Source organism: Prenolepis imparis, unplaced genomic scaffold (genome assembly GCF_030444845.1).
Source record: "Prenolepis imparis isolate NDT839.2.m4 unplaced genomic scaffold, iyPreImpa1.0 SCAF_5, whole genome shotgun sequence".
Classification (NCBI taxonomy): Eukaryota; Metazoa; Arthropoda; class Insecta; order Hymenoptera; family Formicidae; genus Prenolepis; species Prenolepis imparis.
In genome coordinates this window covers 19,148,371-19,220,459 of record NW_028141163.1, presented here as the reverse complement: position 1 = coordinate 19,220,459, position 72,089 = coordinate 19,148,371, and the positions used below count along the sequence as shown (strand labels likewise).

Sequence of the window (72,089 nt, the reverse complement as noted above, 5' to 3'; positions counted from 1 at the left end):
AAATATTCGTGTTATACATATACGTACATTTAAAAAAAATAATTGATTCACCTACATTCTTATATGTAAGCTTTACAGCTTGGCGATGTCAAATAAAAAGAATTAATTATCAAATATTTAATTGAAAGAAAACAGAATGATTTTTCGATAAAATATGATATTTTTAGTAAAAATGTTTTATTAGTATGGTTGCTGTCTTCATGTAACTATACATAAAAAAAGGTAAAAAAGGCGCCTAGTATGGGCACATCAGCAGTGAAAAATTACCCATTGCAAACCCATGTGTAGAATCGTATGAAAAATTACTCATTGCAAACCCATGTAGAATTGTAGTATAAAAAATTACCTATTGCAAACCCATGTAGAATCATATGAAAAATTATCCATTGCAAACCCATGTAGAATCGTACTACAAAAGTAATGATATAAAAAAAATTGCGCGCCAAGTGAAAGTAAAAACTTTTGTATTACTCTCGTCGTACACCACTTTGCCGTAGTGAGAGGGCTCACCCGATACTTGTATCGGGTGCTAAGAGTGTACAGTTCCATCTTTGATGGAACAAGGGGATGCCAGCGGGTCCCATAGGGTCTTCTTCTTCGGAAGTTGGCTCACTGCTGGTAGAGGAAGGAAAACCTCGATAAAAATCCCGGAGAGGAGGCTCCGTCAGTCTGGTAAGACAATCTCCTAAGGGAAGGAAAACCCTGACAGAAAACCAATTCTTTGTTACAGATATGATGGACGCAACAAAGGAGAAGAACTCCCTGGGTTCGGTTACCAGGGGCCGGCGGGGGGAGGGAATATCGTCCCGGTTTCCCCCTCGTCGTTATCGGACGTCGGGCTATCCCTTGATTTGACGGCTGGGTCAAGGGAGGAAAGGATTACAGGGCCGGGGACCGATGGGAGGAATCGGCCGTTCTGGACTTTTGCGGGCAAAATATATCGCCTGACCGTGGAGGACGTTTATCAGGTTTGGATGGCTGGGAGACTAGCCTCTAAAGACTTCACCAAACTAGTCACAAGACTAGAACGGGAGTGCGCGGATATGAACCGTGATAGTGAAGTGTTCGGTGAAATGGCGGACTTCAGGGAGTACTACATTCGGGCGAATGGCCAAGTGAATGTGGACTCTCCCTTGGGCTCTCCTCTCGGGGTTACCCCGACTGAGGAGGCGCCTGCGGGGGCCTTGGAAGGAGTTTCTTGGTCTCCTGAGATGCTGCGTGGTGACGACGAAGACGAAGAGGACTCCGAAGCAGTGGATCCGTCCTTTGTCTCCTTGAGTGACACTTCACCTATGGAGGAGGAGGAGCCTGTTCGGATAGGGAAGGTGAAGCGGACGCCTAAAGGTGAGTCCACTTCTTTAATACTCAGAAAGCGAGGGCGCCCTTCAACAACAGGGGACTACGTGGGTTTGGCCGCTGCTAAGAAACGCCTTAACGCGGCTAAAAGGGAGGCGATTCTTCTTGGGGATCTAGAGAGGATGCTGGACCCCAGTGTGGGCCCGGTTCTCTCAGAGGTGGGGAGGAGAAACTTGCCTTCTCGCGAGGCATTTCGTCAGGGCCTCGCGAATGTCTCCCCATCAGATCTAAGGAAGCTGGCCCAGAGATTTCTGGGCCAGATATATAAGGCGACGGAGGTAACGGGCGGAATGGAGGATGTGGTTGTCCGGGAACTGTTGATCTCGTCCACTAGATTGGATGAGATCTTCAGTCACATGGAGGAGCTCATGCGGACTTCGGCGGACTCAGAGTTGACGGGTCTGAGGTCCGAGAACGAGGGGTTGCGGAGGCGCATTGCGGGCCTGGAAGACGAAGTTGAGCGGTTCAAGGGAGAACTTGGGGCGTTGAGGGCCGCTCTTCCCTCTCTTGGGGAGGAATTTGATGCCCGCCTTTACTCGAAGGAGAATATCGCGGAGAAGGCGGAGGAGGCGGCCTCGACATCAAGGACATCAAGGAAGAGGCCTCCCGTATCCCCGGCGGAGGGGTCTCCTTCTGTCAAGAGGAATGATGGTTCGGGGGGTGGGGTGCTCCGAGAGATCGGGGCATCGCCCCCTTCTTCTTTCGTGGCGGAGATGTCGTCCCTGCTCGACCAACGTTTGGTTTGATCTGAGGGGTGACATAGTTTCAGCGGTTTTGGTCGCTCTGTGGTCTTCGCCCGGGGGGCGTACTGGGGCCTCTCTTTCGGGAGGAACTTTTGAGTGTGCCCCCCTTTCAGGTGGAGTTGGCGGTGCTATGGCGCCAGTGGTTGCCCTTGTTCCTGGGGGCTCTGCGCTTTCCGTGAATGCGGAGGGGTCTGCGGATGCCGCCGGTACCGGGGGCACGAATTCAAGGAGGGAGGCAAGGAAGCGGCGAAGAAGACGGAAGAAAGCGCGCGTCCTTCAGGGGACAGGCTATATCCTGTCATTGACTCATTGTCTCCTCTGTTTGTTTTACACAGATCCAAGAAAATTAAATCATATATTAATACAAAATTGAAGAACAGAGGATATAGCAGTTATACAAATAAAGATCAAATTACTTAAAGTTTAGGTATAATGTTACCCAGATCGCATTTAACATTTTTAGAAATATTTTATGAATATTCTTCAAAAATATTTCAAACATTCTATAGACATTTTTATATATTTATCGTATATTCATTGTATATATTTGAATGGCTATTTATAAATGTTTTTAAAAAGTGAATAAAATAATTTATATAACATATAAATTTAATTATTTAAAATTTATTTTATTATTATTATTATAATTATCAAAATAATAAGTATTGCATTATAATATTTAAACATAACTGATTACATATTCTTTAAATAAAACTAATGAAAGTCCTTACTAATATATATATAATATGTTAATATATGTAATAAATTATGTGTAATAAATAAAAGAGGATGTTAAAAAAGTACCAAATTTGGCCCCCAAAGGTATAAATAAAAAGAATAGTGTTTTTTGTAGATTTTGACTTCCTGAATACGATAAAATTATGAAAAAATTCGTGAGGTTTAGTGGACACTTTGAAAATTGAGCAATAACTTGTGTTTTTTTAAAGAGGGAAGCGGAAATGAAGTGAATTTTATAAAACATACAGAAACGATCTAATAATAATAATAATAATATGTTTTTTATTTTTATATCGCTAGTAAATTAATCAACAGAGTAGTTAAATTAATCGACCACACTAGCCAATGAATTTGTCTAAGTTATTACTTTATCGACCATATGGTTGTGGTCTTTATAAAGCATAACTTGAAATTATTAATTACAAATTTTTCATAAGTGAGAAAAATATTGGTCCGAAAGTCGCTGAATCGGGAATCGAACCCGAGTCTTTCGCTTTCCGGGCGACTGCTCTTACCTCTAAGCTATTCAGACCCCTCGAAACAATACTCTTCTCTTTTGCTTTTATATAGTTTATTTGTAAATAACGCCTTGTATATCCGCCGGCATATACTAAACAGTTGGAAAATCATCTATACGGGTGGGCTCCATGATTAGGTCCAGGAGCAAATTTAAAATATGTTTTTTATTTTTATATCGCTAGTAAATTAATCAACAGGGTAGTTAAATTAATCGACCACACTAGCCAATGAATTTGTCTAAGTTATTACTTTATCGACCATATGGTTGTGGTCTTTATAAAGCATAACTTGAAATTATTAATTACAAATTTTTCATAAGTGAGAAAAATATTGGTCCGAAAGTCGCTGAATCGGGAATCGAACCCGAGTCTTTCGCTTTCCGGGCGACTGCTCTTACCTCTAAGCTATTCAGACCCCTCGAAACAATACTCTTCGAAGAGTATTGTTTCGAGGGGTTATAAAGACCACAACCATATGGTCGATAAAGTAATAACTTAGACAAATTCATTGGCTAGTGTGGTCGATTAATTTAACTACCCTGTTGATTAATTTACTAGCGATATAAAAATAAAAAACATATTTTAAATTTGCTCCTGGACCTAATCATGGAGCCCACCCGTATAGATGATTTTCCAACTGTTTAGTATACGCCGGCGGATATACAAGGCGTTATTTACAAATAAACTATATAAAAGCAAAAGAGAAGAGTATTGTTTCGAGGGGTCTGAATAGCTTAGAGGTAAGAGCAGTCGCCCGGAAAGCGAAAGACTCGGGTTCGATTCCCGATTCAGCGACTTTCGGACCAATATTTTTCTCACTTATGAAAAATTTGTAAAAATAATTTTTAGCAATTTTTTGCACGTCAATTATTTCAGAAACCTAACGTGCTAGTAAAAATTGGCTTGCGACATCGTTTTTAGCATCTAAAAATTTATAAGAAACACCTTGTTTCGTTTAAAATAATGTAAAAAAAAACATTTTTCATAAACTAGTGTTATTATTATTATTATTAATTATTATTAGATTGTCTCTGTATGTTTTATAAAATGTACCTCCTTCCCACTCCCCTCTTAAAATAAACACGTATGCGTTCCGTGGTAGCTTCATACATCATCCGAATTTCTATAAATACACCATGTTATCTACAAAAAAAGACTATTCCTTTTACTTATACCTTTGGGAGCCAAATTCGGTATTTTTTTAACATCCTCCTTTAACAAATATTCTAAGAACTTCTTTATTATAAATATACGATTTCTGATTTTAATATTCTACGTGTATTTATGTAATATTCGATTCGAATATTTCAGAATTACAAACATTCGTATTTTATAAGAATATTCATTGTGTGCTATCTGGGTATTACAATGTTTAAATATAAAGTTATTTATAACCTTTTTATTTTTTACAGGTTCAAAAAATTATACAAATTGGCTGCTCTGGCGCTTTATAAAAGCTGCCATAAGCGCTGATCTAAAACATCGGCTGCTGAATAGCGCTGAATTCTGGCTTGCCCTAGAGGCGCCCAATTGATTTCATATTCAAACAAAAATTTATTTGCTATTATAGCGTTTAATAATATATATTAACAAAATAATTTTTTATCCATATAAAGTTCGTTACTGTTCGACTACCGTTTATATAAAGCTTATATAAAGAGTTATTGCGTTCTTATAAAAGTTAAATATATACAGAATGTCTGTAAATACAAAAAAACATATAATTCTATTGCCTACAGAAAAAAATATAATTATTCGAGGCGAATGGTTAATTGATATGCATATGGAACATTTCAATTATCTTTTAAAAAACTGTTCGGATTATAGACCTGTTGAAACATGGCGAATACAATGTCTTGATACGATTCAGCCTGTCCCTGAAGATAAAAAACATATACAAATACGAGGGTTGTCTGAAAAGTTTCCGACCTCAACATGAAGATGGCAGTACTCGTAAACAAAAGTTGGGGAATGTGTTTGCGCATGCTTTGAAAGGTACTCACCAAAATTTCAGCCATTTTGGACGCGCAGTTGTTGTTTGACAATCATTTGAGTGAGTCGATGTGAGTGTTTTTGTGAAAATGGAAAAAATCGAGTATCGAGCTGTCATTAAATATTTGTTTTTGAAAGGCAATACGCCTACGCAAATCAAAGACGAGTTGGACGCTGTGTACGGGGACTCTGCACCATCATTTACCACCGTGAAATTTTGGGCTGCTGAATTTAAACGTGGCCGTACCAGCTTGGGTGACGATGAACGTTCGGGACGTCCAAAAACTGCAACCACTGACGATAATATCGCTCAAGTTCACCAAATGGTGCTAGACAACCATCGAATTAAAGTTAGAGAGATAGCAGAGGCTATGAACATGTCCAAAGAACGTGTTTGTCACATATTGAATCAAGATTTAGGCATGAGAAAGTTGTCCGCGCGTTGGGTGCCGCGTTTGCTCACTTTGGACCAAAAACGTGTTCGAATGAACATTTCCAACGCTCTGTTGGCGCAGTTTAGGCGCAATAAATCAGAGTTTTGGCGCCGATTAATTACTGTAGATGAAACTTGGATACACCATTATACTCCAGAAACAAAAACACAGTCAAAACAGTGGACCGCGAAGGGGGAATCGGCTCCAAAAAAAGCAAAGGTTGTTCTTTCGGCTGGGAAAGTGATGGCAACTGTTTTCTGGGATAGTCATGGAGTTATCTTAATCGATTATCTTCAAAAAGGAAAAACCATTACAGGAGCATACTACGCATCAGTACTTGACAAGCTGAAGGCAGAAATTGCGGAAAAACGGCCACATTTGCAGAAAAAAAAATTTTGTTTCACCAAGACAATGCGCCGTCTCACACCTCAGCGGTTGCCATGGCGAAAATCCACGAATTACGGTTTGAACTGCTTGACCACCCTCCTTACTCACCAGATCTAGCCCCAAGCGACTTTTTTTTGTTCCCTAAGCTAAAAGTTGCGCTCGGAGGACAGAGATTTTCGTCGAATGAGGAGGCCATCACCTTCGTAAACAACTATTTTGCAGAGAAAGACGCCGAGTACTATTTGGACGGGTTGAAGAGATGGGAGCATCGCTGGGAGAAGTGTATAGACTTACAAGGAGACTATGTAGAAAAATAAAAATTAATTTGAAGAAAAAATGTCTTGTATCTTTGTTAGGTCGGAAACTTTTCAGACAACCCTCGTATTGCACAGTTCGACAGGTTTACATGATGGACATTGGGTATACAGTTATTATAATAGAAAAAATATATTTATTTATGATTCGTTAAATTCTAAGAAACTACATGATCATCATGAACAATTCTTGAAAAGATTATTTCCAACATATGACTTTAAAAAGTACCCTGTTAAGTTTCCAATTGTGCAATATCAACCAAATGGTAATGATTGCGGTGTTTTTGCAATTTCATTATTATTTCATATTAAACCCGAAAAAATAAAATATGATCATAGTTTATGATGCGTCCGCATTTGATGAAAATTTTTGAATCGAATATAATTGAGCATTTTCCTCAAGATTTACAATATAGTACTCAGAAAGTTTTCTTTCCATTAGCAGTAATAAAAACTAAAGAGATTAACGTTGCTCGTGTACGTACGAAACGTTAATATGAGACACAACAACAAAAATTAAGATCAAAGGAAATTTTCGACATTGCTCAATCTACAAAAGATTTGAATAATAGTCAGTTGCAAACAGAATGCATTTCAAAACAATGTTCAGAAACATTGAATAATCTTAATATTGAGCAAATTAATAAATATTCTCCAAATGATACGACAAATAAAATTTACAATTTAAATAAAAATTTTGGAAATAAATGTCTTCAATATCAAAATAATGTACAATTAGAAGATATTAAAAAGGAAGGAATCAAATATAATTTGAAAAATTAAAATAAAAAAGAACAGATTTTGTATTTTAAAGAAAATCAAAATTTAGACAATAATAGTGCTAATTTAAAAAATAATTGTGCTAAAATGTCGCAGCAATATGCACAAGTTTCGGAGAATAAACGCGATAAAAAGCGGCAGCTATATACACAGAATTTGGAAAATAATCGTGCTAAAAAGCGGCATCTATACGCACAGAATTTGGAATATAATCGCGCTAAAAAGCGACAGCAATATACACAAGATTTAGAAAATAATCGCGCTAAAAAGCGACAGCGATATGCATAAGATTTAGAAAATAATCGCGCAAAAAATTTGAAAAATCAATATAAACAGGATTCACAAAATAATTGTGTTAAAAAGGAAAATCAGCATAAGCAAGATTCTAAAATAAGCACAAAATCTGTACCTACAATCAAAGATTTCAATTTTGGAAAAAAAATTATTAAAAAATATAAAAAAATTTTATCAAAAAACTCTATAAAATTTCGTCATTCTTTAGAAATTATTAAAAAAAATATTACAAAGAAACTCAATATTAGAGACCATATTGAAAAACGACTAAAAGCCGAAAAAATCGTACGGTGGTGTATGTATATTAGGAACAATCATGTTCGCAATATATACAAATTGTTAGCTTTAATTAAAAAGAAATCAGAAGTGAGTTTGACACTTATCGCTGAATGTTCTACAATTGAAGACAAAATAAATGTGTTGTGTGGCGAATCTAGACATACAGCCTCATCCAAAAATTATTTTATTGATTCTACATATCATCATGTAACTTCAAAAGAACCTTTGGATACGAAAAAGGAAGTTTTGAATATATTACCGTTAATAAAAAATGTAACTTTATCAAAATCTTTGGTAATAGATATGAAAGGACGAGTTGTGAATATATTACCATTAAAAGAATTACAAGCAAAAAAATCGTGGTTGTGCAATAGTTCATGTAAAACTAATTCATTTTTAATTGATTGTTATCAAAAGTTCCTGCTAACTATAGATAAATGTACTTTCAAGAATGTACCAGAATTGATACAAAACATTCATAGATGTACTATGAAAACCTCAAATGAGAAATTGGGTCATACGCGTAGCTGTCATATTGATTTAACACTTTGTAAAGGAATGTTTCTTCCAGTTCAATTATTATCGCCTCATTTTCCAAAAGTAAGAAATATTAAGTGTTTAATTTATCAAATGACAGCTTTTTATCGAAAGATGGAAAATCTCGATAAAGCATTAACTCATGCTGATTTAAACGCATTAAACGAAATTGTAACTTCTGCACAAGAAAAAGCAGATATGTACAAACATAAGTACAAACATCAACAGGCAGATACAATTCTGAGTGATGATATTTTTTCTAAATATCAAGAAGCATTTAAGGCTTTAACTAAACGTTCAGAAGACACACCACGGCATATTTGCGTATTATGTGAGAGATTGTGTTATAAAAAAATTTAATTGAAATTAGTAATATTCAAGCACAAATAGAAATTCAAATTTGGAGAGATTTAATGACACATGTCCAACAACAAAAAATTAATGCAGAATATATATGTAATTATTGTGCAGGCAAATTTCGTAAAGATCTAATACCTGCATATTGTATCTTGAATAATCTCTTCACAGATGTTGTGCCCGAAGTAATATCATCTCTTAACACATTTGAAAAAATTCTTATACAGAGAGCTAAAGCATTTCAAACTATTCTTAAAATAGAAACTGTTATGAATAAAAAATTGCCTCAAAGGCAAATGATACAAAAAGTTAAAGGTAGAACATTTCATTTACTTCCGTTACAGGAGACATGGAATAAATTATGTCATAATACTGATCCAATAAATATTAATCATGAATTGTACATATTAGTTAGAGGTATCCCAACAAAATCAAAGATTATTTGGGAAGAGATGTTAATAAAGTATTTGATGCTTTAACATGGTTGAAGTATTGGATGATTGCAAAAGTTCGTGCCCGATTTGCATAGATGGTGGTAATAACTTCAAATCGGGCACGAACTTTTGCAATCATCCAATACAATAATGCTTTATACTCTCACATTATATTGCCAAATAATCACAATGAATTATGTTTGGAAAAGTTAGAAAATTTAATATTCCAAGTGGAAGAGACAGAAAATAATACAGAAGCAATATTGGATGACAACTCTGAATTATCAAATAATTCGATAAAAGAGACAAAAAATGATATAGAAGATATATTAGAAGATCAACCAAAAGCAATGTTAACTCAGGTTACTGACGAAAATGATGGCTATTACGAACAATATACTATCTATCCATTATATGAAAAAAAAAAAGCAAATAAAAATGTGACAAGCTTATATCAAACGTTAAAAATTCAGGATTTGCCTTTGGATAATCGTGAAAAATGTTTAGATTTAATGTGTTTTCCAGATATATACCCTTTTGGTTTTAATGGACAACATGAGACTAGGCCAGTCAAATTATGTGATCATGAATTTATTAAATGTCGTTTGACATCTAAACATCCACAATACAGATTAAATCAACAATATTTATTTTATTTATTGAACAATGTAAATATGCGTCAATTAAGTCGTGGAATTTTTTCATAAAATGAATGTAACTAATCCGCGAGTTCGTTATACAGCTGCAGAATATTTAGATGTAATGTCGAAAGAATTGTTGGAATCTAATCTGAGTACAATTTTTTCGACACTTCGAAATACAGAGCAATATTGGCGTAAGCCAAGAAGTAATTTAAATTATATGACGCAGCATTATGGGTCTGCAACATTTTTAACACTAAGTCCGAGTGAATGGTTATGGGAAGATTTAGATGAATATATTCGTGAAGTAAATGGATGGCATGACACTTCCTTATGCGTTAGCGTGTACTTGTTGCTAGAGATCCTGTATCAACATCCAGTTTCTCGATAATAAGTTTCGAGCAATGCTTGACTTTATTAACTCTAAAGATCATCCAATTGGAGAAGTAACGCACTATTTCTGGCGACGAGAATATCAAGGTAGAGGTATTTGCACTTATTAATTTGGATTAAAAATGCACCTATTTTCGGTGAATCTACTATTGAAGAAGTCTCCAAATTTATCTCACAACATATAAGTTGCAAAATGCCGGATCAAAATATTTCGCCATTATTGTACAGGCGTGTTAATACGCATCAGCGACATATACATAACGATTATTGTCTTCGCTCTAAAAAAGTAGGACGTAAAGTTACTCGTCGATGTCGATTTGGATTTCTTCGTCCCGTTACTGAAACTTTGAATATGAGAGATGTGGCAACTTCGATAGCAGGTAGAAAACAATTGAAACATAAAAGTAGGCTTTATGATCTTCCTCGAACGGATAATGAAGTTAATATAAATGATTATAATCCTGTTCTTCTTGCTGCATGGGAAGGTAATATGGATATACAATTTATTGGTGAAAAATCATCGTTGCTTACCTGGTCCATTACTAAATATATGAATAAAGCAGGAAAAAGTGAATTATCCGATACTATCCTTAATAAGAATGAAAACAAATCGTTAGCGAGTTATCTTTGGAATATTGCTTTGCGATTTACAAATAATAGAGAATGTGGAGCTCTCGAAGCTGCTGATACATTGTTAGGTATTTGTTTATATGGAACTGATCGAAATACATCTATCAAATGGTTAGATGTTAATCAAATACGATCTAGAAAATTAAAATACCCCAAGGAAATTGAAGCTCTTGATGCTGAATCTACAGATATATTTTATCCATCTTTAATAGATAATCATTATCCACATAGACCATACGAATTAGAAAAAATGTCTCTTTATGAATTTGCACAGTGGTACGATATCTCGAAGATCAAACCAAAAAATGAGGATATTGAATATTATAAAATAAGTAATGGTTATTATCTTAAACGAGACGACAACGTGGATATCTTATAAATCATTATAGATATGATGTTAATACACAGCCAGAAAATTATTTCTTTGCATTATTGCTTATGTTTAAACCTTGGCGAAAATTAGAAGATCTTAGAAGTGAATGCGATACTTATGCTGAATCGTTTCACAAAGTAAAACTGCATCTTGTAGAAGCATTGCAATATCATGAAAAATTAGAAGAATTGCAAAAAGCATTTGAAACTGCAAAACAGTTTGTTCAATAATGTCTAGATGACAATTTAGAAAAACAACAGTCTCAGGATAATCCTGAAAATCCGATAGGTGTTCAAAATATAGAGGCTGGTGAAGCGATGCAACATTTTAAAGATCTTGGTGATAAAATAATTCGAGAAATTGATGTATCTGAAATGATTTTAAAATTAAATATGGATTAAAAACGAATATTTGATAAAGTTATCAATGTTGTAAAGTCCGATAAATCAATATTACGATTATATGTTAGCGGAGAAGGTGGTACTGGAAAAAGTTTCTTAATCAAAACTATTAAATGTTGGATAAAACAAAATCTCAACAAAGATACTGCTGTAGCAGCACCTACTGGTATTGCAGCATTTAACATAGATGGTTTGACAGTTCATAGATTGCTTCAATTACCTGTTGAACATGGTCATACTCCTAAGTATAGACAACTATCTGATCATGTATTGAAACTTTTACGAGCAGATCTTAAAGATGTTATTCTTTTTGTAATTGATGAAGTGTCAATGATATCTAATTTGACTTTAATGTATATACATCTTCGATTGTCTGAGATATTTGACACTAGTGATTGCGATGATGATTGGTTTGGTCAAAAGCATATTCTTTTGTTCGGAGACTTGCTTCAATTACCTCCTGTACACGAAGATCCTATTTTTATGCATTTATCAGATAAAAAAATTGCTAAACATCTTGGTTCCTTAAATGCTATAATATTAATTTATGGACTACATTATTTGACTACGATGAATTGACAATCAATATGCGTCAGCAAGGAGATAATTCTTACCGTGAGTTATTGTCGCGAATTCGTATTGGTTTAATGACAAAATCTGATTGTAAAATTTTAGAAAGTAGAAAAATATCTTTTAAAAGTGAGTCTTTCGAATCTAGATTAAACGAATTATGTGATTTTATTAATAATTTATCATCGGATACTGTTTGTTTATTGCCTACTTGTAATATGTGTGATATTCTTAATGATGCAATGTTAAGTCGTATTGTCTCCAAAGAAATATTATTAATTGCTGAAGACACGATTAACTGTGTTCCATATTTAAAAAAGAAAGCATTAAAAGTATTGTCAAATAACGATAATTCTAAAACAGCTGGACTTTCAAAACAAATTAAAATTAAAATTGGAGCAAAAGTTATGATTCGACGCAATATCGATGCTAGTTTAGGTCTTGTAAACGGTACAATTGCTAAAGTAATTTCAATTGTACAAGATACATCTACTAATTACGTAGAAAAAGTTAAACTTCTTTTACCATCAGGTTTAGAATATGAAATTGGAAGAGTAAGTGTTAAATTTGAGGTGATAGATAGAGTGTATGTTATTAGAAAACAATTTCCATTATCTCTGAGTTACGGTATCACTATTCATAAAAGCCAAGGATTGAGTTTGCGAAGTGCAATTATGGACATCGGTAACTCTGTATTTAGTTGTGGTCAAATTTATGTTGCATTATCGCGAGTAACATCTCTAGAAGGATTACATTTAATTAATTACGATCCTTCATCAGTAATAGCTAGCGAAAAAGCTATTATTAAATATAATCGTTTAAAACAGATACACAATCCAAACGCAGAAATGATTACCATGTCAAAAGAACGCTATCGCAAAGTAAAAGATGTTTTATGGGCGTTGCCAAAAATAGTTACTTCTGTTCAAAAATCAAGTTCAGATCAAACAGTTCGACGAAATACTGCTTGGATCATACGTGGTTTCCAAAATACAGACAAAGTTTCATGCTATGCAAATGCAGTATTGCAATGTTTATTACATTTAAATGTTATTAGGCAACAGTTATTTAATTGTGATAAATCAGATGTTTTACGTTTATTAATGCATCGATATGAATATGGAATGTCTAATTTAAATATGCAATACGGCAATGTTTAGGAGAATATTTTTCGAACACCGCGAAACGAAATGCATCCCATTTTCTTACTCTTTGTGAAAGATATGATTGTATAAGAAATTTGATAGAATATCAAGTTACTTCTACTAAACGATGCAAAACTTGTAGTAATATTAAAATTACTGTTAATAAGAATATTATTATTTCAATTCCTATTAATAATTTGAAAAATAAAAGTTATAATCTTAATGATTTATTAAATGTTACATTTTTACACTGGAATGTATTACATAATGAATCATGTGAACATTGTACTGGAAATGATATAATATTTAAAAATGAAATAACATTGGCAAGAGAGATAGTTGTTATTCATTTAATAGTATTTTCACAAGATGATAAATTAATGAAAGCAGCACACAAATTAAACTTATGTGCTGTTCCAGCAACTAAAGTATTAATAGCTGGACAATCATATAAGACGATGAATGCTATATTTCATCATGGTTCAGGTATTGATAAAGGTCATTATATAAATATGTGTAGAGAAGGAGTATCTAATATTTGGGTCGAAGTTGATGATGCGCAAGTTAAAAAAAAACAATGGCCTAGAGGTGCTAAAGATGTTTATATAATATTTTTACAAAAGATGGCTAATAAGTAATATATATAGGATATTATAAAATTATAAAGTTTATAAAATGAAGAAGCAGTTATATATAAAATTTTTAATTAAAAATACATTAGAAGCATAGATTGTAAATTACTGTAAGCAAAAAGGACCGTCATATATGATAAAATATGACCAGGGCGGTGGCTCTTTGCTTCTTTATTTTAAAATGTGTAAATAAATATATATTACAAAAAAGAATGATATCCATAACAAAACTTACTTTTTTAAAAAAAGGTAAAAAAAAGCGCCAAGTTTATGCGCCACGTGAAAGAGTGTTATAGAAAAAATAGTATGTTTTAAAGTACTGTAAACTTGTATTGTAAAATTAATATTTCAAAAAAAAATAATGATATGAAAAAGTTGCGCCAAATAAACATTTATACAAAAAATTGAAAATTAAAAACTTATGCGAAAATTAAAAATCAATACAAAATTTAAAAAAATAAAAAAATTTTAGTTAAAAAAACTTGGCGCTGCTAAATTTCAAAATTACTGTACTGTATCTTAAAGTAACAAATAATTAATTTACTGCAATATATCTTAACATAACAAATAATTAATTTACTGCATGTATTTATATATCCTAAAATAATTAATTTAATTTAAAAAATACAGAAATATTTGCAATGTAAATGCACGGAGTACGTTTGTCATTAGCATAGTGTTTAATTAATTATTGCAATGTATCTTAAAGTTAAAACAAATTAATGGAACAATTAATTGAAACATAAATGTACAGAGTACGTTAATATTAGCATATTAGCATATTGTTCAATTTAGCAGCGCCAAGTTTTTTTAACTAAAATTTTTTTATTTTTTTTTATTTTGTATTAATTTTTAATTTTCGCATAAGTTTTTAATTTTTAATTTTTTTTGTATAAATGTTTATTTGGCGCAACTTTTTGATATCATTATTTTTTTTAGAAGTATTAATTTTACAATACAAGTTTACAGTACTTTAAAACACACTATTTTTTCTATAACACTCTTTCACATGGCGCGTAAACTTGGCGCCTTTTTTTACCTTTTTTTTTTAAAAGGTAAGTTTTTTTATGGTAAATATATATACTACAAAAAAGAATGATATCCATAAAAAATCTTGCCTTTTTTAAAAAAAGGTAAGAAAAAGCGCCAAGTTTACGCGCCATGTGAAAAAGTATTATAGAAAAAGCAGTGTGTTTTAAAGTACTGTAAACTTGTGTTGTAAAATTAATATTTAAAAAAAAAATAATGATATCAAAAAGTTGCGCCAAATAAATAAAAATTTATACAAAAAAATTGAAAATTAAAAAGTTATGCGAAAATTAAATATTAATACAAAATAAAAAAAAGTAAAAAAATTTTAGTTAAAAAAACTTGGCGCTGCTAAATTGAATAATATGCTAATAATGTTAACGTACTCTGTACATTTATGTTCCAGTTAATTGTTCCATTAATATTTCAGTTATTATGATGTAAATGTTTAAAGTAAATTAATTATTTGTTACTAAAGTATAAGGTTTATTTAGAATTAATTATTTGTTTTAACTTTAAGATACATTGTAATAATTAATTAAACACTATGCTAATGACAAACATACTCGTGCATTTACATTGCAAATATTTCTGTATTTTTTAAATTAAATTAATTATTTTAAGATATATATTGTAACGACTTTTTCTCCCGAAATACAAAACATCGGAAGGACGGAGCGGGGCCGTCAGCAAAACAAAAAAACTAATGATTAAATCCGCGATCGGGAACTTGGATTTAGGGCGTTCCGCGCGTACCATAGCGGAGAAAAGGGGCCCTAATGTCCGCAAGAACCGAATTAATCAAAACTGGGCGCCAGACGCGGTCTTTCGCGTATCAATCCACAAATCGCGAAACAAACGCGAAATCCAGGCCGAGAATCCCGCTACGGGCTGACTAGCTAACCTAAGCAAAGGGGCAGGGTGTGATTGCCGAAACGCTATCGAAAAGAGGTTGCAATCTTTTCGCGATGTGACGGACACAGTAATGACGACACTGACGTTTAATTCGACAATACGAAAGAAAAGAAGTACGCTATTTAACTGAAGAAATAATAATAAGGAATTTTATTGTAAACAAAATATATAGAAAAAATATAAGAAAGAAAATAGAATATTGGGCGGTAATACAAAAATTTAATATAACAAAATATAATTAAAGACTATAATAATAATAAAGGAAAGAATATAATCTCAATTAGGGTAAGGTGAACGCGCGTTGTGACGACCACGTCACAATATATATACATTGCAGTAAATTAATTATTTGGGGTTGTTTCAACCCCTTGAAAAAAATTGGTTTATTTATTTCTGGGCTAACGTCAAAACGGTAAAAGATATAAAAAAATGTTTCAATTAAAAATTTTATGGTTTTTAATGTTCTTTGAAACAGTGTAATAATATTTTTCAAAAATGTCAAATTTTTTGAAATTTCTTTTTCTCTCTTAATTTTTGAAAATTTTGAAATTTATTTTATAACCAGTCTGATAGCATATTTAATGCCAAATTCAACCATATATAATAAAGTTGTATTCTGATAACACATTTTTTAGAAATAAGCTAGAAACGCCACTATACGCGCCCAATTCGTATCTGTCTTATGCTATCAGGTGCTCGCTACTCGTGATGCCAGTTTTTCTTTCGTAAGTTCACAGAGACGATGAATTATCAATAAATAATTTATATGTTACAATTTATATATTTATATTTAATAATTAAATTTATAATAATTTATATATTTATAAATAAAACTTTATAAAAATTAATTTAAATTTATATATTAAAACTTTTATATTTCATATATTAATATATTATAGAGCAATTATCTGGCAATAAATAGTTTACGTATATGTGAGCTGAGAATGAGAAAATATGTTTTTATGCACTTAAAAATAAAGTTGATCCAGGAAAATCAACAAGGAAAATCTCTTTGACTCTATGTTAAAGATCAGAGAATAAATAGATATATTTACGCACAAACTACACAATCTATGATTCATCTATGATATCTATGATAGTAACGTACCGCCATTGACGCCATCGGAGTATGACGGCCGCTAAATTCGTTTATAGCTTTGGGCCGATCAGTAAATAATCGTTAAGAGATGTTGCGTTCGTGGTTGTGCTCGACGCGCTGAATACGACTCTTAATTGCGTTGACGTACTGCCGTCTCGTATCACTGGATGATGTGGCAGATACACGCATTGGTTCGAAACTAAAGAATCGCTAGTTATCCTTCGCATGTGTCCGAGCTTTTCGTATTCGCTAAGGAACTCAGCGTATTCAAGCTTAAGGTCAGGTTTCGCGTGGAATCGACGATGCAAATTATTTAACGATTTTTGAGCGATAGACCACGACTCGCCAATTTCGATAGGAGGCCCTCTCTGAAATGAAAGGCGAATCACGTATCATCCGTCGGGGCTGCGAGAATGCGTTACGCGAAAATGCTTTTCACATTTTTGCTCCTCGGGATTTAATAATACTTTTCGCGGAACCTCCTCGATTTCCCAAAATTTTCGAAGCTCTTGCTCGAGAGAAAACGAGCTCGGGCAATGTTGAACAGTAATAGTTCTGTGTGACGCCGAACTAATCGAGAAGGGGCCCGAGAGTACCCACCCTAAAAGCGCTTTTTGTGCGATTGGTTGTCCATTAGGACCTTTTCTTAGTCCATCGAGAATTAATTCGCTGTAAAGATCAGCACCTATGATTAAGTCGATCGGGTCGGCGCTTAGAGGTTCCGGGTCCGCTAGATATATCTCTTGTAGTATATCATTTTTTGTATATTTTCAGAATATTATCAGAACATCTCTTGTAGTATATTTGTAACGACACCCCCGCGTCATTCCCGACCACCCACCCGTTGGAAGGCTGCGCCCGGCGAACACTGGCCGGGCAGGGCAGCAGGCGCCGAGCGCCAAAAATTAATCAAACCGTTAAACACGGTTACCCGAAAACGGCATCGGGAGCGAAGACGCCCGACGCGCGCCGTAACAACCCGATTACCACTTTCCCCTCTCCCTCTCCTTCGATCCGGCATCCGGCCCCATATAAAAAGAGAGCTCGCGATAAGAGCTCTCTCAGATACCGTTCCGACTCTGCCGTATCACCGAATCCTCCCAACCGAAGAATAGAGATCGAGATAGACGCTTTCGCTGCCTCTGCGAAGATAGTCTTCGCACTCAAAACTCCGGTTTCCGCAAACCTACGAACCTATGTATCCGAGGTAGACGGGTCCACTGCTTCTCCCGAGATTGTCTCGAGATACATACATCCCGTCTCTCGCACCAAGCGCATCGGCGGCAGTTAGGTGGAGCTCCGCCACCTTTGCCGAGATTTCTCGGCCGCCGTTGCGTTCCCGCCTCGCGCGTTCACAAGCGCTTAAGTGGACGGCCGTGGAACGCCGTCCATACGATAGCCGCGAACCTCCGCGGATCCCTGCGCCACGAAACACACCGCGCGACGCCCGCCTCGCATTTTAAGCGTGCCGATCGACCGCGCTCTCTTCGATATATCGAAGAGAGCGGCCGCTCTCGCCCGACGCGGTTTTCTGTACGCGCTGACGCACGCACCGGCAAAAACTCCGGCCGCTCCTCGCGTCGCGCCGACACCCGCGCCTAGCGGTAGTGTAAACACAACCGCGTCGCGAGCCGACACCGATACACACCACCGTACGAGTCGATACACACACACACACCCACACCGCGACGATTTAAAGCCCGAGATACAGCTGTCAGCTGATCGCCAAACATCTACAGACGCGTGCGACGTATACATATGCCTTCACACCACCCATACACGCCACTTGTACATAATTACAACATACATGAAATAAAGTTCGTTTTGTTTAATTATAATTACCGCGTTCGCTGTCTCACCCTTCACGAGCCCTGATCCCGACTGTGTTATCCCGAGCTCGCGAAAGGCTCCGTTACATATTATTTCTCGTATATTCTCAAAATATACTTTTTCATATATTCTCTATGTACTTTTATGTATATTTTCAGAATATACTTTAGAATTACGCGAATTTATTTATTGGCGGATATGTATATGTACAGCAACGCCATCATTTTGATACGAATTTCCGGTATTGCCGGCGCCCGGCGCCGGTCTCTTCTTTTTCCTTTGTGTTCGTGACGAGTGTGCAACGCGACGACGTGATTCTTCATCGAATCCTAATTAATCGCAGGTAATTCTTTTTATTTATTTTAAAAAGTATCAAATATTTAAATTCTATAAAAGATATTTTCACGTTATATAAAGATTAAAAATATATTGGTCATATTTTTTGTTAGTACTTGCGATAGTTTATGATAAAAAATGTTATTGCAAATTAACCTCAAAATCGCATATTTTTGAAACTTGTCTATTTTATCATAAATTTATAAGATCAAATAAAAAATATATTTTTAAATACTTATTCTAAAACTTTTGTAATATTGTGGCATTGTCACAGAGAAGTGCAAGTTGAAATATCTACGCTTTCTGCAAATAAAAATCTGCATACGTATGCTTTTTTTGTGACAATAATACAATATATAACAAGTTTTAAAATAAGTATTTAAAAAATATTTTATTTGATCTTATAAATTCATGATAAAATATAGACAAATATGCGATTTTAAGGTTAATTTGCAGTAATAACCATAGACATATCAGAAAGATCTAGCATGCATGTGTTTGGCAGAACAGACAAAGTAGCAAAACATAAAATTTTCTCTTTTCATCACGATACTTTATACTTTCAGGTGAGATTATTGTCAATTGCTGGCCATTGTTGTCATATGTGTAAAGAAAGGATTCATCGATTCACAGATTTACCGATGTTTTATTTCTCTCCGTTCTGCCAAACCCAACTTGTATCCTAATAATAAAGAAATATATGGTATGCTGGATCTATCTTATATGCCTATGGTAAGCACGTATTTTATCGTAAACTATCAAGTATTAACAAAAAATATGACAAATATCTTTATATGTGAAAATATCTTTTATAGAATACCTTTATTTGGTTTTCATTACGATACTTTATACTTTCAGGTGAGATTATTGTCAATTGCTGGCCACTGCTGTCATATGTGTAAGAAGTATAGTTATTTGTTGTTTCTTGAAAAATTAATTTAGAATTAGTATTATTTTATTTTCGTATAATATTAGTATGCAATAATTATTCATTTTTGTAGAATAAGTTTGTTATTTTTCTAGAAAAGATTGTTTGATTGTTCTGATACTTTAAATATTCTTAGAATAAGAAATTGACAAAGGTGAAATTCAAATAATTATTTAATACTTTCTGTTATTTATATATATAATAGTAAAAAAAGAACGAAATATCTCCTTTCCATAATATGTTTTGAGATTAAAATAAATATTTATGAAATTTAAGTAAACAGAGTACAAATTATTTTAGTAATATTCTAACTTAACCTAACCCTAACCTAAATATATATGCATAATATATCGGTAACATACTGAAAATATACCGTTAATATCCTACAGATATCACTGATATATACCATAAGATCTTCTTATTGTTAGTATATACTAAAAGGAACTAAAATAGACGGACATTAGAGCATTAGTACGTACTCAGTACATCATAGTACGTATCTCGAATGCTCTGAGAATATACTCAATATACTTTTGCGATATCCTCCGAACATTCTTAGTATCTACATGTGCTGTTAGGGTTTACATGACTTTAAAAACTGTAATTTGGACATGGTTCTCAGTAACTTATAATTAGTATCGATGCATTGTTTTAAACATATAGTCGTTCGCTCGCCAAAGGTTTGATGTATAAAGTGTAAATAGAAACGATGTTGTTCAAATTGTGAAATCTTCCAACGCATTGTAAGACCAGCGTATGTTAAAAATCAAAAAACGACAAAAAGGCTCGTATAATGCAAAGCAAATAATCATTTATTTTTTATAAATAAAGATATCATTATGCAAAGTCTCAAAATTGAAAATTTTTCATTAAGAATTAATTAAGAAACGTCCACGTTATTATTATTATTGTCGTCATCATTCACGCAAGTATCCAATCGCGTGCGTCAAATAGTGTACGCTTGGAGCGTTCGACACAAGATTGCGCTCGTGGCGCTTCGTGATTACTGTGATCATGTGATCCATCATAATATCATATAGGTTAATTAAGGATTATTTGACATTGATAGGTAGCATATTTTTTTTATAATAGAAAACACGCGCAGAAAACATTGTGTTTAAACATTCGTATATAATAAACTCGAAATATAAATTAATTCTACAAAAATACAGTTTCTTACATTAATAAAATAGCCGAATTGATGCAGAATGCTCCAAAATCACGGCATATTTTGATAAAATAAAGCAGATGTGTCAGTGGACCAATTAAACATTTTTAGAAACACATACAAAAGCTGTACATAAAAATTTTTAATTGCACGCACGCGTTCTTTACTTATGATCGATATATTTTCGATAGAAACACACATGTAAAGATATGTGACATAATAATAAGAGAAATCTCAATGCTTATTTGTCCTTTTTCATTAAAGTTATGCCATAATTTTTACAAGACACCCTATACAACGCATAATTATACCGTAATATAACATGTCATAATATACAGCTGACAAAGTGATTTACAAGGTTCTGAGAGACACTCTCGACTCTCGACAACAAAAGCGGCTGCTGCCTGCCTGCGATCTGACAGCGTGATGACAACATAACCTAAACAAAAAAAACAAATCGCGCGAACTCGGGAGGGGGGGTAGGGGGAGGGCGAAAACTGTTCACGTCTTTTTTCGTCAGGTTACGTCATCCTCGCGGAATATCATCGATCTCCTTTCTGGCAACGTCACTTTAACGCAATCACGCTCTCTCCGATGTTCTCTGTGTCAATTTTATTATATATTGTGAGACACGTAGTTGAAACATGGTTATGACAGGAATGGCTAAAGGGATAGGCGTGGAATCGGTTCTCTGAGGGTACTCGCCGAAATAACTAACATTAGTTAGATTAAACAGGTACTTTATTCGGGAATGTGTTGTGGTAAGAGTCGTGGATAAAGACTGAGGTGGCCGGAACTCCTGCCACCTTTCGGGCCGCGTGCGAGCGTCGCTGGCCAATCCCCAGCGCGCCTGCACGAACGACCAATGAGCGGTGAAGTTGCTGCTGCGCGCGCAGCCTGTTCGCGAGCGCGTATACCTCGTGTCACATTAAGAAACGCTCATCAAGCATCTTACAATATCCGTCAATTATTTCCGAGTTGTTGAACCTCTTTAGAAGATCAACTTGTTAATTTCTGGATCTGATTTTTTTTATTCCGTCTTCATATAACTTTGACAATTCCGTAAACGTGTCGCACTGTTTGTCGTTGATGACAGTTCTTCGATATATATACTATCACGTGCTATCTCTATCGACACTCTTGACGAAAAGATATAGAAACAAGAAGTTTGCTTTACGTCATTTATGCGACACGTAACGTAGTTTAAAAAAAAATAATTTTTTTCAGATACAAGGGAGCAATAATTTTTTTTATAGTTTTATCATGCGATTTCGAATTTCAAATTACTTCATCATGTTATAATTTTAAAAACTTTGTGATTAAAAAAAAAATAGCAAAAAAAAAATTTCACATATGGTTTTAGAATTGTTTCAAACATCTATGTTTATTAGAATCGTTTTATTTATATTTATAAACAATTTCAAAAACGTTTCTTACGGATTAAATAAATGTCCACTCAAAAAACGTTAAAAAATAAAACATCCCTTTTTGACAAAAAAAAGTTTTAAAAAAAACGGAAAATCATGAAATAAATTATAATGACGAGTCATTTTAAAAGTTTTAAATTATATATAATAATTCTTCAGCAACTAAGGAAGTTACCATATCGTTTATAACGATATATCATACCACGTTGTAAACGCAATTTATATACATATATCAGTATACGCATATTTAAATTATTATATAGTGACAATAAAAATCCTTTGTAGTTTCAAAATTCTCAAGTTATTTTTTCTTAAGCAACTGAAGATATTATACTATTCTCAGAGATATAAAGATGTTTTTTATAGACGCACAAAAGTGTCAACGTATAATTAAATTTTATAAAAATCTATCTTTAAAAAAAGGTAAAAAATGGCGTTAAATATGGGCACGCCGGTAACTAAAAATTACCCATTGCAAACCCATGTCGAATCCTATGATAAATTATTTATTGCAAACCCACGTAAAATCTTTTCTTTATCATATACAAAAATGAATAATATTCCTATAAAAACCTACCTTAAAAAAAAAGGTAAAAAATGGCGTTAAGTATGGGCACGCCAGTAACAAAAAATTACCCATTGCAAACCCATGTAGAATCCTATAAAAAATTACCCATTGCAAACCCATGTAGAATCCTATAAAAAATTACCCATTGCAAACCCATGTAGAATCCTATAAAAAATTACCCACTGCAAACCCATGTAGAATCGTACTAGAAAAAATAATAATATCAAAAAAATTGCATTATGTTAAGATAAAAACTTATACCATTGAAAAAAAAATTAAAGTTGCAAACTCATATAGTAATTATCCTTCACGTTGAAAGTTGCAAACCCATATAGAATCGTATATATATAATTATTCACGCTGAAAGTTGCAAACCCATGTAAAATCGTATAATTATAGACCTCTCTTCACGTTGGAAGTTGCAAACCCATATAGAATCGTATACAATTATAAACATCCCTTCACGCTAGAAGTTGCAAACCCATGTAAAAAAAAATCATAATATATATTACTAAAAATACAAAAAAGAATAATTTTTTTTTCAATGGTATAAGTTTTTATCTTAACATAACGCAATTTTTTTGATATTATTATTTTTTCTAGTACGATTCTACATGGGTTTGCAGTGGGTAATTTTTTTATAGGATTCTACATGGGTTTGCAATGGGTAATTTTTAGTAGGATTCTACATGGGTTTGCAATGGGTAATTTTTTATAGGATTCTACATGGATTTGCAATGGGTAATTTTTTGTTACTGGCGTGCCCATACTTAACGCCATTTTTTACCTTTTCTTTAAAGGTAGGTTTTTATAGGGATAATACTAACGAGATTGTAACAATTAGAATTTTTTTTAAACAAAACATTTATATTATTTTATATTTTTTTCACGAATCATACTTAAGTAAATAAACATAAGTGATTTTTAGGATAAACTTATAAAAATTAAAAGCAATGCACTTTTAAAACTTGTGTTATAATTTACCTACAGAAAAAATAGAATTTTGAACATTAAAATGCAACATCAATAATCATAATTTGAACATTAACATAACAATTTTTAGTAAAAATCTATTTTAAAAAACAATTTATGTTTCAGATTTCTTGTTAGTTTTTCCTTTAATTTTCTTTAACTTTAGTTTTTCTTCTATTTTTTCTTGCTTGATTTTTTTAGCTGCTAATTTAATCTGTTGTGCTGCTTTTCTTTTTTTTTATTTAATTCTTTTTTCTTCTTCCTTCTTTTCTGTTTTCATTTGTTTCTCTTCTTGTTTAGTTTTCATTATCCTAGCCACTTATCTGATGTCAAAACTGAAGGCAGACGATCTTTTTGTTTTTTATTGTTTTTTAATAATATTTTTAATAATAATATTAAAATATTATTGATATATTTTTAATAACAATAAAAATATTAGTGATTTCAGTTAATTTTAATTTATTCTGGTACTGTGGCCAAAACTAGTTTTGCACTATAACCAATTCTGGCCACTCCATGGCCAAAAATGCATAAATAAATAAAAAGTTGCACTAGTTTTGACCACCCCACTTTTTTGTGAAAAATAAGTACTTTTTACTTTATATTTTATTTTTAAAATAAAATTTAATTATAATCTAACCTAGAAATACTGTGCATGTTCGTACATGACATTTTAATTAGTAAATAATGACTATTTACTTAAAAAACAACTTAATTGTGATCGCTTGCATGACAAAACCAAAATACTTGAAGAATAAAATTCTTTTATTTACAATGCATGACAGCTAACCTCAAAAATAAAGTTACAAGACGCGCGCAGGTGGCCAAAAACGGAGCCCTGGCCAGAAACGGTACATTCACCCTACATAGCACTTTAATTTATAATTGAATCTTACCGTGGAGATTGCGTAAGCAAATTTTTAATCTCATCCATAAAGAAAGAGTTAGTCATGAAATTCTCAGGCTTAGCAATTATGTCACGCAAGTGTATATTTTTTTTTTCAAATGTAATACTTGTTTGAAAATGATCTATCGAACAATAATTACTATTATTATATTCATCGATTATTTCAGACACGAAATTTCGTAATTGTCTCGCACAATTAATTCCTGATTCTATAAACCTTAAGCTTTCTTTATTCTGTTCATTCTTTTCATATTCCTCCTGCTCATTTTTCTTAAATTTTTTATCGTAAAGTTTTTTCGCAAAAGGCCACCTAAAATTATAGAGTAATAAATATTTGAAATGCTTAATATACAAAGTATATGAAATATCAATCTTGTCTTAACGCAGAAAATATACAACATTCAAACTTCAAATTTAAATTATAATTACATTTTACACTAAAAATATACATAACAATAGATAATAATAGATAAACAAATAATACATAATAAAAACAGAGAACAAAGCAATGTTTCTATTTGATACATAGTTTTATTATAAAACAATAATTACTAAATTGTTAGCTTTTACATTTTAATATTTATAAAACAGTGCTTTACTAAATTAATAAGTAAAATAAAAATAATAAACTAAAATAAATAAATTAATAAAATAAACATGCAAAATTATAATTTTTTAGATTTTAATTTGCTTAATTTTTTTCTATTATATTAAATTCAATATATTTATTTATATTTTATGAATGTTTTTTATTTTTATATCGCTAGTACATTAATCAACAGGGTAGTTAAATTAATCGACCAAAACTAGCCAATAAATTTGTCTAACAAGGGGAGGTCGCGGTTGACTCTTCACCGATTTTGATCTCCTTTGGTATGGTGAATCTACATCGAAAAAAAGTTGCTCCGTGTTCGAGCTTTTCGTCCAATGCGCCTTGTAAAAAAAATTTTTTTTTTCCCGAAGTTTAGAGAAATTGTCAGGTTCGTTACGAAAGAAAGACACACTTTTGATCGGTGCCGGTAGTGCAGCGGCAGAACACAAGAATAGTAATCCCGGGATCCCAGGTTCAGAACTTTGGGCTGTCATAATTTTTTTTTTTTTTTTTAATAACGTACTATTTATTATGATAAATAAATATTCGGCATGTTTTTATCGTTAGTTATGCATATATCTCTTTATATATTTAAAATTAATAAAATGATCGTAATATAAATAAAATATTTTTATAGAGAAATATTTTTACTTTTTAAAGATTTATACATTTTTTCAAATTTTCTTTAATCTAATAATGTTAGAATACACACTTTTCATAGCTTTACAAAATTTAATTTATTACTCATTATTATTTTCTGCTTCAATATGTAACAAATATGTCATAAATATATAAGTAAGATATTTTCTAACCGACCTTCTAGAACCCTTATTAGTAGAGAGGATCAGACGACCCTCTCCTCTCCCTCCAACGTTCCTTACACTTTCACAACCAGCAGTTGCATCCTGCGGTTCACAGCAGGTAGAAAATCCGAATTTTGTAAAGCTATGAAAAGTGTGTATATTCTAACATTATTAGATTAAAGAAAATTTGAAAAAATGTATAAATCTTTAAAAAGTAAAAATATTTCTAAAAATATTTCTCTATAAAAATATTTTATTTATATTACGATCATTTTATTAATTTTAAATATATAAAGAGATATATGCATAACTAACGATAAAAATATGCCAAATATTTATTTATCATAATAAATAATAATGTTATTAAAAAAAAAAAAAAAAAAAATTATGACAGACCAAAGTTCTGAGAACCTGGGATCCCGGGATTACTATTCTTGTGCTCTGCCGCTGCACTAGCGGCACCGATCGAAAGTGTGTCTTTCTTTAGGCCTCGTAACGAACCTGACAATTTCTCTAAACTTCGGGAAAAAAAAAATTTTTTTTACAAGGTATTGGACGAAAAGCTCGAACACGGAGCAACTTTTTTTCGATGTAGATTCACCATACCAAAGGAGATCAAAATCGGTGAAGAGTCAACCGCGACCTCCCCTTGTAAGTTACGACTTTTTCAACCATATAGTTGTGGTCCTTTTAAAGTATAACTGAGATATTAATTAAATTTTTAAGCGAGAAAAATATTGGTCCGAAAGTCGCTGAATCGGGAATCGAACCCGAGTCTTTCGCTTGCCGGGCGACTGCTCTTACCTCTAAGCTATTCAGGACCACACTAAATCTGTATATGATTCATTAATTTTATTTTATAAAAGATATCTTTCACATATGTGTGATACATTATGTGTGATACATTATGTGTGATGCAATAAACTAATTATAAAAAAATAAAATTACAAAAAAATTACAAGCAAAGAATTACGTACCTTTTCGAAAGCTTTCTTTCCCAAATCTTTTTGTATTGAGGTGCCGACCAAAATTGCTGGCACGTTGATTTAAAATTAATGACATCTTCAACACTTATATCCTCATAGCCAAGAACGATGTCTATCACTTCCACAGGTAAACTCTTTATCGTAGCCATTATAGAATAGCACTTCAGAAAAGCAAAAAAAAAAAGTGATTTTATGATCGTAAAACAATTCTCGTGTAATTAATTTCTTCCTTGAAAATTGTTTAAATCTGCTGCAATGTTGTCCTTACAAGCGCGTTTGTCGATTTCACAAATTCGTGTCTTATGTATGTACACTACGGAAGATCTCCACAGAGTGACCACCCTTATTCAGGTTAGTAAACCTATATACCTGAAGAGCTCTTTGTATTTTTTCCCACCATATCCACCATACATAGTTGTCACGTGACTGTGCGTAGAAAAAAGAAAACGAAAAGAGAAATGAAACACAATACTAGATACTGTTATAATTTTTTGTACACATATTTTATAGCAAACGCGAATTTCACATAAGAGAATGCGCAACTGTTAAATAATTATTATTAACATGATATATATAATAATTATATATTATTTATTTATTTTCTTTGTCTGCGGTAAATGTATATAATCGGTTGTTTCAATGATCCAAATTAGTTTGACGAGATTTATAAATTCGTCAGCTAAAGTTGCAAAGTGCTAATAAAATATTAAAAGAAAATTTTGAATTTTTTTTTAGAAACTATTTACAACGTCGAATATAAAAAATGCTTAGTAATTATTAAAACTCTATCAGAGTTAAAAACTATTTCCAGCTTAAAGTGGCCAAAATAAATGGTTTGTTAGCTTTTTATCGCGTGTAATCGCGTGTAAACATAAAGGATTATCTTGTGTCCATGTGTCTTCTCTCAATTTTCATTTTTTATGCAAGATTGATTTTAGATCAACGCGAAATTGAAATGTCTGTCAATAGATTTTTTAAAAATCGAATAATTGTTTAAAAAGTTTGAAAAGTGCTACACGTATGTTTTAATTGATTGTGATACAAAGATGTAAAACTCGAGTGCAAATAATAACATGGAGTATTTTTTGTAAATAAAAAAATTGTAACATTAAAGTTGACTTATTGTTTAAAAAAATTTATTCTTTTATAATGCGATGAATAGAAGCAAATAAAATTAAATTATTTGTTTTACAAAAACCAAAAATTGCTTTTCTTTCTCATCATTGTTGATTTTTTTCTGTAAGCAATTTTTCTACTTAATATAGGTATTACCTAATCAATTTTAAACCCTTTTTTAACAATCTGTATTGTAATGTAAATAAAACGTACGTAATTGAAATTATATGTATAGTTACATGAAAACAGCAAACATATTAATAAAACATGAAAATATCACATTTTATCAAAAAATCATTCCGTTTACTTTCAATTAAATATTTGATAATTAATTCTTTTTATTTGACATCGCCAAGCTGTAAAGCTTACATATAAGAATCTAGGAGAATCAATTATTTTTCTGAAATGTATATATATATATGTGTAACACGAATGTTTTCATAAATAAGTTTTTTCTAAAAGATCTTTTATTTTCTTGGAAACAATGAAATTTCTTTGAGGCTTGTAGGTCTTTCAAATAATACGTATCTGTGTATAACGTGCCGAATTCCAAAAAAGATTTATGATTCCCGTAGAAGAAGACATTATTTTAAGAGAATATATGTATAAACTTGTCTCCTATTACATGTGTCTCTGGCAGAGATATATAGCGAAAATAATAAGGATTAAAATGACGATTTTAAAATCTGCAAATTCTTTTATTTTTTATAATACTCATTAAAATCTTGCTTATTAACAATTAAAATTTCTTGCTTTCCAATTTATACAAAAATTATTTGTATAAATTGGAAATCTGATTAAATAGAATTTAAAAATTGATTAAACTAAATTCAAAAAATGTTGACTTTTTAGAGATGCGTTAGTTTTGCCAACTGGCTACTGTATGTGAGTAAAATAATTTTTTATAGGTTTTTCATAAAAGAATTTTCTTTTTTTCGGACACACAATAAAATTTCTTTAAAGCTTGAAGGTATTTTAATTAATACGTATTTGTAGATATATGACCTTCCAAATTTCAAAAAAGATTTATGATTCCCGTAAGAGAAAGCATTCTTTCAAAAGAAAGTATGTGTGTAAACTTGTTTTCTATTCATTACAAATAGTATACAGAGAGATACAGAGGAAATAAAAATTAAAATAACGATTTTAAATAAATCTGCAAATTCCTTTATTTTTGATATAAAAATAATTTATTGTCATACTCATTAAAATCTTGCTTATTATTTATGTAAACTGGAAAACTGATTAAATAAAATTTAAAAATTGAGTATATTAGATTCGAAAAATTTTGATTTTTAGAGATATATGTATATGTTAATTTCGTCTTCTGGCCACACTATATGTCAGTAAAATGATCTTTAGTAGTGGGTAAGATGATAAAAGTTCACGTTAACTTCTCTTTCTTACCCCCTTTCTTTCTAAAGAGTCCAAAATATTGATCTTGTATTGGATCAATTATAATGTTATTTGAATCTCTGATGTTTCGAGAATATTCTCTGAAAATTTTAAATCAATGTTTCTCGAAATCATGAAATGACAAAGTGTAATTATGTTTGTGAATTAAACGCGCGCGCGTCAAGTACTTCTACTTCGTGTTTTTTTTCAATATTATTCGTTTCCTACTATGTTGCAAACGCGTTATGCTGTATTGCGAACATGTACAATTATCATTTTGCACTCTTCTAATTTTTTACTCCCGACTGCTGCCAACCATAGGTTGGCGAAAAGCGAGGGAGTATGCGTTTCACCGAGCCCGGATCGGTCGTGACCTTAATTCTCGATAACTACCGCATAGTTTTATATCAGCTTTTGAACATTAGTTTCTTATTAATCAAGGAAGGTTTAAAGCGTATTATTATCGTTATATATTCTATTAATAAAAAGTAAAAAATTAATATTATTTTGTCTATACGACCTCTCATTGGCTGCCGAGTGAATCTAAGAAACAAAATGATTCACCAATAAGATTCGTTGTAAGCATCCGTATGGGGAATCTTAGTGTTAGTAACTTACAGTTGGATTTAAAACCATGTGGCCGGTTTAGACATAATCTGTGTCACCACAGTGTATCACATGTATTATTTGATATTTAATGTTGAACATCCCAGATAGCACAAACATATTCTATAAAGATTCTATAAATATTTTCCGAGAATATTAAAATATTCTAAGAATGTTCTGTTATAATGAAAAGAACATTATAAAAATGTGCAGAGAATAATAAAATGAGACTACTTATAATATGCTGAATACATATATAGAATATTCCTTGAAATATTCTTGTAATATGCTGAATACATATATATAATATTCCTTGAAATATTCTTGTAATATGCAAAACACGTTTTAGGAATATTTAGGAAATATTTATAGGACATTCTGTATAGGTAATTGTAGGCTACACATAGATTATTATAATTAAACTGTAGATTAATGCAAATACGCGCGTATTTGAATGAAAAAATAGATAGAAAATTATTACAAAATCAAAATATCTGTTAACATAAACGTTCCTCTTCTTTTTCTATTTTCTTTGCCAGTACTGGTGTAGTTTTTCCACCTTATATAAATATGTATGTATCTTGTGCGACTTTCTTCAAGCATAACCTTAAAATTTTTAAAGTGTTTTATCCTGATGAACTGTTATATATAAGCACGTGAAAAATATTACTAAAAATATATAGAAAAATAAACTTTATTTAATATATTTGATAGAATAGAATTAATAAAAGAAAGAGGATAATTACCTCTGATTAAAATATGTTATCACACACGCGACGCGTGTACGAAAAGGCACGGCGAAGACACACGACAACAAAACTGCGCATGTGCACTTAAAATGTGCAATAAATAAACTCAACGAATATTCTAAGAATATTTTTCTCTATTATAAATATACGATTTCCGATTGTAACATTCTACGTATATTCATATAATATTCTATTCAAATATTACAAAATTAAGAACATTCGCACTATACGATTTCCGATTGTAACATTTTACGTATATTCATATAATATTCTATTCGAATATTCCAAAATTAAGAACATTCGCACTATATTAGAATATTCATAAAATATTGTGTGCTATCTGGGATGTTATTAAACATTTAATTAAGAGTTAAAGTATTAAATAAATATATGGATACATTCTAAGAAGATATTAATATTGAAGTTAGTTTCATTTTCTTATCTTTTATTTATATTACTTTTTTCTGTCACATTAATTTTTATTATTTTATATATATAATTATATAAAGATAATTGTATATTATTACACTGGGCAACAAGGATTTTTTGTCGGGCCAATAGCAACTGATTCTGATAGGTTTTTTTCCGTAGAATCCGAATCTGAAAACGAAAATAATGAATTGGCTCTAGTTTTTAAGCAAAACGGGTTTAAAGGTGCAAAAAAACGTGTTTTTGGTCATTTTTGAACACCTGTAGAAAAACAACGGGAGCTCGTAGAAGCTCTGTAGAAGCTTCTGCTTCTACAAACTAAATTAAATCGTATTTATAAATAATTCCGATGCTTATACACGATGTTAAAATAAATTCCCCTCATATTCACTATAACTACTATAGAATGTGTGATACATTGTAAATACCAATTGAAATATTAGGTGCCATTAACTTGAAGTACGCGCTACTCGCGTATCACGTGCCATATAGCACGTGCTATGTGGCACGTGGTACGCGAGTAGCGCGTACTTCAAGTTACTGGCACCTAATTTCAATTGGTATTTACAATGTATCACACATTCTATAGTAGTTATAGTGAATATGAGGGGAATTTATTTTAACATCGTGTATAAGCATCGGAATTATTTATAAATACGATTTAATTTAGTTTGTATAAATATGAGTAGCGCGTAGTTCAAGTTAATGGCACTTAATATTTCGATCCGTAGCCTAAAAGAGCAAGATTTAAGCTTTTATTTCATCCCAAGCAGAAGGTTCTACGAGCTCCCGTTGTTTTTCTACAAATGTTCAAAAATGACCAAAAACACGTTTTTTTGTACCTTTAAACCTGTTTTGCTTAAAAACTAGAGCCAATTTAGTATTTTCAAGGCCAGATTCTTGTTCAGCGCAACCAAATTTAGTAAAAAATACTCATTCCTTAAAAACAAATTGAAATTGATCATATTTTGTTGACCAGTGTTATATATGTATATATATTTATATATAATAATTATTGTATATGTTAATAATCATTTCTGCATAGCTATAATTATGGCTACGTAGAACTACGTTAAAGCAGCATAGCTATAATTATGGCTATGCAGAACTACATGAAGGCAGGATAATTATGGCTACGTTGATGTAGAAAAAAGATTATTAACATACATATATAAATATATATAATATATAATAATATATAATTAAATTTATATAAATGTATGTAAATATACATATACGATTATTTATAAAAAATAATATGACAAAAAAAGCAAATAAACATAAATACTAAATAAGAAAGTAAAACTTACTTGAATATTAATAAATTCTTAAGATATATTTATATGTTTTATTTAATACTTTATAACATTAATTAACATTACAATACATGTGACACACACTGTAGTGACACAAGTATGTAATTCTGTGTAACCATAATTATGCTGGTTATGTAGAATAGTATAGCATAGTTCTGCGTAGCCATAATTATAGCTATGTAGAGAAAGATTATTAATACATATAATTATATATAAATATATATAATATATAATTAATATATGTATATATATATATATATATGTTTTCTTTTATTTATTTCCTCGTTCAGTTAAAGATAAAATTGGGAAATTGTGAAGGATTTCATGGATTGCTCCGGTGGGCCGGGAGTTCTAAGGTGATTTCGGGGGAGAGATAGAGGAAGAGAGAAGAAATCACGAATTGTTCCGCTAACGCGGGGAATCCAGAGTGATTTCAGGAGAAAGGAGAAATCACGAATTACTCCGCTAACGCGGGGAATCCAGAGTGATTTCAGGAGAAAGGAGAAATCACGAATTGCTCCGCTGACGCGGAGAATCCGGAGTGATTTCAAGAGTGAGAGGAGAAGAGAGAGAGAGGGTTCAAAAATGTTCACTCGAGATCAATAATTATTCCTTTGAGAAATAGATAAGTATTTGGAGATAATAATTAATTGTATTTTAAGAATCCAAAAAAACTATATATATATATATATGTATAAATGTACGAAAAGATATCTGGGGGTCACTTACTACTTATAGGGTGCGTAGATAGTGTGTTTTTTTTCGTCTGTTTCTGGCTCTGACTCTGGCTCTGGTCTTGTATGTATGTGGTCAGTTGCACTTATTACCACTCGCGAATTACGATTTTCGAGCTGTACGTGAATAGAACTTGTCGGTGCTTGCACGAACACGGTAAGTGTCGCTCTGCTGTGAAATTCGCGTTTATATCCCGTTTTTTGGTTCACGCCCTCCGTTCCGAGCTCTTAACAAAATCCCGCTAATAGAAACTCGTAATTGCATTTTTTTATATTTTTCCTTTCCCCTTCTATAGGGTGCGTTGCAAGGATTTACGAATCGGAGCTCGCTTCCCAAAGACGGGGGTATCTCGAGATTTCCCTAATATCGGGACGATGTTTGTTGTTAGTTTTTCTCAGCGTATATCGCAATATTCGGTGTTTGTTAGTGCCGTCTTTTATCGATGTTCTGCTGTTTTATTGCCCTCACGTGTAGTGTGGTTCTTGTTTGCCGTGGGAGCGATGCGTGTGGCATCTTTTAAAATCTTTATTGGTCGTCGCTTCCTTCGCGAGAATATGCGCAGTTGTGCTATCTTAAGCACATTTTTTTATTGTTTGTTTTTCAAATTTCCTTCTAAGGGAAATTTTACTTCCGGCGCGTTCTCGCCGTCCGGTCTCTTTAATTCACCGATTTTATAATGTTTATCGATTGCTTGCGATATCCGCAGCTGTTCGTTTCGTTGGGCACGGTTCGTTTTATTATATACATCCCGCTGAGATTATTATTATCTCTTTTTTATTTTGCTAACAACAAACTTTGCCTGGGTCGTGGGAAAGAAAAGAATTGTGGAATCCGTGGGACGTAATACATACATACATGAGAAAAAAGATATGAATCACTATTATTAATCTAGATATTAAATTATAATAAATTGGATAGTATATCAAATTTTATCCCACTGTATTTAAATAACATAAAAATTGAAAACGCTATGACGCTATATTATGTTCAGAATTTAATGTTTTTAATAACATATTTAATAATTCTTAATTATTTTTAATGTACATTTTATAAAAATATATTTCTTTTTAGGAAAAAGCTTTGTCTCAGAAAATGTTAATTTGAACTTTCGTCATCTTATCCACTGAATAATAATAAAGTGAACACAAGTGTTAATTTTATACGTTTTAAAGAAAATAAAATTATTATTTAACAATAACTTTTGTGTGGTTCTCCTTAGCCGTTTTATATTACCAATTAAAAAAAGAATAATATTAAAAAATTATAATCTATTCATCAATTTTTCAATTGCTACAAGAAATGCACAAGATATTAGAAAGTGTGAGAAAAATATTATTTTTACGATATCAAAGAAATTAAGAAATACGACAGATCTTAAAATCATCTTATTTTCTTTTCTACTCAACATCTCTGGCAGGGACTTTATGTAATTAACAAGAGGCAGATTTAAATTTGCTTTCTCTTAATAGAATTTGTTTATTTTGCTCGACATTGGTATACATTACATAAAAGATATTCAAAAAATCTTATTATTACCGAAAAAAAGGAAATTCAAAAGGTTTCGAAAGACACAAACATGTGTAAAAATTACCTGACAATGAGTTAGATTCTTACATATACCTTCTACATCATTATATAATGTGTGTGTGTGTGTGTGTGTGTGTGTGTATTTATGACAATTAGAAATATTCTCAAGTAATCCTCAGGTAATTCTCGGGTAAATTTAGACTAAATCGCTATATACTAAGGATATTCTACGGAGATCTTATGCTATATGGGATTTGACGTCCAAAGACTGTGGACATTCTGTGGAAATCTAAATATTGTCCACTGATGGATGTCTCAAACTGGATATACCATGGATGTTCATTTCATATCCATGGATATACGGATGTAAAAGAACGTTCTGTGCTATGTGGGATGTAATGCTATGCGAACTTTCCTAAAATATTGTGTAAATCATAATTTTATGTGTTTTGTATTATTCTCCATTTCCTTTGTATGCTTATTTATTACATCGTTTTTTATGTATTTTTTAAATTTATTGTACATTAAAATTATAAGACACATTCTTTCAAGACGGACAATGTTTTCTATTGTTCTCATGTAATCACATACATATACATTGAATATTGAATATCATGTTGTTAGAAATAGAGTATTTAGGTCGTTATATGCTAAGTTTATATAGAGTGCCGTGTTTTCATTTGTTTTTTTTTTAAGTTTGTCTTGTGGCGCATCTGTCTTCGCGCAGTCCTGTAGAGATCTTCTTTATGCGCACGCGCTCTGTATTGTTGTTCAAGCATGGCATTGTTTTTTCGAGATTAATTTTGTACTTCATATGTATTACAGTGTTTAGTTTCACCATTCTTTTAATAAATACATATCAATACCAAAGACAATAAGTGTTGGTATATTGATTCACTCCATTCAATAAAAATCTAATACATGTATTGTATTTACTCCTTGGGACGGGAGGTAGATTATCATTAAAATCAAATTGATTTAACATGCGAAATTCGAATAAAACAAATCGCTGCATTAGACTGAAATAAAAGTACGTTTAAAATAGTTAATGCAATATTTCATTACTGTGAAAATATATATAACTAATGGACATTACATAAACATAGTGAACGCTTAAAGTCTGAATGGATATCAATAAATGATTCGAAAGTGGTAACATCCAGTTGGCGCTTCGAAATGCGAAAAATGCATATATATTTTTTCCACAAAAAATATAATCTGCTTTAATATTCTACACTATTTTCCTCAGATTATATGCATTAATTATATTCTGCTGTTTCACTCTTGTGTTTAATTTTAAAATTAAAGAACTTTTTATGTAACAATAATTTTTTTTTATTTTTACAAAAAGTAGTGTAATTACAAAAATCTTTACAAAAGGAAAAAAATACGAATGAATTTACAAAATATTATTATATTACTATATAGTATACGAAAAGTAGTATAATAGGGCTCCAAACAAAGGATCTACTTTAAAAAAACCTAACACGCTTATAAGTGGAATCTGCTATAGTGATGTGGTAGTATTTTAATATTTTCAAAACTGCACAATGTAAGGGGGACAGCATACTTGACACTAAGCTTTTTATGAATTCAAATCTATCATAGAAACTATTGCCTTTCTTACAGTAAATGCGTCTTTGTGTCTCAGTATATTATGAGAACACGCATACTTATCGACTTGATATCGACTCGACTAAAAAGTCAAAAGTCAGTTCGATAGCTTCTTGACAAAATTGTCGATCGACTATCAATTGACCATATCGACCAAAAAAAAAGACTGTCGGTTGTCCGCAATTTGCTGCTATGAACGACGGACGTCTGGCGTCTGGACAGATTTATAGATTAATTGAAAAACAACCTCAACTTTACGCAAAATCTTTGAAAAATTATTCTGATGTGAATCTTAAAAAAAAATTATGGGATGAGATTTTCAGCAAAATAATTCCGTGCTGGAAGGGGGGGGGGGCTGAACTCGATGCGGAAAATAAGAGTAAGCAAGGTAAGTATTTCTTTGAACTTTATTATTAACATATAGTTTATAATATTATATATATATATATGTGTGTGTATGTATATATGTACTATGTATAATATTACGTGGATTTAAATCTTATCATATTGCCATGGTACGGAGCCTTGAGAAAACACAAAATAAGAGGATTTCTTCCTCTATTATCTCCATTATACGTAAAATTTTCTAAGGAACATAAAATGTCTCTTCAAATTGAACTCCATCTTTGATACGTATGTAATTGTGCAAAATGCAGCATACTTTTATTAAGGATGCACAAAAATGTATATTAACATCCAGTGGTCTATGAAATATACACCATTTATGTATTGGCTAAAATTCCAAATGTGCATTTCACCATCCGACGGGCTCTTGTATGTCGGTAATTAAATATTCGTATATCAACTGTTAAATCGTTTTTAGCGTCCTCAGTGACCTCAAATTTTTGTTTGACATTCCAAAACCTTCATCAGCTAATACGGTATTATGTTCCCCTCATCATCATTAGGCAGTCTTCTTCCGTTAGGTACATTGAATGTATTTCCTTCAAATTGTCTTCCTATATTCGATTTTTTTTAAATGTCTGAGTCGCTCGAGTCTCCGTATGCACTAACATCATACAATAAATAAATTTGTAATCGGCGTCGGTCCAAGCCATAGGAACACACGAAAAGTATTAAAAATAAGTCATTATAGAAATAAGTCATTTGCTTTTGGATTGCAGCAAAATGGTTCGTACGTACAAAAAAAAAGATTAGCGATAAATAAGGAAATGATGAAGAAGCCGTAGTTGCCGTGAAAAAGGAAAAAATTCAAATGAAACATGCTGTAGAAATATTCAAGGTGTTAGACTGATGCTGGCTCAAAATCATCAAATCATTAAAATTATTTAATTCATCATTATTTAATAAGAAAAAGAACGCGTTTATATTTATATAATTATAGCAGCGCTCTTCTTATCATTTTTATCGATAATATTTGAGATACAATATCTTCTTGATGTATTTTCGAGAGACAGCATTTTTATGTCTGGGATATGCATTTTATACAGGGTGATTCTAAACAACTGTTTGTCCTTAAAATGTCGTATTCCTGACTGAATTCTAAGACGATTTTTTTTTTGCCAAAATTAGATCCGAAGCTTAGTTTTCAAATTATTAAAAGAAATAGTTAGCGAATTACGACACGAGTACGGGCAGTAGGTGTCGCGTTCTCCCCCTCCACGCCTCCCGCGACGAATAGCGGCACGCGACACCCGCATCGGCCCCCCGCGAATCGTATAAATAAGATGCAGATCGACAATGCAATCAATAATCCTTCGATTATTACAAGCGTTAAAAGGACAATATGACAACGTACAAAAACAAAGAATATTACGATATGTTGATGGCACTTGGCGAGTGTCACGGGCAGTATCACGTAGCTGCAAGACGATACGCCGAATTATATACAAATCGAGCAAGACATCCGTCGGCTCCCGTCATACTTCGAGCAGCTCAGAGATTATACGAGACTGGCAATGTCCGTCCGAACAAACACGATACTGGAAGAAATCGCGATGCAAGAAATTTGCGAAACACGGAGCAAGTTGTACGTGCTGTCGAGCATAATCCTGACACGAGTATTCGGGTGGTTGCTCGAGAACACAATTTATCATATTCAACGGTACAACGAATATTGAAAGAAGAAAGGTTGCATGTTGCACGCATTTCATTACACACGCGTGCAACATTTGCGACCAGAAGATTATCATGCAAGACGGACGTTTTGCGAAAAATTTATTGAGGAAAGTGGATAGAGATCCCAGATTCTTTTCTCGTGTGATATTCAGCGATGAATCGTTGTTCACACGAGATGGAATTTTCAATTCCCATAATATGCATTTTTGGAGCAAAGAAAATCCAAGAGTTACGCGGCTCAGAAATTTCCAAATTCGCTGGAAGATAAATCTGTGGGCTGGAATAATGGGAAATCAAATACTTGGGCCAGTTATTCTTCCAGATATTTTAACTGGCCAAACATACGTGGAATTTCTAAGAGAAAATATAGCGGATTTTTTAGAAGAAGTCCCACTATTAGAGAGAAACAAGATTGTTTTTCAACAAGACGGTGCTGGGCCGCACAACGCCAGAATCGTAACAAATTATTTGAACGAGCAGTTTCCTGGACGTTGGATGGGTCGGTATGACCCGATACGTTGGCCCGCAAGATCCCCGGATCTTAATCCTTTAGATTTTTTTTATGGGAATATTGTAAAGAAATAATTTATATAACGCTTCCCGAGAACGTCGACGATTTAGAAACAAGATTGCGACATGCGATTTGGAATATCGAACAAGAAGTAATGGAGAAAGCTCAAAGAAATCTATTAAAACGCATGAGAGCTTGCGTTAGAATGGATGGTGGTCATTTTGAGCACCTATTATAAATTTTTTTGAAACTAAAAATCCGTTCTTTTTAGAGCGACCAAAGTCAATCCGCTCTTTTCAGAGCGACCAAAAAACAATCCGCTCTTTTCAGAGCGACCAACACATTCATACGTGGAACATCTTGTTCGCAAAAACATAAAAATAATTGTTCTCATGTTTCGATTGCGAAAAAAAGGCAAAACAGTAGATAATGTTAAGTTATTAAAAAAAAAACATATTATAACGTATTATAATATGTACACACATACGCGACACACACACACACACACACACACATCGTGTAGCGAACAGCTGATCGCAGCGAGCGCCTCACGCAGTCGCCAGCGTCGGATAATGAGTTGCGCCGCTCCTGCCTACCGCCCGTACTCGTGCCGTAATTCGCTAACTATATCTTTTAATAATTTGAAAACTAAGCTTCGGATCAAATTTTGGCAAAGGAAAAATCGTCTTAGAATTCAATCAGGAATATGACATTTTAAGGATTGTTTAGAATCACCCTGTATATGTATTTATACTAAAAATTATATTTAAAAAAACGCTACGCATGGGTGCCATTGTCTGATTTTATGTTAAAAATAATATAATTTTTCATAAATAATATAAAGTTTGTTTATTTTGTCAACTGTCAAACTGTTAACCCTCGCAATAACAGCTGCTCGATGAAATTTAAATATAACGTACAATGCAAATCGCGACAATCAATCAGACAAAATTGCAAGTTTATCTACATTAATTGTTTTTCAAATATGAATTTATAAGAAGATAATTGAAAGTTCGATCAGAAAGATCAATCAGACAAAGTGTCGAGTTTGCTCTAGTGGAATGTCGAGTTTGCTCCGGCATTTTTCAATGTGAAAATTTGTCTTCGCATTACTTTTCCTTTCCTGAAGACAAAACAAAGCGACTCATATTAAAAGTTTCTTAAACAATTTTGTACTTTTTAAATGTGTACAATTGAATTTGCTTGAAAATTTTAATTAGTTGTGCAAAATTGCCTTCAAAATTATGTTGAGTTTGCTACTCTATACAGATACACATCTAATAAAATTAAAAATTTTTATAATAAGAAATTGACTCTTCTTTTAATATTTAAATCATATCGATTTCGCTATGTTAGATTTAGCATTTCTGTTTATTTCATTTTGAAACGTTTCCTTAGTTTTCAGTAAAAAAGTTATAAAAGTAAATTATGAGACAATAAGTAAGTAAATAATTGGAACAAAATTGTCATTAATCAAGTTACTCTCAAAAGTGACTTATTTCGACTTCTTCCAGGCAAATTTTGATCACTTTTCCACAGATTTAGACAGATAAAACTACTACCATATTCAACATAAGATTACATGTATAACTTACGTTACAGGCCAAAATCGATTCATTTCATCCATCATCCTTTCATAGGTCTCGAAAGGTCTAACCTTCATGTCAGACCTTTGTCTGACAAAGGACCTTTCAGGTATGCATTACCTGAAAGGTCCTTCCATCAGCATCAAAGAACTTTTAATGTTTCCGCAAAAAAAGGAATTTCTTCTAAAAGAAGATTTTACTTACGAAAATGTTGACATTATATATATTTTTATGAAAATTATACAATTCTCTTAGAATCTTAGAAATGTGTTGCACGTAAATTTAATGTAAACTGAGCAATGTTGAAAGAATAATCAATGATCAACTATAATTACTATAACTGTAATTGCAAAAAAATTACAATTTTTCTTTAAAATGTAACGCTTTTTTGCTGTAACGCTCTTCTGTAATCATCTATCTTCTTCTGTCTTCAAAACGCATATATAGAATGTGTTACGTCCAGGACCTTCGAGGGATAGGCCAGGACGGCACAACGTAACAAATACTTCCCGCTTCCCGAAATCAGATTTCGGGTCGAACGAGCTGTTGGGCCATAATACCAGGTCAATGATTATGATAGTCGCTTTTACTTTGTTCGAGTGATCGTTCGGCGATCATTTTTCGGTAAGGGAATTTAATCCTTTTTATGCGGAACAGGAGCTTGTGCGTTCTCAAGGAGGGTGGAAGAGAGGCAGGGAGGTTAAAAGACAGCTATTAAAATTTGCATTAAGATTTGATTATATTTGAACAAATAAATGAATATATGTATTTGACAATGTTAACATTGAATTGAATTTTAGTCGGCAGACAATACACTGATTACATTTTGAAATAGCTAACGTTACAATAGATTACAATAATAAACATGAGAGAGAAAAGGAACATTCATAGTATATTGCATATACATATATTTATATCTACTTGTTTGTTAGATCGATTGTTTCGATCGCGGAAAATTCTTCTAGTTGAGAAGGAGAATTAGAAGTATCATTGAGAATTATAAGGAGAGGGGAAGGGGACCTAAGGGAATAACGATATTCAAGAGAAGGGGGAGGAGAAGGAATACATAATTGTTCAGAAGAATTTGGAGGGGAGTCATCAAGGATTATAAGCGGGAGTGAGAGGGGCCTAGGTGAATAGGAAGGTCCGAAAGAAGAAGAAAAAGAGGAAGGAGAAGGAGAACGTGATGACTCGCAAGATGTTAGAAAAGAATTCTGCGTTTCTGATGACTTTAAGCTATTAAAATCGCAATTTTGTGCAATTAGCCGCTTTGCAGCCTGAGCCAGAGTCATCCTTCCTAAATTTTTATTCTTCCAACGCCGGGCGCGTTTAATTACGTTGCGGGCGGCGTAATCCACTAAGAGTTTTCGCGGTTTTAATTATGTAACGATTTCCCTTATCTATCTCTTAAATTATGCGTATGCGTAAGGATAATTTTTGTTTACTTACTTTTTTTTTGAGCGGTGTACAGTGAAAGAAAGTAAGCACAAATGATGATGTCAGGCCAGTGCAGTGAGTCTTATTCCTCAAATCAAGTCAATTTTTGTCTTGGATATCTCACTTTGCGATTGTGGGTCGGAGATGGCTTCGGCAGAGTGAGACCCTCTCAGCAGTACTGAATGGTTAATTCTTAACTCTTGACTCTTAGCTCCTGATTGTTGATAGTTAACTCCGCTTCTCCCTTCTCCGGTTTGTCTGTTTTTATACAGGTTGTCTGCCTCACCTGTAGTCCAAAGGGCAGTTCTTGGGCAAGGACGCATCTTGTGACTTATAGTCACAGGTTTCGGTGTTTTTTCCCTTGCACAACGTGTATTACTTACTTACATGAGTAATAGTTTGGTTCATACTATATATTTTATAAAATTAATTATAAAAAATTCTCTTAGAATCTTATATATGTTATGTTACACATAAGTTTCACAACTAAGCGATGTTAAATCAATAATTAATGATCAAATATTTAAATATATAAATGCAAAAAAATTATAATTTTTTGATAAAATAACGATTTTAATAAAAATATTTTACCAATATATTTATCATGTTTTGTAGAAAGTATATAAAACAGTACATGGGGCGAAATGTGGCCCCGTATGTTCAGTATCTGGCTGATATGCGGTGGGTCCCAGGTTCGAATCCTGTTCGAATCAATCACCCCATATGTCTGTTCGGGACTGATGGAAGGAAAAACGGAGATGGTGTGAGAGGAGGAGAGCAGGGATGAGTAAAGGAAAGGAAGAGAGGAGGGAGAAAAGGAGACAAGGAAGATGGTCTGTGGACAAAGGAAAAAGGCGAAGTCGGTGAAAGGAAGGAGGAAAGCAGGATGAGTTTAAGGAGAAGGAGAGAGGGAGAAAGGAGATGGCAGAGAAGGAGATAAAGGAGAATGGAAAGAGGAAGAAGGAAGGAAAAAGGAGAGAGGGATTGTTAGCATATTGTAAGGTCGCTATGGTTTAGCCAGGTTATAGAGAGGTGGGAGAAGTGTGTTGTAAAAGGTTCGGGAACGCTCCTTGTGAAAAGCGCCTTGTAAACCCTGAGGGGATAAACATTAAATGATGGTATGTTATGTTATAAAACAGTACATAAAATGTTAATAAAGTCAAGTTTACAGATTAAACAGAATATTATATAATTGAGTTTAAAATTAATTAGACAGAACTTTTCTAAAAATTATTCGATTTTCTCAAATCGATTGACGGGCATTTCATCATTTGTTATACCATTAATACAAAAAAATTTATTTTTGCAATTCGATCCTGAATAGTGCCGTATTGCATAAAATTGTCGATTATTTTGCAAAACATGCATGTAGGGTTATTTTAAAAGATTAAAAATGAACTAAAATTTTTGTAAAGAAATGGAGCACATAAATATAAACAGTATTGTACATAAATTATATACACAATAACTTTACATGAATATAAACAAGTAATTTTTTTTAATTTTATTAGAACATTTTTGCTTGCAACTCTATGCGGTTCATATTTGATACGAAATGCTCTATGTGCATTAGAATACACCTTTTCTTAAAAAAAAAAAAAAAAAAAAAAAACACCCAATAAGATAAGCCCTTCTTTCATCGTGAGGACAATCATTTTTCAATGCATGTTCTTACTTCGACAAATGTTAAAATAAAACTGTCAAATATCTTTTATTAAACAATTTTATTTTTCCTGATACTCGTACTATTGCGTTACAGAATAAGAGTTAATTAGTTTCAGTAATTTCCTGTAGAACACATTTTGCATATACTATTCTGTAATCATCTATCTTCTTCTGTCCACCCCTTTTATTTTGGAAACGGCTCAAAATTATGAAAAATCGCGAAATACGTGTTTGATTATTTCGAGGGACTACTCTTTTAAGCGGGTTTCGTTGTCCCCTCAAGAGAGAGCCCCAGGGGGACCCCAATTCAAAATTTTAAATAAAATCATCCATATTGTAGTATATCGTTTGAAAGGGCATAGAAAAAGAACATTTTTGGCGCAACCGGAGTTGATACGATGATGATTAGAAGGCCTAAAACTCTCATCGATTCTATAGATCGTATAGATTTACAGTTCAGAGTAAGGATGGACATACTGTGGAGAGCTTCTGCAGAGTGTACATAAGATTTGCATTTGTGCTGTCTGCAATCAACAAACGTGTAAAAATTAGTATTACGATAGATTTCACAAACGTTTCAAATAAGAAATTAATTATACGGAAATAGTGTAATGACTTCGATAATGTGCTTATCTGAAGAAGTGATAACCATCATTCTTAGCTACGATGATATAAGTATCGAGGATATTGGCAACTTCAGACACACGTGCACGCAATTCCAGTGGGCAGTCAAATCCAAGAAGGTTTGGCAAACAAAATATTTGCAGAGGTAATTGTTTGTTTATATGAATAGTTTGCTTATGAATATTATTGTAATTTAATTTTTTATAACTACCTTATCGTTTTATATAACACTTTTCTACGAAAGATATTTTTTATAAAAATATAATGAATATAAAATATAAAATTATCTATATATATAAAATCCCTATTCTGTTTGTCGTTGAAATAATCGGGTACTTCCCGAGTAGATATACTAGGCCAATTCTAACCTTGGCCCCCTAGGGGGGTGCGGGGCGCGGGGGGTTCTCCATGGCGAGGGGTATGACGTCACGCGGGGCGGGGGTATCTCGATGGTGCGGGGGCTGACGTCACGCGGGTGGAGGGTATGTTTCGACAAAGGAGGGGGAGTTTTCTGAGTGCAATATTTGTAGATGGTATCTTTACGACTTTTTTATGAGGGATCTTAAACATTTTCCCAAAAGGTATAGAACAAACGCCGATGATCGACAATTTTATACCCTCGTTAGTATAATTTTATTACGGAAGTGCCGATGTCCGGCTGCTCGAACTTGTCAACGGAGCGTTCTAGAATTCATTAAAACTATGTTTTTTTTTTTTTTTCATTTTATGAACAAAATGTCCATTAAATGTCCATAAATCATTAGGATATTATGGAAAGAAATGAAGATTTTAGGGCCGACGCTGCAACGAACATTATTTATAGGTGCAAATGTAAAAGCGTTGACGTTCGGCAGCTTTGTACCCTCGCGGAAAATCGGTCGTAAACGAGAGCGAAACATCTTCCTTAATATTTTTTAAGGAAGAATTGCGACGTATCGGCTCCAACGTTCGGCTGCTCGAATTTTTATAAACAGATAGCGCTCGATTTTATTACTATGATATTTCTTTGCGATAATTTTGAGAGGGATAGGGCTGAAGCTTATGGAGAGTGGGTCTCCGCGTCAAAAAGTCTTTAGCATTCGACGAGTTAAAGTGTCCTATGCGAAGTGTCAGTGGCACAGTGTAGTGAGTTAAAAAGAAATGGAAAATAATAATTTCGAGAGAATATTAGACGAGTCATCTGATGAAGATCACGAGTTGTCGGATAACAGTGTAGACGAATCTGACGAAGATCACGCGTTGTCGAGTGACAGTAATTATATTAGTAATCGCAGTGAGGAGCTTACGGATATTCACGACAAGGTAGTGTCTAATTCACAAATCCTTGCGCTAAACGGACGTACAAAAGTTTGCGCCATATATTTTTATTATTCTACGGGTGGTGCTCTGGCTTTATGTACTTCATGTATGATCTCTATTCAAGATTTCGGACACATGTATGCTGTACGAAAGCATGTGATTAAATTACACAATGCAGTGGATTGTCGATGGTGTTGCAATTGTAGAGAATCATTGTGTCAGATATTTCCATGTGATATGTGTCCTATTTGCACAAAATAAACTTTTGGAGATTGTGCTGGGACACTTAAAGTGAGAATTCTACAAGTGTGAAAATGGCGACTCAGAAAAAATCGAAGGACATGTCTTCGGTGGTACAGTTTCTACGAAATCGTGAACTCGGTGTACAGAAACCCCAAACAAAAGATTTGGCCCATTTTATAGAAATTCATGAAGATATTTTAAGAACAACTGGCGGTTTATCTAAATGCTTCAGAGCACACAACAATATCAAATGCTTTCGACGTCGCTATAAAAGCTGTGTGGTTTATTTTAAAGGATCTGAGGACCCATATATTGGTCGAATGGATATGCCATCACCATCGGCATCATGCGAATCATCGGATTATGATTTTTCGGACCAAGATATTGAGGAACCATTATGATTTTTCAGACCGAAATATTGAGGAACCGTATTCTCCCTAACCTGTCATGGAGGCAGTATGTAATACTTGTAAGTATTTATTTAAATAAATTAAAATATTTATAAATTAATAAAAAAAAATTTTTCTGTTATGCAGAAAGGGCCTCTTGCTGTCCCATTATGGTCCTCTACCGCCTCGCAGCCACCGCCCAATCACCTCGCAGCCGCTGCTCCTCCGCTTGCCGCCGACGCATTAAAAATTTTTATATTTTGTATTTTAAATTTATATTGTTTATCTATTTATCTTATTATTTGTATTTTTCTTATATATTCATATTATATTATTATATTTTTTATATTTTTATATTATATTCATATTATATTATTATATATTCTTATATATTCTTATATTTTAAATTTTAAATTCACATACACACACATTTATATGCGCACACACACACACACACACACACACACACACACACACACACACACACACACACACACACACACACACACACACACACACACACACACACACACTCTCTCTCTCTCTCTCTCTCTCTCTCTCTCTCTCTCTCACACACACACACACACACACGCGCGCACACACACACACACACACACAAAATTATAAATATTACACAGTTGAAAAATTTCTGTTAAATTTAACAGATATCACCTGTCCCAAACGGTCCACAGAAATTTTTGTGTTAATTTAACATAATACGGATATGTTAAATGATGACACGAATACTCTGTTAATATTTTAACACAAAATAAATGTAAACTCCAACTAATTTGAAATAAATTTTATGTAAAATTAACATAATTTTAATGTAAAAATTTGACTAAAGAAATATGTAAAATTTACACTTTTTTTGTTAATTTAACAAAAAAATAATGTAAATTTAACATAAATAAAATGTAAAATTTACACTATTGTTTTGTTAATTCAATAAGAAAATAATGTAAATTTAACATAAGTAACATGTAAAATTTACACTATTTTTTTGTTAATTCAACAAGAAAATAATGTAAAATTTAACATAAGTATCATGTAAAATTTACACTACTTTTTTGTTAATTTAACTAGAAAATAATGTAAATTTAACATAAGTAACATGTAAAATTTACACTATTTTTTGCTAATTTAACAAGAAAATAATGTAAATTTAACATGTTACTTAAGTTAAATAGTAACAAATAAAAAATGTTATTTTAACATTTTAAGTGTTGATTTTTTTACAATTATACATATAGATTATTTCAAAACCATCAATAGAAATTTTAATGACAGATTCTATAGAATATTTTAAAAGAAATATTGTAATATAAAAATCGAAGCTGCAGGAGAGAAACTTTAATCGTTTCTCATTTTAAGTAGCCCCTCCAAATTTTTATATTAAAATTTTCTTTTTAAAACAACGGATTTATTATGAAATTTTTAATCGGTGGTTTTAGAATATCCTATATGAAAATGATAATATAATAATATGACAACAACAACCAATAATAATAATAATAATAATATAATAATAATAATAATTCTTTGATATGGCAATATGCAATCAATGCTATTTTTATAATCTTGAGTTACCAACATTTCAGATTAGTACTGCTAATAATTACTATTATTATTATTTTTATATAATTATGATTGGGTTTATAATCTATTTAAAACTGCATTGTAATTAAAACTTTTAATTTTTTAATTTAAAACTGCTTATAAACTATAATTAATTAATATATGGATACATGTGTGTAATTGTGTGTGTGTGTGTGTGTACGCGCGCGTATGTATATGCGTGTGTGTTGTATCATATTTATAAATTTTCGTTTATATAACATAATTTTCATTCATCTCTAAATTATGTTTATAAAAAGTTATCAGTTATAATTACTAAATCTTTTTCCAACGATTCGTAAATCTCCCAACTTTTAGTATATGGTATATCAATTATTTTTATTACAAATAAAACAGATGTATTTTTTACAATATATCCTAAACAAGAAAATGCTATTTTCGAAGTATTCCAACTTTCACATACAGCATAGATTTCAAAATCTACAGAAAAAATAAACAAAATTTTGCTAAAATTGGGCAAATCGTCAGAAAAAGATGAACATATAAATTTATTTAATGTTAAGTTAGTACCTCGAAACTCTACTCTTTTTCCTACATAAATAGTTTTTTCAATAGTAATATGTAAGCTATTCATAATAATTACATTGTAATCAGTAAAGCTTAAATTTTCTCTTTTAAAATTTTTTAATATTGGTTCACTATTAAAAGAATTTTTATTTTTCCAAAGCGTCATCATATATTTTTGGTGATGTATGGATAATGTATATGCAACATCTTTAAAATTTTTTAACTTCACAAAATTATTTAACTGCGTATTCGTTTGCTTCATACAATTATATTTTAATTTATTTCAAAATTATAAAATAAAAAAACTTAAAATTCTTTTTCTCATAAAAATAATACAACTGAAGATTTGTTTGTTCAGTCTTTAAAAAAAGAAATATGTGATTCAACTAACCTTCTTGCATTGATTCCTTTTTTGCACTTTCAATTTTTGTAAAAGTTTCAATAATTTTATTAGTACATTTACTAGATATTTTGTAAAAATAATGTTGTATTAATATCCAAAAATTCTGCAAATCTCCGTCATATTCAGTATGAAAAACATAATGAGCTTTCAAAAGATAATCAATAGCTTTAATGATGTCTGTTGTGTCTAATAAAATTAAGTTTTTATCAATTTTCAAAAAATATTGGCGAATTGCGAGTTTGTTTGGCCCAACTGCGATTAATTTCGGTTGAGTTTTATTTTCATCAGTATGCAGCGGTGTTCCACTCTAAGAAAAATAGATCAAATAATATTAGTGCAATGAATCTATTTTAGTTAATTTAAAATATATAATTCAAGGAATCAAGATGTACATATATGTACCTGTATATAGATAATTAATTTTTTAATTATATTTTTTGCTTTTTCTCTCGCCGCAGACTTTTTTCCTCTAGCAGTCGGAGGTACTAATTGCGTTAGAGCAATATATGAATTCGTAACACGATCCCAATCTAATGAATAAAATGAAAAATATTAGAAATTTACACACTAATATATTTAATAATTTCAACTAGTAATTTTAATTAATAATTTTACCAAGTAAATTTTTATCTTGTTTTTCGGTATTGTAAACATTTAAAATATGATTGACGTAGTTTGGATATGATGTATTCAAAATATCTTTTTGAATATGAGGAAATAATAATTCAAATTCAATATCGATCTAGAAAAAATGTTTTAAATTACTTTTGATTATATAGCTACATACATATATTGATATTATTAAAAGTTAGAAATTATTTAAAAAATTAATTATAAAAGATTGAAAACTCACCAATTCGGGAATATCCAAAAATCTTGGAAATACTTCAAAAAAATGTTCATTTAAATATAAGTACCTCCTTGCTTTAAAAGTTTCCTTTACTTTTTCAATTATGTTATCTTTTTGCTCAATAGTCGCATATTTCATAAAATTAATTGCATCTTTAATAGTATCTGTTTCATCCACAGGTTCAATAGCTACCCTAGTATCGAGTCTTTTTTTGCATTCATCCGGTGGAATAACTTTATTTTCTTTCCTTTGTACATTAGCTAATCGCGAAGCGATATATCCCTTTCCAGTTTTTGGATCATAAAAGTGTTCCTAATAAAAATAAATTTATTATTAATAAACAGTTTAGTAAAATTAGTAGAATATTAAAATATTGACGTGTGTCTATGTGTGTCAACTAAATAAATATTTATAACATGAGATTTTGCTGTTTACTACGGGATACACTCACATAACCCAAATTCCCTTCTGGATTTTTTAAATTTGGAAAAACTTCAATAATTGTTTCAGCATATTTGCATTTTTCAGAAGACAAGATTTGTCTACCAACTTTCTCTTTATATTGTAATAAATGATGAACCACTAGTTTTACTAATAATTTCCTATATTTATCAGGCAAATATTTATTTATCTCATAACTTTGGAGAATTTCTTCTCCACATGAAGAATTTTTAATTAATTTGTATAAGCTCTAAAAGGACAAAAAAATAGGAAAAGGATATTAATAAGATAGAAATGTTAGTAACAAGAATAGATTATTTAAATAAGAATGTAGTGCAAGTCAGGAAAAATATGTGTCTCTTTTCTGGCTTATACTATATTTTCATCCTTATATGATAACGCAATAATAATAAAGCAATATGCTAAAGATGTTATTTTTTTAGCTTTTAAATTTCTATCAATTGCGATAAATACAAAAAATTTTTAAACTTTTTTCTTAAATGTGTTGAAACGTAAATTTTATATATATGCGCAAAGAGAGTTGCAACTAAGCATATTAACAAAAAAATCATCTATTGAAACAATGGATAAACTTTGAGACTGATCCTATATGATATTTTAAAAAGTTTTAACATTTTAACAATAAAAAGCAGTAAACAAATAAAAATAATATGTGGGCTCATAAAAATAATTATTTCAAACAAACCTCTTTTGATATTATGTCGTCCTTAATATGCATTACTTTAGATTTTTTTGAACAAGATGCATATTCTTCAAAATTTGATGTAGTCTGTTCTTTAATGTTCGATATATCGGTTACATCTGAACATTGTTCGTCACATTCTTCATTTTTATTTGTAATGTTTAATAAGATAGGTGTTGATGTGCGAGAAAGTAATGGATTTGATATCCTCGATGTTGATGATAGAGAATCAGCTATAAAAATTGTTATTTTATATAAAAATAATGTGAAAAAAACGAATTAGAATAAATATTATTTCAAAAAATTAAAAATAAAATGTTAAAAATTCTCTTACAAATATCAAGAAAATTCTTTGTTTGTTTGATCTTTAATACAACTCCTCGTGCACTTGATCGAACGAATTCTGTTAAAAAATCAGGATCAAGTCTGGCATCATACGCATCAGTAAAATTAAAATTTACATTATTTAATGAAGGAAATATTGTTTCAGCTGTAATATAATAAATAAAATTATAGTAAATAATTTTATAGTAAAGCATTCTAGTAATAGTGCTATTAATTAATACAAGAATAAGAAAAAATAACTGAAAAAGCGAACCTTTTCGAACAAAATCTTCATACAAACATGACTCTTCCAATTTAATCCATACTTTTTCATCAGCGTATTGTAACACACAAAATAGATATGTTTTATTTTCTTGAATATCCATATTAAATGCCATATTATTAATTCCACAGACAAAAACCTATAAATTACAAATAAATTTCAATGTTTGCAAAATCACTATGAAAAGTACTAACAATAAATATAAATAAAATAAAATAAAATAAATTTTGCTAAATTGCAAGAATGTATTAAAAATGCTTTGAAGATTGTAATTAAATTTAAACTCAAATTACATTGAAAATCAAATTAAAGTCTTTCTGTTATTAATATTTTATGATCATAGATAAATGCTATCTATCTCTAAAAAAAAATCTGATTAAATTTGGAAATTGGCTATCATATATGCATCATATAAACTGATAAATGACATGAATATAAGCTATACCATTAGCGTTACGTTCGGAAACCACGCTCTTAGCACACTAAGTGTCTATCTTTGTTTATCTTTTAATAAGTAACAAAAATAGAACGACATTCAATGTGCTAAAAGTGTGGTTCCCGAACGCAGCTTATGATTATCCTGCAACTTTTATGATTGCTTGTAATGGTTATGTATCGTTGCGCAGAATTTTCTAATAGCTGCACAACGATACATAACAATAATAATGCCGTTATGAAAGGCATAAGTCTACAAGCCCTTTTCTCTTTTTAATATTAGTATACAAAGATTTCAAACTTATTACGTTACCATATAAGGAATTAAGGAAAGAATCTCTCATTCCTATTCTTTGACTTTATGCGATACACTCACGCGAAGAGCATAATGTCCGGCGTAGATAGGTTATGTTATGAAGACGCGTAATAAGTTGCTCGAAGAAGCACAGCACAGATAGATATAAAAACAGCTACGAAGCGTTGCCAATCTATGTAGTTGGCGCTATAAGCGCCACTTTATTAAAAAATAATATAATAGTAATTAATAATAATTATACATACTTGACAAAAGGAACCAAACGAGACACATCGAGATCACGTCGAGAAGTAACGAATAAAGAAAAGGAAGCAAACGAGACACATCGAGACACGTCCAAACACGTCGAGATCACGTCGAGAAGTAACGAATAAAGATCTGTACTTATCACTCCCACTTATTCTATAGAATAAAATCAACATTTTTTTCCTGTAAATTTTAACAGATAAATTTTGTCACAATGAATACGGAACATATTTATTGTGTAAAATTTGAAATAGATGCAGATTATGTTATTTTTACATTTTTTTTCAGTTGTTCTGATAATTTAACAATTGAGTTTAATTAACATAACAGCAATATGTTAAATTAACACATGAATGTGTTAAATATTTAACACAAAAATTTTCACGGGGATTTTTTTTAACAAGGAAACACAATGTTTTCAACTGTGCACATACCTATTTTATAAATAAAAAAAAAAAAATTATTTTAAATATAAAAACACATATTTTACTTTAGAATAATTCCTCTCTTTCCTTACATTTATATTAAGAATATTATAAAAGAATTATTATTATTAATATTGGAAAAAAAACATTATTTAAAAAAAAAAAAAATTCTTTCTCTTGCGAACACCTCGCGCTCTCCTTCGCTGCATCATCTCTCGCGTTCGCCTCTCTCTCCTCGCTGCGCCTCACGCTATCTCTGTCTCTCACGTTCACCTCGCGCTCTCTCTTTCTCTCCTAAGCGCTATCTCTCTAGCAGTCCCTAGCCTCGCGCTATCTTTTTCTTTCTTCGCCATGCCATCTCTCTCGCGCTTCCTAACCTCACGCTATCTTTTTCTCTCCTCGCGCTACCTCTCTCACGGTCCCTAGCCTCGCGCTATCTCTCTTTCGTGTACCTCACCGCGACATCTCTCTCCTTCACATGCGCTATCTCTTTCTTCTCTCTCACGCTACCTCTCTCGCGGTCCCTAGCATCACGTTCCCCTTCCCCGCATGACGTTATCCCCCGCAAGGACCACTACAAGCTTCGTATGAGAGCTGGGACTGCTTACGGGTGGGAGACAAATGGAGAATGGAAATGCGTGTGAAGACATTATGTCATGATTTAAACTTAAAAATTCTTTATTATTCTCTTTTACATATTTTACATATTATTAACTAAAAACTAAATCTATTTGCGCGGGCCTAATATGCGTTATAATAATTTTGGGTTCAAATATCACAGATTTAATTTCGATTTTATTTATAGAACATTTGGTGAGCGAACAGCTTATTGGGTAAAAAGAATGGATTGATGTTAACTACAAATTAGTAAAAACCACATCAAAACTAACTTTTTTAAGGTCATGCAAAAATTGAGATTTATTTCCCAAACATCTAATGAATTTATGTAACTTTGAATTTAATTTATATCATCATAGATCATTAAAAAGAAGAGAGATAATTTTTTTTATTCATAAAATAGGTATGTGTAAGAATGCTGCATACATTCAAGGTTGATTCATTAAAAATTGAGATTTTTGATCTTCACAGATTAATTGAATTGTTACATAGTGAAAAATACACCATAAACCAAATTCTTTCCAATAGTTTTCCTACATACATATGGTCTGACATAACAAAACATTACATGAGAGCTTTTGATAATTACCATAAAAAATTCATTATCTACATATGAAAGAATTTCAAGGTTTACTAAAGGAAAAAAACAAAGCATATATTAAAAACATCAAATCAATAACCTTCAGTTATAACTTAAATAATAGTTTAAAACATAAACAAATTACTACTATTAATAACAATCTTATTATCACAGATATCAAAGCATCTGATTTCCTAAAAAAACCTGTTCATCCTTTAAATAATACTAATGAAAAATGGTTCATAAATTTATCTAGTCATGAAATCCCGGGAGAGGTTTCTAATTTGTTACAATTAGGCAGTAATTTCAGCCTCCCGATCACAAAAAATAAAAAAACGGCCATACATGAGTTTATTAATGATATTGAATTTAACACCAACAATATCAATAACATTACAACTATCCGCAACATTTCCATACTACAGTTCCATCATTTTATTCGGAATAATCATCACTCGAACCTGTTATAGCCCGAACTATAACCAGTAGTTATTAGGAATAATAATATTATAAAACATTTTTACTTATAAACGAGCGCTCTCGCCAAACGCTCGTCGAACGAAAATGCTAACGCAGCGAAATACGCACGAAGCACGGAAATCGCGAGCTGCAAGCGAAGGCCAGGGACTTCGACCTGCTTCGCTTGCAATTAGACCAAAAACGCGTGAGTATTGTTAACCAATCGGGGACTTGTTTCCAAGGGCCTCGCCCGTTGAAAATCAAAGAACAAAAGAAGATATAAGACGGAGGGCCCGCCCGCGAAGGCAGTCTCGAATACAATTCCTAAACATCAAGACGTGGTCGCTAATAAGAAACCAGAACATCAGAACGAGACTCACTAACAACGACCTGAATTATTGAGAGGAATACGAATATACGCTCATCGAATGTTACGCGAATATATATTTAAAGAAAGGACGAGAAATAAAGCGAAACCATATTCAATCCGAAATAAAAATATATTTAATCAAAAGAAGAGAGAATAATCTTCCTATCTTCCTACGACGTCCCGGTCGACCCGAGGATCCTCATCCTTAATTCGGCGCAACCCCAGTGCCTTGTTCGAGGCACACAACAAACCCTATTCAATCAAGTTTATTATCGATGCTTCATTTATAATAACTAAACAATTTTGCTCTCATAATCCTAACATCCTTTTCACGCGTACTGATAAAGTCAATGTAACGGTTGCACTAAACAAAGACAATTACATCGAAAAAGTGGAAGACCTACTAAATGATAAAAAAAAACCTATACTTTGATCAACAAGAACCCCGGATCAAAAATTGAAAGGGAACTTAATGACATATTAAAGAATTGGTTAAAAAGTGAACACATTACCAAAAAAGAATATTATTTTTTGCATTCGAGTGACTCGATACTACCCAAAGCTTACGGTCTACCTAAGATCCATAAAGACAATGTACCGTTCAGAATTATTGTATCTTCTATCAGCACGTCTTTATATAATATAGCCTCATTTATTCACAATATCTTAACAAAAAGCATCCCGAAATCGGCTACCTACATAAATAACAGTTTTGAATTGTACAGCATTCTGTCAGGAAAAACATTAAGAGAACAGGATGTTTTAATTTCACTTGATGTGGTTTCACTTTTTACAAATGTACCTCTAGATCTTGCAATTGGAAGTATTATTAACAGATGGAATTATATTAAACTACACACAAAAATTCCAAAAGAGAAATTTATTTTCATGGTTACCCAGTGAGCAATTTATTATGAAAAGAAATTCATAAAGTACTCAAGTTTAAGAGTCGGACTTCCGATAACTCCATCAAAATGATAATATTATGATATCAATAAGTCCTCCAATGCGTCGATTTTAGAGGAAAGAAAGACATCACATAAACGATATCTAAAAGAATTCCACAATCTGACTTCTTTTAAATATCAAAAAAAGGTTACCGTTAAGAATTGCTATTTGTAGTATTATATTTTTACATATTTTTTTATATTTAAAAAAAATATAACTCTTAGTTACATTTCTTTTATAACATTTTATTAAAATTAAAACAGGTTTCAAAATGCTCATAGACTTTGAATAAAAAAAACTTTATGATTGCAACGTGCTTTTTGCAGACGTAACCCAACTTCTTTGATTGGATATAGAGGCAACATAGAACAAATAACAAAAATATATATGAAAATATATAATCTCTATTTTATGCTCGAATACATATTTAATAATAATATTTATAATTTAAGAAAGAAAGATTAAACGTTAATATCGAAGAACGTAAATGCTATCTCCTTGAAATTCAACTCAGAGCACGCAGTTCACACACGTATATATGAGGCTTGCCCATGTGCGGCGTTCATAAAATAGCACGCTTGCTGGAGACTCTACAGACATCTATGAATAGACAACATAAAGAGCTCTTCTGAAAGATATCTTACAAAAAAGATAACATACTAATATCATTTTTGAGAAAAATTAATGAAGTCTTCAAAAAGTTCTCTTAAAGAGCTCTTCCTCTCAATAATGCTCACTGGGTAACTTTGTTTTATCATCTACTTATTTCATATTCAATGAAAAAATTTACAAACAAACTTATGGTACTCCCATGGGTTCTCCGTTATCGCCAATAATTTCAGACCTAGTTAGATCTAGACCTTGCAAGATCTAGAAAATTCCATTATAAACACATTAGATACAGCAATATCATTCTACTATCGCTATGTAGATGATATCATATTAGCAGCACCAGCGAATACAATAACAGACATCGTTGAAAGATTTAACAATTGTAACAATAGATTAAAATTTACTGTTGAATGGGAGGCCGATCGTTGCATGAGTTTCTTGGATTTAAATATCATAATTAATAACAACAAAATATATATATATAGATTGGTTCCAGAAAAAAACCTTTTCAGGAAGATCACTATCTTTTTATTCCAATCACCCTATTTGTCATAAAATAGGTACGATTTATAATTTAGTTGACAGAGCATTGCTATTATCATATCATACTTTCCATAAAAAGAATTTAGAGAAAATTATAAATATATTGCTCTGCAACGGTTTTCCTCTCCATCTCATTTTTTGATGAAATCAATCGCAGGATAAAATACCTCATTAAGAACAAATTCAACAACAACAATGAAATAACTTCATCACGGTTGACTAAAAAAAAAAAAAAAAAATACTGAAAATAAGTTCTTAGTTATACCATACATCAACTCGATTTCCGAATCGATTACCCATTCAATGAGAAAATCGAAACATAAAGTGGGATACAGAATACTTAATAAACTTAATAAATTTATTAAAGTATATAAAGATAACGGGAATCCATCTTATAATGTAGTTTATAAAATAAATTGCTCAGAATGTAACGCTTCCTATGTGGGGCAGATAAAAAGACAGTTAAGATCTAGAATCAAAGAACACATAGAAAATATAAAATTAGATCCAACAAAGCAGTCAGTGATTTCAGAACATATTACAAATCAAAACCATGCTTTTGATTGGAATAATGTTAAAATTTTAGACCGCGAAAGCAATTATAACAAAAAACTAATTTCCGAGATGTTACATATAAAAGAATAAAAACGGTCTTAATCTAAACAAAGACACGAAATTATTGGGTGGGTCATATTTTGACATTCTCGACATCTTAACAGATAAATAATTGTTTACAGTTATATTTGTTTCAATCTGTTATATGTTTATGATTAGCTTATTTACATATTTAAACCGAGTTGATGTACCACGCATGAGTTTGAGAAAAAAAAACATTAGTTGTTAGTGCGAGGTCAGCGACACAGTATTTTCTATACCTCTAGACAATAAAAAAATTATTTGACCATGGCGGGTGATGTAAGTTATCGAATTAATTTGCCAATCATTACTACTTACAATCATTTTTAGTAATCAAATTAACATTAATCCACAGAAGATTTCCAAAAATAACAACACCCATCAAAGCAATTTATGTAATATTTGATAAGCATCTTCTCGTCCTTCAACGATGAATATGTTTTCCATCTCAAATATATCAAGTTACTTCTTGGACCATTACAACTCACACATCTTTGGCAAATCAATATATATTACATGTTTTTTTTTGTTCATCAAGCTCATATCATTAAGGACTTAATTTTTATATTAATATGTTAATTTCGCTACAATAAGTATGGATTGCGTTAACTATTTAATGTTAACTCTTATTTCATTATATTATGACACTCTTCACATGTCAACTCGTAATTATTAAATTGTTTTTAAACTAATGTATTGATAAAGACTGCTGTGACAGTCGAAACGTCTATTTTTATTTTTTATTTTTATTTTATTAAATATCAATTATTAACACAAAATAACAACAAACCATATTTAGCTCTTTTTTGGCCTTTTAATGTCTCCTTTTATAAAAAACTAAAGTTGCCAGGTCGCAATCGATGAGCTGATGCTTGTTGAAGGTGTTGCTGGCGCGTATTATATTTGATACTTCTTTATTATCCGTTACAGTGGACGCGATATTTACGCGGTTATACACGGTAGCCAAGAGTCTTTCAGCGATCGCGGGGGTGACATCAACGGTGACATCGTTACCGCTGTCGTCGTCGTACGTGCAATCTAATGGTGATCTCTTCTCCTCGAAAAAACGGCTGCGAACGGGTCAAAGAAGGCTATGAACGGGTTAGAAACGACTGTGAACAAGGTAGCGAACGAATCAAGAACGATTTTCGAATGGGTCAAGAACGGAAGTAAACAACGCAAGAACGGCTCAAAAACGGCTCAGGAACGGGTCAGGAACATCTACGAATGTGTTAAGAACGGGTCAAGAACGGCTACGAACGGGTCAAGAACGGCTCAAGAACGGCTACGAACGACTACGAACGGATCAAGAACGGCGTTCGTAGCCGTTCTTGATCCGTTCGTAGTCGTTCGTAGCCGTTCGTAGCCGTTCTTGACCTGTTCTTGAGCCGTTCTTGAGCCGTTCGTAGCCGTTCTTGAGCCGTTCAAAGTCGTTTCTGAGTTAGCGTTACAGACTGCGATAAACGAGCGATAAACGTTAAAAATATTAAAGATACTTTTATTAATGATAATGATATAATGATATCTTTAGATGTTAGTTCATTATTCACAAATATTCCTAAAGAGTTGGTTTTAAATGCCATTGAAAAACGTTGGACTGACATTGCTAAGAACACAAATTTCAATTTAGCTCAATTTTTACATGCAATAGAATTGATTTTAGATTCAACTAGTTTCAGCTTCAAAGGTCAGTTTTATGAACAAATATTTGGCAGCCCGATGGGTTCTCTTTTATCACCTATCCTAGCAGATATTGTGATGGATGATTTGGAGACACAATGTTTAAGTTTGTTAAGTTTCACTGTCCCCATATATTATAGATATGTAGACGACGTTTTTGCTATATTGCCACGTACAAAAATAGATGTGATATTAATGACTTTTAATAATTACCACCAACGCTTGAATTTCACATATGAAATTGAAGTCAGTTCTTTCATTAATTTCCTAAATACAACGATCATTCGTTCTGACAATAGATTCATTACTAATTGGTACAGGAAACCTACATGTTCTGGAAGATATATAAACTTTTTTTTCTAACCACCCTTTAAAATATAAAATTAATACTATTTATAATCTGGTTGATCATGCCATTCTACTATCCAATGACATTTTCCATCATAAAAACATTGAGATGGTGAATGATATCTTACTTAATAATTGTTTCCCTAAACACATCATCAAACGACATATACAAAAAAAAAAAAGAATTAATGTATTAAAAATCGTAATCACAATAATGATTGTGATATGAATCGTGGACAATCTGACAGAACATCTTTTATTTCATTGTCATATGCTAAAGATGTGAGTTATGATCTATGTCGTGTTATGCGTGGCATGGGCTTTAACGTCTATAAAATAACCAAAAAAAAACTAAATACATTGATTAAACGTGGTAAAGATAATTTACATAATGATCAGAGAACTAATGTTGTATATAAATTAGATTGCAAAAATTGTAATGCGTCATATATCGGCCAAACAAAAAGGCACTTGCGTACTCGAGTGAAAGAGCATTTTAACAATATAAAATTGCATGAAGCCAATCATTCCGTTATAAGTAAACATAAGTTGGAATTCGGACATGAATTTGATTTGGACAAAACCTAATATATTACATAATGAGAAATATGTGAAAAAGAGAGAAATCGCGGAAATGTTATATATTAAAAATTTCAATAATACAATCAACCTACAAAAGGACACAGATAGCCTAAATAAAATCTATGACAAAATAATAAAGGTCGTTTAGCTTGGTTTCCTATTTTTATATTTCAATCACTGACAAAGTTTCATACTGATACAATGTTTCTCTCTCTCTTTAAAATTCGACAAGATGTTAATGATTTGTTTTAACTCAAATTTGTGAAGTGTTTCAATAAGAACGTATGTACTCAAAATTTTACAGCAAATCCATTTATGTATATTACTGTTTTTTTTTGTATTCAAACGGTTTTTTTTTAAATTAATTATTATTTCAGTTTATACTTGAAAAGGACCACAACCATATGGTCGAAGCGTCGTAACTTCTATTAAATAAACAAATTTTGGCTAGTTTGGTTGATTAATTTACAACTACCCCTTTGATTATTGTACTAGCGATATAAAAACAACTTAAAAAATTTAAAATTTTTATTAATTATTTTATTATTTTAATAATTTTTAAAATTAAAAAGAGATACTCACTAGACCCATAATTCCTCCCTGACAGGTTCGGGAGGATATGATTCCTCGCCGAACAATTTTCTGAGGCAGAAGACGTCATCCTACCAGTAATCCTGTGCCCATTCCACGATCCCCTCCGCGTCGCCCCATAGCTCGCCCAATTCCCGCCGATCACACCACCGATAATTTCGTACTTGTTCCATATGCCGAAGATTAAGGTATCCGCCGATTTGGACGGATTCCTCGGTTATCTTCTGAAAATCGACAAATATTTAGTAGATAATATTAATAAACAAATTTATTATATAATAATAAAAACTTACCGGCATTGTGAATATAAGGAACAGAGTCCTCAATAAATTTTCTAGCAGGTGGGTCTTCCAAGATATTATGTCTATTATTTCATGAAGTCCTAAGGACATTCTTGTTAAAAAAATTTGGGCTCAAAATGTATCCCGATCCAAAAGGCATTTTGCACTGCACTTAATAACTTAGCTCGACGACACTTAGCGATACTTAGCTCGACGAGTGCGTCGTGCGCGTCCGCGTACGGTCGTGTGAACGTGCGATGGATGAGTGTGTGAGTAAGAGTAAGCCCCCTTTCGGAAATTCCTCACTATACTCGTCATTATAGTCCACTTTTGAGTACCTCATGACATATTATGTCACTTTGTCTATCTAATGGGATATCGATAGGGGGGGCTCACGGCTTTTGCGCTACGTATGGTAGTATGTAGATTCCCCATTATTATTTATTGTATTAAATTTACTGAAGAAGGTCCAAAGAAAGGACCGAAACGTTTAGATTCAATAAATTTGTTTTTCCAACAAGTTTGTTTTTAATATTTGCGTACCTACACCCTACGCGTGGCTCCATATAGCCTCCTTTTGAATTTGAAATAAATACGCTTTTATAAAGTTATTATGTCAAATTTGTAAATTCCGTACAATAATTTTCAATAATAAGATCTTCAAAACAAATTGTAGGAATATATGGAATAAAAGCATAAAAATTTCATATTCGATGATACTTTAAAGTTTTCTTCGGACTCTGATGTCCACAGTTTTATAAGCGTTGGACCGCTAACAATGCGAGTTCATACGATTAACAACGCCAAACTCATAAGTCTCGAATCTTCAAATGTATGCATGATGATGATCGAATCGACGTTACACCGTATGTTCGATCTCGATCCATACATTGATGTATCTTTTGATCGATTGGTTAAAATTACCGAGACAGTCAATGTTAAATTTACACAATTTTCAAATATCGCGTCCAATGTAACGAATCCTAAAGAAGTATCAAATGTAATACGCGCTAGCGACGCCTTCAATAAACATCAACTTACCGATTGTGAGCTGGCAGCTTTAGTTTTTAGTCCATAATATGTACGAAAAAATATATAAATAAAGAGTTTTTAAAGTCTAAATTATGATGTAATTTTTGCATGCATTTCCATTCTCCATCTTTCTCCCACCCGTAAGCAGCTCTCACACATAACTTGTTGCGTGGTCCTTGCGGGGTCTGACGTCATACGGGGAAGGGGAAACGCCAGGCTAGAGACTGACAATGAGAGGTAGCGTGAGAGAGAAGAAAGAGATAGCGCATGTGAAGGAGAGAGATGTCGCGGCGAGGTACACGAAAGAGAGACAGATAGTGCGAGGCTAGGGACCGTGAGAGAGATTGCGCGAGAGAGAAGAAAGAGATAGCTCGAGGTGCATGCGAAGGAGATTTTTTTTTTAAATAATATTTTTTTCCAATATTAATAATAATAATTCTTTTATAATAATATTCTTAATATAAATGGGAGGAAAGAGAGGAATTATTCTAAAGTAAAATATGTATTTTTATATTTAAAATATTTTTTTATTCATAAAATAGGTATGTGTAATATTTATAATTTTGTGTGGGTGTGTGTGTGTGTGAGAGAGAGAGTGTGTGTGTGTGTGTGTGTGTGCGTGCGCGCGTATGAATGTGTGAATTTAAAATTTAAAATATAAGAATATATAAGAATATAATAATATAATATGAATATATAAGAAAAATACAAATAATAAGATAAATAGATAAACAATATAAATTTAAAATACAAAATATAAAAATTTTAAATTCGTCGGCGGCAAGCGGAGGAGCAGCGGCTGCGAGGCGGTAGAGGACCATAATGGGACAGCAAGGGGCCCCTTCTGCATAACAGAAAAATTTTTTTTTATTAATTTATAAATATTTTAATTTATTTGAATAAATACTTACAAGTATTACATATTGCCTCCATGACAGGTTAGGGAGAATACGGTTCCTCAATATCTCGGTGTTGTGTGCCTCGAACAAGGCACTGGGGTTGCGCCGAATTAAGGATGAGGATCCTCGGGTCGACCGGGACGTCGTAGGAAGATAGGAGGATTATTCTCTTCTTTTGATTAAATCGACTCTTATTTCTGATTAAATTTGGTTTCACTTTATTTCTCGACCTTTCTTTAAATATATATATATAATATATATATATATATATATATATATAGTCGCGTAACATTCGATGTTTGGCTAACGAGCGTTTATTAGTTATTCTCTTAATGATTCAGATTTTTTATTAGTGAGTCTCGTCCTGATGTTCCGGATTCTTATTAGCGACCACGTCTTGATGTTTAGGAATTGTATTCGAGACTCCGTCTTGATGTTTAGGAGTTTTATTCGAGACTGCCTTCGCGGGCGGGCTCTCCGTCTTATATCTTCTTTTGTTCTTTGATTTTCAACGGGCGAGGCCCTTGGAAACAAGTCCCCGATTGGTTAATAATATTCACGCGTTTTTGGTCTAAATGCATAAATGCAAGCGAAGCAGGTCGAAGTCCCTGGCCTTCGCTTGCAGCTCGCGATTTCCGGTGCTTCGCGCGTGTCTCGCTGCGTTAGCGTTTTCACGCGACGAGCGTTTGTCGAGAGCGCTCTTTTATAAGCAAAAATGTTTTACAGTATTCTATAAAGATATTCAGTAAATTCTAATTTCTAATAACTACTGGTTATAGTTCGGGCTATAACACTCGGTCTGAAAAATCATAATGGTTCCTCAATATCTTGATCCGAAAAATCATAATCCGATGATTCGCATGATGCCGATGGTGATGGCATATACATTCGACCAATATATGGGTCCTCAGATCCTTTAAAATAAACCACACAGCTTTTATAGCGACGTCGAAAGCATTTGATATTGTTGTGTGCTCTGAAGCATTTAGATAAACCGCCAGTTGTTCTTAAAATATCTTCATGAATTTCTATAAAATGGGCCAAATCTTTTGTTTGGGGTTTCTGTACACCGAGTTCACGATTTCGTAGAAACTGTACCACCGAAGACATGTCCTTCGATTTTTTCTGAGTCGCCATTTTCACACTTGTAGAATTCTCACTTTAAGTGTCCCAGCACAATCTCCAAAAGTTTATTTTGTGCAAATAGGACACATATCACATGGAAATATCTGACACAATGATTCTCTACAATTGCAACACCATCGACAATCCACTGCATTGTGTAATTTAATCACATGCTTTCGTACAGCATACATGTGTCCGAAATCTTGAATAGAGATCATACATGAAGTACATAAAGCCAGAGCACCACCCGTAGAATAATAAAAATATATGGCGCAAACTTTTGTACGTCCGTTTAGCGCAAGGATTTGTGAATTAGACACTACCTTGTCGTGAATATCCGTAAGCTCCTCACTGCGATTACTAATATAATTACTGTCACTCGACAACGCGTGATCTTCGTCAGATTCGTCTACACTGTTATCCGACAACTCGTGATCTTCATCAGATGACTCGTCTAATATTCTCTCGAAATTATTATTTTCCATTTCTTTTTAACTCACTACACTGTGCCACTGACACTTCGCATAGGACACTTTAACTCGTCGAATGCTAAAGACTTTTTGACGCGGAGACCCACTCTCCATAAGCTTCAGCCCTATCCCTCTCAAAATTATCGCAAAGAAATATCATAGTAATAAAATCGAGCGCTATCTGTTTATAAAAATTCGAGCAGCCGAACGTTGGAGCCGATACGTCGCAATTCTTCCTTAAAAAATATTAAGGAAGATGTTTCGCTCTCGTTTACGACCGATTTTCCGCGAGGGTACAAAGCTGCCGAACGTCAACGCTTTTACATTTGCATCTATAAATAATGTTCGTCGCAGCGTCGGCCCTAAAATCTTCATTTCTTTCCATAATATCCTAATGATTTATGGACATTTAATGGACATTTTGTTCATAAAATGGAAAAAAAAAAAACATAGTTTTAATGAATTCTAGAACGCTCCGTTGACAAGTTCGAGCAGCCGGACATCGGCGCTTCCGTAATAAAATTATACTAACGAGGGTATAAAATTGTCGATCATCGGCGTTTGTTCTATACCTTTTGGGAAAATGTTTAAGATCCCTCATAAAAAAGTCGTAAAGATACCATCTACAAATATTGCACTCAGAAAACTCCCCCTCCTTTGTCGAAACATACCCTCCACCCGCGTGACGTCAGCCCCCGCACCATCGAGATACCCCCGCCCCGCGTGACGTCATACCCCTCGCCATGGAGAACCCCCCGCGCCCCGCACCCCCCTCAGAGGACCAAGGTTAGAATTGGCCTAGTATATCTACTCGGGAAGTACCCGATTATTTCAACGACAAACAGAATAGGGATTTTATATATATAGATAATTGAGGATTGAACGAACTTACCTAAGTGAAGTTCAATCATGATTGTATGAGGCGCCTCTTCCGAAGAGATCATAGTTGTAGTACCTCCCACTTTCACAGTGTCGCCACAAATCTTCAAAGCTATGGAAAGTCAAATTCCCTATGTGGCGCGGTCCACGCGCCCCTTGCGTATTCGCATCTATCTTCATTCTTTAAAGCTCTGCCGTAACGTAGAATCTGGCTATCTCCCTCGAGATAGATGGGAGGGAGGGACTGATCTCTTCGGAAGAGGCGCCTCATACAATCATGATTGAACTTCACTTAGGTAAGTTCGTTCAATCCTCAATTGTATTTCGCGCCTCTTCCTCGAGATCATAGTTGTAGTCGTTTAAAGCCAGTTACGGCAGCAGTATTACTATAGAAAAAAACTTTATTTTAGTTAATGCCGTACAAGAGCAAAAAAAGGAAAAGGGGTTCTATCCTATTAACTTGTCGTGGTCAACTGTAATGTTAACCATGTTACAATTTATGTTAATATATATTTATTTTATTTTATTTTATTTTTGGCTATGTTAATACTTAGGTTTCTAATACCGCTTCTGCAAATTGCGCGTTTTCCGCGGTGACGCAACGATCATAAAATCGCGCAAAAGTTTCAGAGTCTTTTGATCAGCCGGCAGTTTTTCGTATTAAGTCGATATTAACGCCCTGTCGTTTTGCTGCCGACGTCAATGCATGGCGTGTACTATACGCCGAAAAAATATTGACATCTATACCGCTTTTGAACATAACTTTCTTTATCCACCGACTAAGCGTCTGTGTGCCTACCGCTTTATATGGTCTTTTAAATGATATAAATAATTTCTTCACCGATCCGCGTATATCTTGGGTTTTTTTTTAAATACACTAATAATACTGTAGCTGCGCAGACGGATTTGTCTCGAGTGAAAAACGGTAACCTTAGCACCGGTTGTTTCCTATTGGGGCCGGATGTCTTTATTGTATCCGGAATTTTTATCTCCAACGAATTCTCGTTCGCTTGGTAAATATTTCTTATATCAATCAGCGCGAAGGTTTGTATACGATGTCCTGTAACTAGGGCCAACAAAGTCACTAGTTTCAGCGTTAAACATTCCAAATTCAGTTTTTCGTTTGGGTACCAACTCGATAAATATTTTAAAACAATCTGAGGATCCCAAGTCGAGTCATATCTGGGAGCAGCCGGTCTCAATTTTGCTACACCTTTAAAAAATCGCTGGACTTTTTCGTTTTTCCCCAACTCCGGTCCTACAATTAAAGAAATCGCTGACCTGTAGCAGTTCAATGAACTGAGTGATGCACTCTTTTTGAACTCTTCCGTGAGAAACAACAATATGTTGTTCGTAGAGCCAGAAAAAGGGTCAACTTTTTTGTTTGTGCAAAAAGTCCACCATTTTTTGAGACCGGACTCGTACTGCCGGAGCGATGATTCTGATAAAGACGCTATTAAAATATCCACCGATTCCAGTGGAACTTCTTTTCGGATGAAGGCTTCCCGGATAGCTTGCCGGCCACCAATGAAAGACGATGCCACAAAGGGTGTGCCTCTCTGTAAGAAGATCGTATCAAATTTTTATTCGGCTGGAAAATAATGGGCTCAGCATCGAGTAAGGACAAAAACAGAGGAAACCACGGTTGGGCCTCCCAGTATGGCACGACCACTATGCCATTCGAGCCTTCATTTTCAATTTTTCTTAAGACTCTTAAAATTACAGAGAAAGGAGGGAAGGCGTAAAAAAACCACCGTTTCCATTCCAGTGTAAAAGCGTCGATGGCGATAGAGTCGAGATCTCTCTGCCATGACACGTATCGATGACATTTCGTATTCGCTCTTGAGGCGAATAAATCAATCTTCGATTGTCCAAAAATTTTGACGATCTTTTGGAAGGCGTTATCGGAAAGCTCGAATTCTGTTTCCGGCTGCAATTTCCGTGACTCATGATCTACCTCAACGTTCTCGCTAGAGCGGATATATGATGCCGTAATCCAAATTTCTCTCCGTTCACACCATTGCCAAATTTCTCTGGCAAGGGAGCTAAGATCTTCAAAACGACTGTCCCTCATGCGGTTGATATATGCAATTGCCGTTGTGTTATCCATACGTAACATGATATTACTACGTCGTCTGTCAATTGCGAAGCATTTCAGACCAAAAAACGCCGCCATTAGTTCTAGTACATTGATGTGTGAGTCCAAATCTTCAGCCTTCCAGTACCCATGACTACGTTGATTCTCGCAAAAAACGCCCCATTCTGTGCGAGACGCATCAGAGAAAATTTCGAGCTCATACTTAGGTTCGGTCATTGGTGCGCTCGCGAACTGAATATTCTTTTTCCACCACGCAAAATCTTCGCCTAAATCTGCTGAGAGGGTCATCGTTGCATCGAAATTATTATGATTAATCTCCAGCGCGCGAGATCTTTCCTTTTCAAAGCCTCTCACATGAAACAACCCGTACTTCAAAGCCGGACACCGAGAGATCAACGTGCCCACGAAGGCTGCAAATTCTCTTATCGTGCAACGTGATGTTTTACTGAATTTATTCAATAAATCCACGGTTCGACGTATTTTTTCTTTCGGTAATTCTATAGACATCTTTTTTGAATCAAAAATTAATCCTAAATATTTGCACCGTTGAGTTGGGACTGTAAGGCTCTTCTTTTCGTTAATTATAAACCCGAGCTCTTGTAACAGCGTGGTCGTCTCTCGAATATTATTAACGCATTTCTCGTAAGATCGTCCAATAAGTAAAATATCATCTAGATAAAAAACAGAAGTTAGACCGCGTTTTCTCAAATATGCTGCCACCGGTTTCAAAAGTTTGTAAAAACACACGGTGCTACGTTTAGACCGAAAGGTAAGCAGGTGAATTCAAACAATTCGCCTCTGGGAAACGCAAAAATTTTCTATTTTCCTTTTCGATGGGTACGAGATAGTACGCGTCCTTCAAATCTAATGTTGCCATATAGTCATGGAGACTGATTAGCCTCTTTGCGACTTTCCAGTCTTCGATTTTGAAATGCTCCGCTGTAACAAACTGGTTAAGTTTTTTAAGATTCAATATTAATCTATGTGTTCCATCCGGCTTAGGAACCACAAAAATCTTTGATAGAAATTGGCCCTCTGACGAAGAACATTTCTCAATCGCTCCCTTAACAATTAACTTATTAATTTGCTTTTCAATCAATGATTTCTCATGATCGGACCACGTGCGTTCGACCGGACAATTCACTTGACTCGGCGGTGATTCGAAGGGGATTTCGTAACCCTGAATCCATTCTAGGATCACCGGGTCGTTGGTTACTTTTGACCACGCTCTAAAAAAGGATTTTAGTCTACCAGCTGGTCTACCTACGTTTGTCGATGCGTCTAATGACGTCTCCTGTAGGGACGGGTCGGCTCCCTGCGATGAGATGACTTCCTCACGTCCGAGCTGTTGGAAGATGTTTTGCGTTGCCCGCCTGACGTCGCCGTTCGACTCTTGTATGTTGATTGGCGTGGCGGGCCTTTCAAGTTTTTTGTATTTTTCTGCGGGTTTCTCTGTTGCAACGGCTTTGGCGGAGGTTTCAAGACTTTTGATGTCTTTTCTAGATTTTGAGCCAATTTTATTTTTTCCCCCAAATCACCTCCGAATAACCACTCGTCGACCGACGTGTTTGAGAGTGTGGTTTTCATAGATAAATTTAGATTAGCTAGAATAATATTTTTTCTAGCGAGAGACTCTTCCCTGTGGATTGAGGCGAGAAGCCTACCACCGTCGCTTAATTTTTCGAGCAATTCGAGTTTTTCTGGAATATCCATCTTGAGCGTGATTGAAATTGCTTTTCCCACTGCACCAAGACCTGCAGCAATACGTTCCTGTTTTTCGACGATGCGTTTGTCTCTCTTAATTGCAGCTTCTTGTATAGCAGCAGTGATCTCTGCGTTTAACTTTGGGACAGAGATAAAACTACAATTCTCTGGAATCGGATATTTTTCCAAAAGTGACTTGACTTCCTCTGGCGGGAGTCCTTTCTTTAAAATTTCCGACCAGCGAAGAGCTACATCCTTATGGACCGCAGCAGCTGTCTTCTTGTCCGATTCCAGACGAGCCCCAATCACGCTTACTATTTCCTGTTGAAGTTCGATTTCATGTTCTGGTATCGTTTGCGAAACGTCGTTCGACGGCCCTGCCGGTATTGTTTCAGGCTCCTTCTGTTCTAACGGTTTGGCGGATGCCAGAACCTGTGCTGCGTCGTCCACGCTCGCCTTATCGAGAGTATTTTCTAGTATGATGCTTGGCGTCGCGTGTCTCGATATAGATCGAGATGCCGCACGATCTCCCGATTTTGAACGTCTAGTGGACGAGTTTGATGGGGATCGAGCTGGTGAACGCCTGAACGATCGGGACGGTGAGCAATCTCGATACTGCGAATATTCCGACGAGTATCTGGTCGGTGAGCGTCCTCGAGACGCCGAGCGTCTCGGCGAAAGTCGAGACAACGAGCGTTTACCTGTAGAGCAACAGTACAATTACCAATTTTTTTTTTTTGCATTAAAAACAAACGAGCTACCATGGTCAAACCCAAGTCTGCTGTCTTTTTTCGTCAAACGAAAGTATGCATTCTGGTAAGGGCCAGAAATAACAAGCTCTGCGGGTCAAACCCGAGCCGTCATAATAGCATATTGTTTTTTGTTCGTCAAACGAAGACTTGCTTTCTGATCAAACCAGAATCGCAGTGCATAACGATAAAATCGTTAGCACAACCACTGTATTGATACGTGGTATGTGAACTTTCAAAAAGTTCAGGCGTCTCGTTTGCCTCGCGGGCGTTAAAGTGAGGTTAGTTCCTTTACTTACGTCGCTTTTCCTTCTCTCGATCCAGTTTCTCCTCCAATCGTCGAATTTTTCGTCGTAGCTCCCGGTTCTCCTTATCCTCTTCGACCGATGATATTCTCCTTTTTTCCTTCTTTCCCATGATTAGTTTCTTATGCAATCTGTAAGTGAAGACACTGACACAAAGCGAAAGAATGAAGATAGATGCGAATACGCAAGGGGCGCGTGGACCGCGCCACATAGGGAATTTGACTTTCCCTAGCTTTGAAGACTTGTGGCGACACTGTGAAAGTGGGAGGTACTACAACTATGATCTCGAGGAAGAGGCGCGAAATACAATTTTATATTTTATATTCATTATATTTTTATAAAAAATATCTTTCGTAGAAAAGTGTTATATAAAACGATAAGGTAGTTATAAAAAATTAAATTACAATAATATTCATAAGCAAACTATTCATATAAACAAACAATTACCTCTGCAAATATTTTGTTTGCCAAACCTTCTTGGATTTGACTGTCCACTGGAATTGCGTGCACGTGTGTCTGAAGTTGCCAATATCCTCTACTTATACTTATATCATCGTAGCTAAGAATGATGGTTATCACTTCTTCAGAGCACATTATCGAAGTCATTACACTATTTCCGTATAATTAATTTCTTATTTGAAACGTTTGTGAAATCTATCGTAATACTAATTTTTACACGTTTGCTGATTGCAGACAGCACAAATGCAAATCTTATGTACACTCTGCAGAAGCTCTCCACAGTATGTCCATCCTTACTCTGAACTGTAAATCTATACGATCTATAGAATCGATGAGAGTTTTAGGCCTTCTAATCATCATCGTATCAACTCCGGTTGCGCCAAAAATGTTCTTTTTCTATGCCCTTTCAAACGATATACTACAATATGGATGATTTTATTTAAAATTTTGAATTGGGGTCCCCCTGGGGCTCTCTCTTGAGGGGACAACGAAACCCGCTTAAAAGAGTAGTCCCTCGAAATAATCAAACACGTATTTCGCGATTTTTCATAATTTTGAGCCGTTTCCAAAATAAAAGGGGTGGACAGAAGAAGATAGATGATTACAGAATAGTATATGCAAAATGTGTTCTACAGGAAATTACTGAAACTAATTAACTCTTATTCTGTAACGCAATAGTACGAGTATCAGGAAAAATAAAATTGTTTAATAAAAGATATTTG

General features: G+C 33.1%; 2 protein-coding genes and 1 pseudogene across 2 annotated transcripts; 1 reads left to right on the top strand and 2 right to left on the bottom strand.

Moving 5' to 3' along the window:
• Positions 1-10,208: 10,208 nt before the first annotated feature.
• On the top strand, positions 10,209-13,954 carry LOC145936480 (uncharacterized; annotated as a pseudogene).
• Positions 13,955-44,729: 30,775 nt separating this feature from the next.
• LOC145936479 (uncharacterized) lies at positions 44,730-52,092 on the bottom strand. The gene is made up of 9 exons (XM_083038737.1): positions 51,969-52,092; positions 51,705-51,860; positions 51,374-51,603; positions 50,678-50,917; positions 50,230-50,538; positions 49,992-50,118; positions 49,779-49,906; positions 49,365-49,683; positions 44,730-44,797 (listed from the first exon to the last, which is right to left on the bottom strand). Exons 1-9 carry the CDS (start codon positions 52,090-52,092, stop codon positions 44,730-44,732), a joined length of 1,701 nt encoding a protein of 566 aa, XP_082894863.1.
• A 9,345-nt stretch (positions 52,093-61,437) lies between these two features.
• LOC145936478 (uncharacterized) lies at positions 61,438-71,020 on the bottom strand. The gene is made up of 6 exons (XM_083038735.1): positions 70,903-71,020; positions 69,689-70,555; positions 68,940-69,602; positions 68,010-68,821; positions 66,940-67,611; positions 61,438-61,590 (listed from the first exon to the last, which is right to left on the bottom strand). The coding sequence occupies exons 1-6, from the start codon at positions 71,018-71,020 to the stop codon at positions 61,438-61,440; spliced, it is 3,285 nt and encodes a 1,094-aa protein (XP_082894861.1).
• Positions 71,021-72,089: the final 1,069 nt, after the last annotated feature.

Coding starts and splice junctions, on each gene's coding strand:
- LOC145936479 (XM_083038737.1), bottom strand. CDS start 52,092: ATGGCATTTAATATGGATATTCAAGAAAATAAAACATATCTATTTTGT. Junction 49,907..49,991: donor ACAAGATAAAAATTTACTTG/GTAAAATTATTA, acceptor TTTATTCATTAG/ATTGGGATCGTGTTACGAAT. Junction 49,684..49,778: donor AATTAATTATCTATATACAG/GTACATATATGT, acceptor TATTTTTCTTAG/AGTGGAACACCGCTGCATAC.
- LOC145936478 (XM_083038735.1), bottom strand. CDS start 71,020: ATGGGAAAGAAGGAAAAAAGGAGAATATCATCGGTCGAAGAGGATAAG. Junction 70,556..70,902: donor TCGAGAGAAGGAAAAGCGAC/GTAAGTAAAGGA, acceptor GTTGCTCTACAG/GTAAACGCTCGTTGTCTCGA. Junction 61,591..66,939: donor AATCCGTCTGCGCAGCTACA/GTATTATTAGTG, acceptor GTCGATTTTCAG/AAGATAACCGAGGAATCCGT.